This window comes from Apodemus sylvaticus, chromosome 21 (assembly GCF_947179515.1).
Source record: "Apodemus sylvaticus chromosome 21, mApoSyl1.1, whole genome shotgun sequence".
NCBI classification, from domain to species: domain Eukaryota; kingdom Metazoa; phylum Chordata; class Mammalia; order Rodentia; family Muridae; genus Apodemus; species Apodemus sylvaticus.
Genome location: NC_067492.1, coordinates 50386214 through 50458302, shown reverse-complemented (window position 1 = coordinate 50458302; position 72089 = coordinate 50386214).

The following is a 72089-nucleotide window of genomic DNA, read 5'->3' as shown; positions in this document are numbered from 1 at the left end:
GGAGACTTCTCTAACTTTGCCTCCTTGATGATCCTACATCTAAACCACCCAAAAGGCCTGGGTAGAATCCCATATAAAGAAGGAAAAGATGCTTAAAATATATCCCAGCCATTTAGGGATTTTTTTTTTTAAGATAACCTCACTGGGGGAGACATGGATCCATTTTTAGAGTCAATGTATGTGTGAAAACTGGAATTTGGTCAGGGCTATATTTCTGGTTATGTTGGTTTCAATTTTTCCCATGCTTGTGGTCTAATTAATTGTATTGCTTTTAACTTGATGATGAGATATAAACCACAATGTTGAATTAATCCTGGCTCAAATCCCAGCTGGATTGTACTGTTAATACGATGTGGTCATCTATTAGAATTTCTCCTTAAATTAATATGATCTGGTAACCAAATGTTGAGAAACAGACCCATACTGTACTCTCAGCTTTGAAAGAATCACGGTGATTTTTTTTTCCTTATTTGTGCCTCTGAGTTTTGAAAGGCAAGAGCTATGCGTTGTTTTCACACATGTTGTGTTTTGCCAAGTCAGACATCTTTCCACATGGGATAAGATTATAATGGCATTGCAAAGTAGTTCTCTTGAAATGTTCTCAACCAGATTATGTTCTGCATTCCATTAAACCTGTGTTTGAAGTTACTAGGATTTGCTAAAATATTTGATAATGCCTAAGCAGATAAGAGATTATATGCTTTATGTATACAGAGGAAGGATTTGTTCCAGCTTGGACACAGTGTATTAATTGGCCACCTACAGTGAGCAGTGTTTAATATCTGCCCCCACTCCTAGCCGTCCTCCTTTCTTGCTGCTTCTCGTGCAGAAGACCATGGACGTACCCACTGAACTAAATTCGCTAACTTTCTGGAGCACATTAAACAATGTGAGTTACTTGTGTCGTATTACATTAACTTCACTTCCAATGACAAGTTGTATATATCTGTAATAAATAGCTCTTTGGGGATCAGATCAAGATTAAGGGAGAGAAAGTATGCTGCTGCTGTAGTTAAGTAATTTACGATATCTCAGAAAATGCTTGCAAAGAAATGCGTATACCAGCAGGACTGGTTAATAGCTTGGTAGACTGGTGGCTCCACAGCGAAATCATAATCAGTTGGCTTAGGTGTTTTTTGTTTTGTTTTGTTTTTTAAAGAAAAATCCTTATATTCTATAGTGTAGAGTGTTGTGATGGTTACCATATTAAAAGTACCTTCACATGGGTTTTTGAACACCTCAGCATGGGTTAGGACAGAACATCAGCATCACAGCAGTGTGAATCAGGACTCTGGAAGTGGTTAAAGAGCATGGAATACAGACTCAATAGTGGCGCTAGTCCCGAGGAAGTTTATTTAAACTGAAACATTTTCATTGATGTGTTGATTCTAGACCAAAGGTTTCGACTAATCAGAACAACCTAGAACAGAGAAATAATAATTTCAGGGAATACAGTCAAGTTGGAAAATGGACTCAGATTAGCAGGTGTGGATGTAGGATTGCATGAACCAGCCAGAAACTGGACAGAATGATGCTCATTTGTAATCGCTGTGCTTTGGGCACTGCAGCAGGAGGATTAAGAGTTCCAGGCATCCTGGCCTTTACGGTGAGACTGTTTCCTAACAACAAAATCCAACTACTCTTAGGAAACTGGTCCATTCACCAATGTTGACTTAGAAAATAGTTACAGGCATGTCAGTCTGATCTCATGGGATTACAAACTCTGTCCTTTTCTCCAAAGTATAGTCCTGTTCCAGATTTGGATTATGGCACTGAGTCTCTTGTGCATGAAAAGTATTTGAATGATACTCTATGAATGTCACTTGGCTGTTGGAATGGTTGTACTTCTATGGCAAGTGGTAGTGTAGACAGTCTTCCAGCGGAATTCATAACTGTCCTGTCTTTCATCAAAGCTGTGGGAAAATGAATGGCTTTCATTCATCTATGTCTGAAGTTAGAAGGACAGATGAGAGACACTCCGCTTCCTGCCTGCCTTTGCAGAGGCATCCCTGCTTGGAAAATTCACCAAGACTGGTTGCGTTTGAACATCAACCATATCCTTACACAAAAGTTAAAAAACCGAATCCAACATCTTTGAAACCATCCAAGAACATAGCTGTGGCTTTAACCCCAGCATCAACCATGTGAGAGATTCTGTAGTCTGTCAAGAGCATCTCACAGAGAGATACATCTCACAGAAAGATACCTTTCCTGGTTTGTTATATCATGAGGTCCCTGTGTGAACTTTTGAATACCTTGACAGTGTTCTTCATAAAAAGTAAACAACAACAACATCAACAACCAGAGTTCCTTGATACTGCTTGGTGGGGTAGAAAGATCCTCACTAGCACTACTGGATGTTTCTATGTTCCAACTTGGTAAGGAAAGATGACTTAGCTCCAGTGTAGGGTCTATGAGTGCCCTCTGCTAACAAGTTGGAAGGTCCTATCTACTCAGTCTTTCTCCCACTGAGCCCTTCTGATACGCTGCTAAGAATCCAGAAAGCAGTTTGGAAAACCCTTCTATATCTCTTCCCCCACTTGCTTTCTCTAGTTAGAGAAGCAAGGACTAAAATCTTAGCCTGGGGAAATGGTCCCTACCTTGGTGTTTCCCATTCCTCAGCAGGGGCCACTGTAGTCTGAGTGGGTTAAGCTTTGAGGGGGAGAATCAGCTACCTTTTCTCTCTGCCTACCTCTTTTCCCTATCCATCCCTGCTATAATGGACCTCAGTCCACAGCTGTATAGCCTGAATTGATGAAATATGGACAGTTTTGACAGAGATCCTTTTTTATCCAGAAAGGGGAAAGAGTTATTTTTTTTCCCTTAAAAAGATTATGTCCTGGGCTGGTAAGATGACTCTGTGGGTCAGTAAAAGTATTTGTTGCATGAGCATGAAGACACAGATTCAAATCTCAGCGCTCATTTTAAAAAGCCAAGAGTAGTCTAGAGCACTTATAATTCTGGTGCTGAGAGAAGGGAGACAGGAAGAGTGCTGGCAATGGTCAGCTGCGAACCTCAAAACCCAGTGTAGACGGTGGTAGGCTAGAACACTGATGGCTTGCTGTAGTTCACACAGGTGCATGCATCTTCACACACCTGTGTACATACACCTCTTACACAAATAGTGCAGTGTCCATGCACATATATACACAGAGATTAAGAGGAAAAAGACATGTAGGTAGATAGGTAGATCGATAGACAATAGATGACAGATAGATAGAGAGAGAGAGAGAGAGAGATAGGTAGATAGATAGATGATAGATAGATAGATGACAGATAGATGATAGATGATAGATAGATAGATGATAGATAGATAGATAGATGATAGATAGACAGATAGATGATAGATAGATAGATGATAGACAGATAGATGATAGATAGATGATAGAAAGATAGATAGAGAGATAGATAGATGATAGATAGATAGATGATAGACAGATAGATGATAGATAGATGATAGATAGACAGATAGATAGATGATAGATGATATATAGATGATAGATAGATGATAGATGATAGATGATAGATGATATATAGATGATAGATGATAGATAGATAGATGATAGATGATAAATAGATGACATACAGATGATAGATGATAGATATATAGATAGATAGATGACATATAGATGATAGATAGATGATAGATAGATGATAGATAGATGATAGATAGATAGATGATAGATAGATGATATACACCATGTCCTCTTCTCTTTAGCACGTCGTCCACATTTATGGATTTATCCTTACACTGAATAATTGACAGTTCCTTGAGCAAATGAAAGCTCTCCTTCTTTCCCAAAATCTAACTTTAGAAAATCTGACATCATTTCCCCCAAGATTTTTAACTGTCCAGAAAAATTTGAAATTTCCAGTGCATCTCAATGGACTCCTATCTGAATTATCGTTTCCAACAGGCACATCACCGATAGACTTCCGTTTGAGGGCTTAGCTCCAGTCATCCTATTCTCTGTATTATCTTTATAAATGTAAAGAAGTGGTTCTTGACCCTCGTTGTTATCAATTTTATTTTTAGAACAATTAAAATAAAATGTATGCAAATCGGTGAAGACTATCCTTCTTGCCTACACCCGCTTAGATTCTATGTGGGAGAAACTTTAACAATTGTAAGATATACCATAAAATTGCCCTTTAAAGTATTGCCTCCACTCGAAAGAGACAAGGAAGTATGCTTACCTTTGTACAGGACTCCAATCTTCAGAATAAATTTATACAAGTGACGTTTTATGAGGCAGGGCAGTTTGTGCAAAATCAACCACAAAAATGAACACAAAGTGACATTTCCCAAGATGTTTAGCTTAATGGTGTTAAGGGATAGAAAAGGGTGTTACCTTTCCCCCTAGTTTTTCCAATTAAGCACAAGTTTATGCTCATCCCATTTCCTATTTTTTAAATGAGGAACAGAACTACCATGGAAATTCTAAAGCTCCTGTAAAATGCCCTCACTTGGACAAAGCATCAGCATTTCTCAAAATAGTTTGACAAAGGTCAGGACTCCCAACTTGACAACCCAGTGCCCTCACCTGCTGCTTTTGGCTTTGAAAGTAAAACAAATCACATTTCTTCAGCAGGATAGTTTATTTTCCAAATAAGAAAAATATTTTTTAATTAAATCTGTTTTTAAAATTATAGGAATTTCTGTTATTATTCAGAATTTATATCTGGATTTTTAAAGATTTATTTATTTTTATTTATGCGAACTTCTGAGTTGTTACACCCCACATTCCTGCAGGCGTTTGTGGTGGCTAGGAGTCAGATCTTTTGGAACTGGAGGTATCAGTGGGCATAATCTCCCTGATGGTGCTGGGAGCTAAGCCTGAGTTCCTTGCAAGGTCAGCAAGGGCTCTCCACCTGACCGTGGAGCTGCCTCTCTGGCCCCAAGCCACTCTAGGGCTAATGTGCTCCTCCAGGTTTGACAAACTTCCGCTATTCCAAAAATGCCTCCTGGTGGTGGATAAAACTAAACACTCTCCCTATGTGACATGGACAGCAGCTGAGGAAATGGATAACCTTGCGAGAGCCCACCTGAGTTTCGCCCACTGAGGGTGTGCAGAAAACAACAGCTATTGTTAGGCTCTCCATGTTCCTAAGTCAGCAAGTGCTCCCAAAGCTGTGACGGGCTCACAGCACTGCACACTCTTAGAACGTTGACTCTTTGCAAGCCCTCATGCTTTCTGCCCTCAATAAAAACCACCTAGGTGACTGCTCTCTTTTCAATTTTCCTGTTGCAAAAAGAAGATATAATAAATATATTTTTTCTTCTCTACAGTGATGATGGGGAAATAGTTAAAGGCTGGACAGTAATAAGATAGCAATTATAACAGATTATCCATGGCCAAACACCCAGACATGCCTCAGTGGAATACACCCAAGGTGATTTTGATATGTGAACTGAGAATTCTGGTAGAAAAAAAGTCAATTTCACAAGAGTAAAAGAAAAAGGAAGCCGTAATTAATAGAATTGGCTTTTTAAGATAAGCCATAAAAGAGATTTTTGCTTTACTTTTATTGAATGACTCAGAGCCATTAGGTCTCTACTGGGATGGGGAGAGGACTTGACAGTAGATATGCATATTACCTAAATGACAAAATATGATTCTTGTGAGCTACTAAATGAGTTTACATTTAGGAATACAGCCGACATCAGGCACATATCATGTATGTCACTTTAACTTAAGATGGCCATCTCCACCGACGTGGGGTTTTTCCACATTCTCTGAGACTTCAAACCTTTTTTTCATGCCCACCTTGAGATGCCAGTACAAACAGGGAGTCCCCTTGGCCTCAAAGGAAGCTTTGTGCTTAGCTTTGCTGGTTTGGACTTAGAACAAAATTTTAAAAGGGACATGAAGTTCTAAATTCCACCTGATTTAGTTGGCTAAGTATCTACAGATATTTTTCTAAAATGACCTATTTTTTTCTTACATTAGTTTGTCATAAAAGCAAAAAAACTCAAGGAAAATATGTATTTCACATTATATTAGCAATGTACAATATTTGATGTCCAGGCAAAAGCAAGTCAAGCTTCTGCGGGGACTGCAGATATGCCAGACTTAACTGCTATGTAGTTTCAAAAAACCTGTTCAAAATCTTTGTTGTTTTCCTTTTGAAATTTCAATGAAAATAGCCTTAGAGTTGTATCAAGTGCAACCCAAATAAAGCAAAATAAATTACAAACCTACCACGAATACAAGAATTATGCGGACACCATCTAAGTTACTTTAACGTAAGATATAAATCCAGAGATTTCTCATGCCATCATTTTGTAAATAATTACAGTTCTGCTGAAACTGTTGTATAAAGTTTACATGGGAGGTTCAGTGCACCCTTGCGCTTGTTTAGAACATTCGGAACCACCAGAGAGCTGTTGATATATGGCCGTGCATTTCGGTGCCTAAGACATCTACTACATGGGAGCCTAATAAACAGGGCATAAAGACAGGTTTGTGCAAGCAGTTTGGAGTGACCTTTCTGGCAGCTGAAATCCGTCTTGAGTACATGGTGCTGATGTGGACGGACATGTAAACTTAGTCTTGTTACCATAACTACTAGTTCTACAAATATACTCAGATGCCCAAAATGTACATCACTCTTAGGAAAGTGACTTTAAATGGAGAAATGTAGCCAAGGAAAAGCCATTCAGATAAGATCAAACCCCATCTATTACCAAGCAATCTCCAGGATCAGTTAACAGAACTGTTGAAGGCATACAGTTAGGTAGACCTAATCCACAAGGTAATAAAGCTGTGACCGTCCTGATGACTTATTTAAGGTTTTTTGTTTTTGTTCTTTTTTGCTTTTTAATATATATTTGATTGTTTTTTTAAACACAAGCAGTAGAAATGCCCTAGTTCCATGCTTCCTTCTATAGTTAGCATAAATATGGCCAAGTCAATGGAATATGTCAATATATTGAAATATAATCACAGATATACTTCCTAATGGTTCGATGAATAACACAGGCACTTGAGTATTAAAGTTTGTACAACTAGACTTTAAAAAAAAAAAAAGCTTTCCAACTTTGACCCTGGTATTAAAATCTCTCTAAACCACTGTGGTCAACTTTGTCTGGGGTCCCTGTCACTCTGTCCTGCTTGGCTTTGGTGTGATGCTCCCAGGGAGGCAATCACAGAGAACAGTTTTTGAGCTACCAAACTGATTTGAGTCCAGCCAATGAATTTGGCTCTTGTGTTTTCTTCTGGTCATAGAACACCAATGACATCAGTTTTAGTGTCTCCACATGGCTGGTGGTTCAGAGAATGTGGATTCCTTCTTGTTGATTCAGGTACTTGATGAATGTGCCTCCTGTTTCTAACTCTCTCAGAAAATGTTTTAGCTTATCTTCAGTTGTTATTTGCAGGAACAACAACAAAAAAACATCGGAGATGATCAAAAAAGAATAATTATCTCTGCAATTAATAAGAAACCTGAAATCAGTAGAACTGTCAAATAAACCCCTCCTCCCTGGCCATGTTAAATGATAGATTATAAAATAGAGAGAGTACTGCACCGGCTATCAGACAGTCTCTACTTGCCTGGCTGTCAAAACTGTGGCTCTCCTACTGAAGCCATGTCTGCTTGTCCTTTGGGCAGGCCCTACTTCCTGCTCATCCATGAACTTTGAGAAAGCAATCAGTAGTTAGTCTGATGAAGAGATTTGATCCCGTTTCCCTCTCTTCTTTACTCGACTGAAGTGAGGGCCTGGTGAGAGGCTAAAATCCCTCCCTGCTCAGGAGGTTGAGGCAGCAGAAGGGTGGTTCATGTTCAGCCTATTCAACTTAACAAGGAGCTGACTCAAAACAAGAATAAATAGAGATAAAGTGCTTAGGTGTGGCTCAGGGACAGAACACTTATCGAGCCTGTGCAAATCTCTGAGTTCAGGGCACCAAACACTTCAGAGAAAATGGGACATCTGGATGCAGACTCGAACCTCTAATTCACTGGCTTGACAGGCTTAACTCTGGAGTTAATATTTTTTAAAAACTCTCAAGCAAAGCATTCCTGGGGTCCTTATAACAGACAGTGGGGAATCAGAGAGAATAAAGGAGAAAAGAAGGAAGTCAGATTCTTTCTGAACATGGCCGTGGTGACATAAAGTGCTACATTGTCGTGTCCTGCTCACCCTGATAACCACACCCACCCCACCTCTGAAACTGTGAAGCAGAATAAACATCGCCTTCCCCAGTGTGCCTCTCTCAAGTACTCTGCCATTTAGTAAAAAAAAAAAAAATACTTGAGAGAGAAAATTGGTTCAGAAAACAAGGTTGATGCTGTGACTTAGTATGGTTCTGAGGCCCTGAGGAGTAGTCTGTGGGTGGGGCTCACAAGATAGTGAAGTGGACTAGAGAGCGTCCTACATAGTGTAAGCTGAGCTCAATGAGTGGTTCTGGAAGGAGCTCAGAAAACCAGCATGCTCACAGAGGCAGAGTGGGCGAAAGCTGTGCTCATGGGGTTTCTGACGGGAGACAAGGGAAATGCATTTACAGCCACTCATATTCTGAACATTTTGCCAATGTCCTGAGATCTTGGGGGAGGAAAAGTTGCAGATTATAGATTAAATATTGTGATGGAATAAATTACAATGCTGCATTAAAGCTATCATATGGACATTGCTAGCTACTTTTTTTTTTTGCAAGACTGATAGGTACAATTAGAAAACTAAAGGTAAACTAGAAATATTTGAAAAACTTGCAGTTTGTGCAGATGGTAAACATGTTTAAACATGTTTACAGTGGTGCTAAGGGTGGAGATATTGCTTAGTGGCAGAGCACCTACCTAATACATACAAGAATCTGTCTTTATTGCACTGAGATGGGTACCAAGAAAGATGTCATTGTTAACAAGAGTGTGGACATTAGAAAGTCATCAGGACAGTAGGAAAATTACTTGAAAGCATCTAAGGAATTGGCCAATTCCCCAATCACAGATTCAAGCATATAAAGGTTTTATCTCATTTCAAAGACTTTGTTTTCATGTGAGAGCTCCAGGGTACCTTGAACATGCCACCAACCTAAGGGATTGTCTCTTTTTTCTAGGTACCCAGACATTACTGGAACCATGCCCTAAGATGACCTCACTACTCCTTACAGTCACAATAGGTCTTGACACTGTCCACATGATGATCATTTTTTCAGGCATTCTGAATGCAAGAATTACAAAACCAAGAAGGACTCCACCTGGATTCCAAAAGAAACCTTAGGCCAGGAGGCAATGAGTAAGAGCAGGTCAAGGATGGCCACAAGGAAATCGCTGGGGGGCGAGACATGAATCTGTGAAGGTAAAGATGAACACACATGGAAACCTCAGGACGCTGGCAATTCTAGAGAAATGGGCCATTTGCTAAAGAGAAAAGGGGGTAGTGGGTGGAACCAGTCAAACAGAAACCATACAGAGTGCCAATCATAAGGTGTCGGCAACAGTGTTGACAAAGGCAATTAAAATTTCACTACTATACAACATGCTTCAGACCATAGACACGGAGGAACAAGATTTATTCTTTCCCTTTCTAGGTTTTATCTTGTGTTAAGAGTTAACCTGAAGTCGGGCAGTGGTGGCGCACTCCTGTAATCCCAGCACTCTGGGAGTCAGAAGCAGGCGGATTTCTGAGTTCGAGGCCAGCCTGGTCTACAGAGTGACTTACAGGACAGCCAGGGCTATAGAGAGAAACCCTGTCTTAAAAAAACCAAATCCCCCCCCCAAAAGTTAATTTGATTAGAGTTGAGTTTTCCTTGAGTTTAAGAGTCTTTGTCAGTCACGAACTGCAAGAGCATCCTCTGCTTATATGATGACCATAGCTCTGTCCATCACATCCACATTCTACAAAATACAGAGAGAAGAAACATTGTTTCAACTACTGGAGAGCTTTTTAGAACTCTGCTTGTCAGCTTCCTTATACAGATCCTTGTTCTTCCCTGTCCGTGAATAAAGCAGAAAAAAAATGAAAATATCTATGTGACTTTAGTAGAGATATCATAGATATTATATACTAAACAACTACTAGAGTATCTACTGCTGCTTTAGGAATTGAGGCGATTCTATCAAGTAACACAAAATAGGTTAACAAAATCAGAGACTTTAGGTTATCAACAAGGCTAAAATAAATGTTCCAAAGACCTACAATACTACCTGAAATTAAGATGAAAACAGGGTAGAAGACAGAGAACACAAACGTTAAGACTATTCAAGATTCCCATCTGCATTTAGTATCTGAGGTTAGGTATACTAATACCAAGTTATGAAGGGAGACAAAGTTGTGTCCATTCAATCAACATTTAAGAAATCTTTTAAATATATAATACACTTGAATATAAATATTTCAGTATTTAAAGAAATCGACACGTACCCATTTTAAAAATAACTTCACAAAAATTGGTCTCCTAGATAGATCTACAAAAAAGTGATGAGGTTCCTGAGCCCAAGAACTGACGATACATACTGAAGAATTCTATGGTAAAGGATAAAATCAGTTGGGATCACAGCTGCAATACTCCTGTAGCACACAGTACTCGCTCACACAAATAAGTTTCATATCCACTGAGCTATTGTAGACCAGCTTAGATGTCCAAAGGAGCATTTACAGGAAGCATGGACAGGGCTCAGGGTGGCTGAAGCCATCCTCTGGATTCTTTCCCATGTGGTGGTCTGACAAGAAATCCATGTACAACATAATACTGCAGAGTAGGTTTGGTTTTAGTAATACAGTTGACTGTCATAGAAGTGCAGATAGAGCCAATGTTGATGAAGATTTTGAGAGCATGGGCCTTGGCAACTGCTGAAAAAGTCTGGCTTCTCAATGAGTGTCCATGAAGATCCCCAAGCTTGGTCAGTGATGTCACCACTGACATCATTATGGCCAATCCATTCCTAATTACAAATGGACTAACACAAAATTGTTTCATAGGCCACTTTTTATTAAATCCATATCCCGAAGCTGTGTTCAAAGACTCAACAAAGACGTCCAGACTTGGCCAATGTAACATTTTCATTGACAACATGGGGAAAAAATCATCACTGAATTTTTTTCTTTCCTTGGCAGCACTGTATCTAGCAGTGTGCTGATTGACCATGTGGTAGGAAATTAAATCCATAAGGCCAGGCTTTTTCAGGAGCCTGGTCCGTAGAACAAGACACCATTCGATCAGGCACCACTTTCCAAAACCAGTTGTTTCTACCATGGTTTTCATGCCAATCTCTTTTTGCTGTTTCAAGACCTGGGCTTGCTGCAGGAATAGATAGATGCAGGGCCATTAGCAATTCATCAAAATCATGTACGCCATTAGTTAACAGCAGAAGTGAATTAACAAAGGTTTGTAATGCAACCAATCTCCCAGTGTTGAAAAGGAGATTGTTCTCTGGATAAGACATATGTGGAGAAGGGATGACAGCAGAAACCGCAGTGGCCATTCTCAGCATGGCAAATCACACTGCTGAGGCTTAGAAACTATTCTACAACGGAATTTCAGAGGAGAGTAGCAGTTAAAGCAGTAACTGGGAATGTAGCAACAAGGGAAAATGTTACTGCAGAAGTTATGGCCCAGGCAGAAGTAAACGAAAGCACCATGAGCTATTAGGCCTGAGATGTTCATGGTTATGGTTTCAAATACAGGGCTAGGGTCTCTCTTTTAAAATCTTATTCTGAGCAGATGTCAGTTGCTTCAGCTTCAAAAGACACACTATTTGTGGTTAATACAAAGAGTGCAGATACAATATACATTGTCAGTTATTCTAACACCATAGACAATGCACACAATGTGATATGTGTATCATGTATGCATGCTTGCGTGTAAATGCATAGCATGTAGTATGTTTCTAAATATTCATGTAGCTTTGAAAATTGCTCAGTGCTCATAGTTGCCCTAATCAATCCACCTCCTATGGTTTTGCTTAACATGTTCTTACCGTGTGCTATTCTCAATGAGATCTTCTTCCTACCAGGCTAATCTTGCTGTCTTCAGTGACTGTGCGTACTATAGTGAAGATTTTTTTCAATATTGTGTCCCTGTCTCCATGGCCCTGCCTTCTTCTCTTTACTTCCATAAGTCCTTTCTTTCCTCCCTGAAGACCAATCCCATGAATTCATTTTCCCATGTGGCTCATGCTTTATTGTGATCTCTAAAAGAAACCAAGTATCCTTGTCACTGATTGGCACTGAATCCCAAGCCAGACTGGATGCTTCTGCAGTGGCAACTGTGTCTGGTTCCTGCTTCCAAATTGGTTATAGCTGTCATGAGGACAAAGCCCTTTGCCCTTTACTGAGCCCCAGAAGTTCAGCCCTGCTCAGTCATCTTTACTCTCAAAACCAAAAAATGGTAGTGTGGTCAGATTATATTTTCCTGCTCTAACACTTGACCTGCTATAAAAGTTGATCGAGGGTATGGGGTAAGTCTTCCAACTTACCTGTTGGCATTCAGTGAAAGTTAGCAAGTAGGCATGACTTTCAAGGCTTTTGTATGATGCTTCTTGAAACGTTTGACTTGATTATTACAAGTGGTCTAACAAGCACTCTCTGAGAATGGCCAAATGCGCAGATTCATTTTTACAGATGAGAGTGTGAAGCCCAGTGTATTAAATGCTTTGTCTGAGGATCTGTAAGTGCTAGAGGCAAGATTGGGTGTGAGCCTCTATTTGCATTCTCAATAGTATAAAACTTGGAATTTTATATAAAAATACACAAATCATCCATGTGTTCTGTGTTTTCTGGTCATAGATTTTTCTGCAAACCTTCAAGGGAAGCCTTCCCAAAGATAACATCTTTATATAAATTACCTTACACAGTTGTTGAGCGTCAGTCATTCCCTGATTCACGTTCTCATTTTCAGTTTCTTCTCCCAGGTTTACAAGTAGAACTCTGAGTCAGGGAACTTCCAAAGTGAAGCTTCTTGCACAGTTTAGCTATCTGGTGCTGTTTAACAGCATTAAAGCTGCCACTGATCTGCCTTTTCTACTCAATTTCACAAGACAAACAATGTTATTAAAAGTAAACTGTCAGAGATATGCTTACAAGTTGCGTCTCTCCCATCTCTCCCCACTTCGCTTAATACACAGGCACGAGGAGGCAGTGGGTAGAGGGAGGGGCAGCTGACTCCCTTAGAACTGGCTTGCTGTCCCAGTATATTGCGCCATGCCTTTCCCCAGGACATCTGTGAAAGCTTTGTGTGTCCTTGCCGTCAAAGCCTCACTTTAACCTCCATTTAGTTGACTGAATCAAAAGCAAGGGCTAGCTATGAAGTTCATTCAAGGCTCCTGTGGGGGCTCCCGTATGCAATCTTGGGGGCCTCTTCATGCTACAACAGAAAAGCAATAATGCGCATAGGACTACAGAGTAAGCAACACCCGGTTAAAGTTGTACTTCAGATAAAGAGTCTGTTGCTTAATTACAGTTGTGATCTGTTGATATGCGTAATACTTTGGGCACACTTACAAAAATGTCACTAGCCATTCTAATTTAGCTGGGTACTTTACTTTGCTTAATCTGAATATATACACCCAGTGCATTATTCAAGATCTATAATGCCCAGTGTTTTTTATTTTTTATTTATTTACTTAACCACGATCACAAGCAAGCCAGTATTTGGTATAGCTCATGCCCCTGAACGTACTTCATTCTCCTGGAGATTGAGTCTGTGTCAGGGAAAAATATCCTATGGTGGTAGTAGGGGCTTGTTTGCAATGTTGGTCATCTGAGATGACCAACTTAATTTTCCCTGTGGGAAGCAGACAGGGATGACTGTAGTCTCGGGTAGTTCTATAAAGTGTAGTTTCTCTTGCAGTATTTTAATTCTTATTTAAAATACATGATGTTGTAGAGCAGGAGTTCTGTGGACAAACAGATTGAGTAATGGATAGGAGTCAACTCATAAAGATTCATCTTTGTCCTAAATCAAAATATGTAATCAATCTTTTAAAACAAAAATCACATAGGAACCCTAAGTACTTAATGACACATACTGATTTAAAAAAGAAGTGTTTGAGTTTTAAGGAAGAGATTGAGTATCAACTCTACTCCAGGCCCAGTTTAATCTTATGGATGTAGCAGTAAACATGTGACACATCCAAATTTCTCTTTCCTGGACATATGCTAATATGTAAAAATTAAAAAATATATAGTTTAATAAATACTATTAAGTACTAAATGAAAAAACAAAGAGAATGTTTGGGAAATACAGGTTTCTGATGAATGGTTTCATTAACTTTTCATTAATCAGAAAATGCCAGTTTGTTTAAGACCTTGTGTTGAAAACGTTCTAAATTGAATGCACTGCACTTTCAACAAATGTTCCATTCCAGCACAGCAATGCCAGGCTAAGCCCTCTAGGCAGCCTGGCCTTCCTCCCATGAGCTGGAAATCTGGAGGCCAGACACCCACTCAAGAATGAGGCTTCTCCCCCAGAACTTCAAACCGTGGAACTTCACCACCCACTTCTCTTCGGGTAAATTATTCACTGGCTCGTCTCTCATTCTCCATTTTTAACCCAAGATCTTGGCCTTGGATTTTTAGACCACTTTCTGATCTCACTTGCGTTAATTCTTGGGGAGCTTTCAACTGCTACTTGACCAGAAAGAAATTATCAAACATGCCAGCTTTCCAGGTCTGTGATGTCCACAGTACAAAGATCACCACTTAACCTGAACAAGTTTCCTTAGCACATGCTGAGTAGCATCATGTGGAAACCCCTTCTGACCCTGGACTAAACCTCTGAAACATCACCCCTGTCTGCCTGGACTCACTCTCTCATGTCCTGACGTGTATCTTTCCTTTTGGCAGCATTGGCTCATCTTGCTATGTCCTACAAGTGATTTTGAGTGTCTACTGTGAACGAAGCCCTGCTGAACATCCAGGATATAGTAGTAAAAATGTAAAATGTGTTCAATGAACTTAACAATATAGGAGAAGAAAGTTAATGAAGTACTTGCAAGTGTGAAAACCCCAGACAATTGAGCGTGCAGGGAATAGGGACTCTCCCAGCCAGCCAGCCCAAGAACTTACGGGGTATTTGTACTTTCAAGGAGTGCTAAGGAACTGAAGATACCCAGGGAATGCCAAAGGATAAAGATGGACAGACACAAAGAAGGGGTCATTCCACCTGGGATATCAGGTTAGTGTAAAGGACTTTGACTTCATTCTAACAGCCATAGCATGTTTGTCCAAGCTAGGCCTTTCAACCGCATGTGATTTTCTTCCAAAGTATCTGTGACATCTTGGAATGAAAAACTTGAATAAATGAAAATCTGCCTCTACTCTCCCCTGTCCTTGGTAATGTGGTCCTACTGAAGACAACAACAGTACAGTCAGTCCATCTCCTTTCCATCTCATTTGGAATTTTGAGTTGCTTTATCTCTTTGCTTGTGCTCTGATTTCTCATTCCTCTCATTGAATATTATAAATTTCATCTCTCTTTGTCATCTTTAATTTTCTGTTCATCACCGACCCTTACCCCCACCTGCCTTGCCCAACCCTAATCACCACCAGTTTTTGTTTCTTACAAAAACAAGGCCACTGAGCAGGAACTCAGAATCACCCACTCCCACCCAAACACTATACCCTCCACCCCTCTCTCCTTTCCTCCATTGGAGGTGAAGGGTTGAGAGTACTTTTCCTCCTTATTACCATTCATCTCTCCAATTTTCCTTGTGAGCACATTCTCAGTTTGCCCCACCATTTAGTCTTTTGCTTTTCTTTAAGCTCCTATCACCCCATTTTGATTCTAGATGGTCCTTATACTTGCTTTGTAGTCTGCATGATATTATCAGGAATAATCTCTTTAAATGTCTGCTTTGCCCAGTGGGTATTATGCTTCTCAGAGGTTGACCAGTGCGTTCCGTCTTCTTCCCTAGCAAAGGGTATTATCTACCCTTCGGAACACGGCTTCCACTCCTCTCTAGACCACACCACGAGGTGATGGTTTTGACTTTGTATATTTTTAAGCTGATGTACTAATCAAGAAAGAAGAGATTCAGCAAGGAGAGCTGGTTTGGATTAGATGGTGATGAGCATCTCAGGACATGGTGGGGTGTAGCTACCTGAGAGGATCTCCTTCCTGGGTCTGGCTACAGGATGGGATGAAGAGCACTGGCAGAGAAAATTATGAAGAGATCAGAGATTCTTAGGATGTTCTATACAGAGTTTGGCTCCCTGCTCCCTAAGGACCTACATTCAGAATTGTTGACTGTATGAGACCAGACTGGAGAAGAGAGGCAATAGCATAGTCTTAGGACAGTAAGTGACAGCTCTCTAGTGCTGAGAAGGAAGGAAGAAAGAATGAGTATGAGAGACGCACTAGTCACCAACAGGAACCACGCGAAGGAACTCATAAGGATGCTCGTAAGCCCTAAGTCCGATGAGCAGGTTGTAGTGGCAGTTCTTTGTGTTCAGAACCTGGATGACAACAAAATGTCCTATAATGCCTTAGCTCTCACAGGGACTGCTGCATTGTTAATAAATCATGCATCATTTATCCAAAGCCACCATATGATCTATAGCAGCAGCTGGGAGAATTCCTAATGTCATATGCACAGTGGATCTTTGTATACTAATTCGCTCACTAAGAAGCCTCAAAGGAGCAGAGTCTGTATCTCATGCCCCTCTGTCTCCAGCATAGAAGAGGTTGAATGTTCATCGAGGTGCTGGGATTACTCTTTATTCATAGAGAAGACAACAGAATCATTAAGTGGTTAGAAATCTTTCCCAAACATACTCAGCTGGTGAGATCCAAAGCTTAGCAATTTCTTTTTTTAGTACCAGCCTGCCACCTCTGACAGTACCAGGCACCTTGTGGAAGCTTCTTGATTTAAGGGTAAATTATACATAGATCAAAATGGTTGCTTGATAAATGCCTCAGGGAGGACGTGCTAATTTGAGTTAGTAAAAGTGTTACTCCTCATTAGTTTGACTTCAGCCTTTAAGGAGGATTTTGAGTTTGTGGTGGGTTGAATTTTTCACCTTATCTGTAACTACTACTATACTGGTTCCTATCTCATGAGAGAGGTTCTTCCCTGTAAGGGGGAGCAACAGATTAACTTTGGGAAAAGAGCAAGAGAATATCAGAAGGGGCCCACCTGTGCAGAGACTTCTCTGAAGAGCAGAATGTGGGAGCCAAAGGCCGAGTCAGATGAGATTTTTTTCCCTGGGAAATAAGAGACAGATGGCAGTAAGGGGAGGTTGCTCATTCTGTAGTGACTGCTGGTGAAATAGAGTGTTCTCTTTCAATAACATTATCCTTACGTACACACAAAAAAAAATTACCTTTTTTTAATTTTACAAACTATGAAGGGAAGCTTTCATGTCCTCCATGCTCCATATATATATATATATATATATATATATATATATATATATATATGACAATTCACAGACCACATGAAGCTCAAGAAGAAGGAAGACCCAAAGTGTAGTTGCTTCAGTTCTTAGAAGGGGGAACAAAATGCTCAAGGGAGGAAATATGGAGACAAAGTGTGGAGCAGAGACTAAAGAAAAGGCCATCCAGAGACTGCCCCACCGGGGGATCCATCCCATATACAGTCACCAAACCCAGACACTATTGTAGATGCCAACAAGTGCTTGCTGACAGGAGCCTGATATAGCTGTCTCCTGAGAGGATCTGCTGGATCCTGACAAATACAGAGGCAGATGCTCTCAGCCAACCATTGGACTGAGCACAGGGTCCCCAATGGAGGAATTAGAGAAAGGACTGAAGTAGCTAAAGGGGTTGGCAACCCACAGGAAGAACAATATCAACCAACTAGACTCCCCAGAGCTCCCAGGGAATAAAGCATCAACCAAAGAATGCACATGGAGGGACCCATGGCTCCAGCCATGTATGTAGCAGAGGATGGCCTTGTTGGACGTCAGTGGGAGGAGAGGCCCTCGATCCTGGGAAGGCTAGATGCCCCCAGTGTAGGGGAATGCCAGGGTGGGGAGACAGGAGTGGGTGGGAGGGTGGGTGGGGGAGCACCCTCATAGAAGCAGGGAGAGGGAGGGTGGGATAGGGCATTTCTGGATGGGAAACTGGCAAAGGGGATAATATTTGAAATGTAAATAAATAAAATATCCAATTAAAAATATGTATATGTATGTATATATTCACATGTAATACACACACACACACACATCCTTTAATACACACACATGCTTGAGCACTCACAGCGATTCAGAGGCTGACTGAGAGTGATAGAATTGCAAATTTTTCAAGAGCTAAGCATACAATCCACTGACTGATACTTATTAATGACGGATGGGGTTGTTTCCAAATGTATTTCTTAACTCTCATCTGTTTTCAGTAGAGTTTCTATTGTGCTTGGACTATATTCTTTGGGACTGTTTGCCTCTGCTGCAGTACAGAGACCCCACAGATGCAGAGGCATGCCATTCTGTCCTGTTGCATCCATTTTGATTAGGCAGACACGGTTCTGGCTCCAAGAGCAGTGCGCGAGGCCACAGATGCGCTGCTAAATGAGGTGTAGCAGTTGTCTTCCTAGCTCGTCCAAGCTCTCTGACTCAGGAAGGTGCTTCAGGGCATCTGCTGAGGATGCTTTATGTTCTCAAATATGTGGAAACTGCATGAATGAGAAAGAGAGAAAGAAAAGTCAGGGTACGGGGTGAGGAGAAGCTTGTGGGGGCTTGGTCTCCAGGGGCCTGTGCTCACTGTGGAGAGCAGGCTTTTTATGACGTAAAAGCGAAAGCTCTGTGGACTGACCTAGCAAATGAAGTCTTTAATTAGCCGGTGCACAGCAGGCTGGAGGTTATCCACAGGAAAACTCACCTGCCTTCTTGCTGGAGTTTTAGGATGTGGACTGCTGACTATTAAAAATGTTTCTGTACAGGATGACTTTGATCAAGGGTAACCTTACAACTGACCATATTAAGTCTTATGCATAACTGATAGACACGAGCTTGCTTTCCTCCCTTAGGGCAACAGCCAGTAATATGGCCTATGGTGGCCAGGTGGACTGTCTTTTCTGGAGGCGATGAGGACTTACTTTGAACACTCTAGAAAGAGCTCTGCATGAACACTCAAGGAGAAATTACATGGTTTATCGTGACTTGAAGTAAAGAGTAGATAATCTCTTCACTGATGGTCATTTTCCTAAATAAGTAGTTGCAGACTTACAGACACATTGGGAACTTCAGCTCCAAGTTCCTGAGAGCCCAGGGAGGCATGTTCAGGAAGACAAGCCATTTGGCAACTTGGCACCGGATTCTTTTAGCACTGAGAAGGCTGAGGTAAAAACCTCTGAAGAATTGTAAGCGCGCCTTCTTGCCAAATTTTCCTTGGTGGTGGGGAGGGGGAGTAATAGTCTGGAGATTGAGAGGAGAGGTTCAGCTGTGGATGCTGGTGAGACTTCGCAGTCAGTACACTTTTTAAAATGCTTAAGCCCTCAATAAAAGCAGCAATGTCCTTCCTCTACCCCCACCCCTTGTTCCCTTGAAGAAACTGGTCAGCATAAGGAGCTGTGGTTTGCTGAAGTGATAGCAGTTGCCTGCTAATAGTTGTGTTTAAAATTCCTGTTTCTTATCTTATTTACTGATGGATGGGAATGGGGCCTGAAAGACCTTCCTCCCATTCCGCCACCCCCTCCCCGGGACGAGTGAATCACTTGACACAGGGGACATTAGACAACACGGTGGCTTCCTTGTTAAATCCCTTTGGCCTTGTCAGTTCGCCGGATGCTCCGCTCCCCCGTTGCATCTGCTGTGTGTCTTATCAGAGGCCGGCCACACAGGGTGGGCTTCCTTAATTTAAAATCAACAGAAAACAACAACAATAAAACCCCTCCAACTGCAGTTTATGACAGAAGGCATGTGTGTGGCTTTAGTTTTTCAACTAACCTTCTTCTTAAGCTTCTTTTGTTTTTAACAACATAGATTTAAAAAAAAATAAACAAGAAAAAATTTATTTGCAAAGATATTGCAATTTAAAAAAAAATAAAAACAAATGTTTTCTTCTGGCCAGCCTATTTGGCTCTGGTGTGTGTGTGTGTGTGTGTGTGTGTGTGTGTGTGTGTGTGTGTGTTTTCCACCTTGTTTTTCTTTTTCTGCTTCTTTTTTTTCCCCCTGTAGATTCTGAAAAGAAATAGCAGGCTGTAGGCATTGCCTGTGGCATGCTGGCCGTGCTCCTTGGGTGGTCCAAGCCGACTTTATGATTTATTCAGCTAATGGGAAAGGAGCATGACCCCCAGTGGCCACAGAAAGAGAGCTGCATGTGGGTTTAATGCTTTCACCACAAAAATGTCTGCTATGACTAAGCTGTGCAGCTGAAGTCACTGTCTGAATGGTGCTAAAAGGAACCTCAGCATTAAATGTGCACTATTTACTATAGCTGGGCTCTTGGGATTAGGCCAAGGGCTTCGGACTCAGTTTCAAAGAATTAGCATGGAAGCTGCTAGAAAAATTAAGGCTGTGCAATTTATTTTTACCAGGCTCCCTGGTGAGTTGCTTGGTGAAGGATTTACCTCATATGATTTTTTTTTTTTCTTTTCCTTTGCTAATAAAGAGTCATTTTAAAATGTGCCAGTTTCTTGCTTTCGATGGAGTCTTATTGTGGAAGGATCCCGGGTTTTGGTTTGTTTGTCAGTTGCAGTCCTGAATCACTATGTTATTGTTCTTTAATGTTAATTTGAAATGATAAAAGAATGCCTGGTGTGTAGAGAAAGAGTGAAAAAGTGTGCTTGTGAGCAGGAGAGGCAGGCTGGGGAGTGAGGTTCATCCCCCCACACAGGGCCCTGCTAGAGAGGCTTCTTTGATCCAACGGAGCCCACCCCGCCCCCAACAGCATCATTACTGACATTACTGGGGCAAAGGAATGAGCACATTTTGCTTCCTGTGGATTGTGAGGGAAGGGACTGAATGGAGGATACAGGAGGGAGGTGAGGAAAGCTATTTGTGACTGTGACTGAGATGAGTGCTCATTACCACACGATAATACCTGCCGCCCAACCTCCAGCACGGCTGCTAGTGCAGAACTGGGAAGCCAATCACTTTGGTGTCTGGAGCTCAGGATCCTGGGTCCACAATGCCGCTAACTCTCTCTGAATATTCCCTCAAGACAAGTTTAGACTTCAAGATCCAGAGAGAATACCGAGAGCAAGGCACTGACTTGCAGATTTCCTATGTATTAAAACAAGCAAACAAACAAACAAACAAACAAACAAATAAAAAAAACCACATTACTCAGTTGTTTAGCATTTGGAGCTTACGTCAACTGAAAATCACCAGCCAGTTTGTCGTTGCAGGAGTCGGGACCCCTTTCCATCTTTCCAAACACACTGAGAGACTTCATATTCAGTTTCTGTTCTAAACATTTCTTTGCAGAAACATTTTCTTGGGGAAGAGGGGACAAGGGAGATGGTTCAGTCAGTAAAGAACTTGCCAGGCACGTACTGAGGCCTGAGTTCTGAACTCCAGCAGTCATGTTCAGAGAGCCAAAGTGGAGGCGCATCCCGGATAGCAGCACCCAGAAGAGAGACAGAGCATCCCTGGGGTTTCCTGGTCAGCCGGTCTAGACAATGCACAAGTTCTGCATGTCTCAGAAAAGGAGGAGACAGGCTGAGGAAGGTATTTCATAAAGACCTGTATCCTCTGTAAACACGTATGTACATATACCTCCACACACATGAACTTGTGCATGGGCATATTCATACAATATTTTCTTTCCATCTCGGCAAACCCAAGTTTCTTCTAACAAGGCTCATCACTGAGCTGGGCTTCAAGGCTGACTTGTATCTGCCGCCAATGCCTTTAAGCCTTCATTTTTGTCCTATGTGTGAGATTTGACTTTGTGCCCCTCAGTAGTTATTCTGCAAGGCAGGCCTTCATTTTTCCCAACTAAGCCATGTAAACAGTAACCCAGGGCTCATCCTGGTGAATAGCTACTGAGTCTCTAGAGATTAACAAAGTTATCAAGAGAGAGTACTTGACCTTTCCCCCTTCTGGCCGGAGAAGATAGGCATGTCAGGAGAATGACTTTCCCGACTCCTTCCGCAGGTAGATTCAAAAATAAACCCAGCAGGGATACTCCCTTCTTTCCATTCCACCTACTGTCTACCCTCTTCTCTGCGTATTGCAGAACCCAAAGAGGAGGCCTTCTTCCACAAGAGGTGATGTATCAGGGCATCAGCTGAGTCCCAGTAAAGACTTCACCAAGACGAGCCTCAATATAGTTTATTATAATATCTTGGATCGATTCTTAGAACTGGAGAAGAACCTTAAGACAGACCCTGGGGAATCTGAGTATAGGTTACCATTTAGTGTTCAGTTTCCAGAATTGTCCTAGTGCCATTTTCTTAGTTTGGATCAATGTAGCATGACTGGTTACAAGAGATGTGACTTTTAGAACTTCTAGACAGAAGGGGTACATGGAAAGTTTGCACTATTCAGTGACTTTTCAGTAATCATATGTTTAACTCCAGGGAAAATTATATGTATGCATATGTGTGTGTGTATGTGTGTGCATATGTATGTGTGTATATATATATATATATATATATATATATATATATATATATATATACATGTATATGTGTGTGTGTGTGTGTGTGTGTGTGTGTATGAATGACAGACCCTGGGGAATCTGAGTATTGCTTGCTATTTCGTGTTTAGTTTCCAGAGTTGTCCTAGTGTTGTTATCTATATCGTCTATATCTGTATCTACATCTATATCATCTATCTATATATCCTGCTTTTTTTGAGGTTCTGACTGATAATGTTCATCTCCTCCTAGGATCCATCCACCCTTATCCTTCAGATCATGTCCCAAAGCACTCTGAGAAGTCCATCTGTGTAATGCCCAGACTGAGTAGCTTACCAAAGCCTGATTCACCTTTGAGAATCTTGTTAACCTCTGAGACAATCACCAGTCAGAGCCGTGCTCATCCATTTAGAGACATTCTATGTTCTTTGTGGACATTGTCCGATACAATAGGAGAACAAAAACCTACAGGTTATAGATAAAAGCAACAGAATATAAAGGCCAGTTATAAGCGAACATCGCATAATTTTCAAAGCACAGAAGTGGGCACTGTCATTTCACTGGTTGGTGAGTATTTTTTATTCACCTGCCTCTGTCAGCCAATGCCATAGTGCTTAGCACAAAACCAGGTGCATTACTGCTCAGTAAACACGTTAGGAAAGATGAAATCAGGGCATACCTTTGCCCCAGCAGAAGTTCCTATGCCAGAACATAACGGGCAGACATTTTTATGACAGCAGCTCAGCAAGCATTCCTTTTTCTTTCCATTTGTCCTTCTGGACCCTCCAGTCAAGAAGGCGGGATGAGTAACAGCAGAGGAAAGACAGCTCTAACCCAAGGAATTTCCAAGACCCTTCGGAGCAGAGCATTGTTTTTGGCAGTGTGTGGTGGTGCTTGGGTAGGGCTCCAGTCAGAGAGAAACATGAGGAGGAGAATTGCAAGGCAATAGAGAAATGAGGCCAAAGGAATCTTTCCCTCTGGTGTGGGTTCCCCACCCTAATTGGTCACCAACCCCAACCACCCGAGTGTGAAGGCAGTGTGCTGGGCAGATGGATCTGCAGCGGTTCTGTGCCTGTCTGACATCTGTGTGTTTCTGGCACACAGGTGTTTCAGCTTTATTCGGCCAGGAAACAGCTTTTCCCTTTTCTTTTCCAAGGGAGGGAGTTTTGGGGAGGTGGGAACACCCACGATTGTTTCTCAGAATAAGAAGGAGGGAAGGAATGGGGGTAGGGAGCACACAGCCCACCCACTGCTTATAGATTCCTTGCTTTCCTCCAGGTCAGCCTTATTCTGCAAGGTGTAAATCAGAGGGCAGATGCATGAGCTGTGACGGTTTCCAGATGCACGTCGCACAAAGACCCATGTGTTCTCATTGTAAGGAAATAGCTTGCCAGTAGGACAGTTCTAGGACAACAGACCTGTGTTGGGACATGTCATCTTGCCTGCACATCTTCCACCAAACAGAGAATGATGTTGTGAATGCAGTGTAAGGACCTGAAAGCTGGGAGAGTGGACAGTTACAAGCTGCCTTGTCCTTCTGTGGAGCCTGCAGACCTAGCTGGTAAGCTGCCGCAGGAAGCCCAGTGCCTGATAGTGCCTGACAGAGCCTAATGGATACAAGAATCTGGGCCACTAAAGTCAATAGCAAGCAGCTTCAAATCAGGGCCATCAGCGCACCAAGAGCCTCCTGGCTCTGCACAGACACACACACACACACACACACACACACACACACACCAGTAACTGGCCACAGTGCCAATTGGCAGCAAACATCCGGAGTGGCTACCCCTGTTCTTTCAACCTAGAGTTGGCTTTTGCTCTCTCTGGCCTAGGCAGTGGAGCTTCTATACCCACTTCCTTCTTACTCTTCCTCCTTTGCTTTTTAAACTGGATTTTTTTGACATACCCTCACAGGAAATTGTTGCAAATGGAACCCAGGGCCTCTAACATGCTAGGTAAGAACTCTACCCCTGAGCTATGCCCTAGTCCTAAGTGGTTTTCTTTCTATTCCATTTTAAACATTTGTCTTCTTTTCATATGTATGTGTGATGTATGCATATGCATTCATTCTCACACATGTATAACATAATCCACATGCTCTGCACACGCTTGCATGTGCCCAAGACTGAAGGCTAGAAGTTTCCCCCATCACTCATCTACCTAGTCTGTTGAGGCAGGCAGGTAGGCAGTCTCAACCAAAACTAGAGCTCACTGATGCACTTGTTCCCCACAGTTAGCTTGCTTTGGGGTTCTTTGTCTTTGCCTCCCAAGGCAATAAAGACAGGTGGACCACTGCACCCGCCAAGCATTTACATGAGTTCTCAGGATCTGAACTCCTGTCTCTTCTTAATTCTGTGGCAAATGTTTTAACCTCTGAACCATCTCTTCAACCCCAAGTAGTTTATTTGAAAGTATCATAGATCAGGAGGTTACTTTAACTCTCTGGTCATTTGGGTGACATTTGACTATTTCTTGTCCCTTTCTGAAATGAAGATTGCATTTCGAAACCTTAAGGGGGCCTTATTTTTATAGGGAACATGCATTTCCACTTTTGCTCATTTTTCTCTCTTATTTGAATCCTTCTACTCCTTTAGTTTAGAATGCCAACCGTGTATTACCGGATTCTCTCCTTGCATTTGTAGGATTTCCTAGGGTGGGACCATTTTTCTTTACAATAGCCATTCCAGACTTTGTTTGAACTCTTCACTCTGGTTTTCACTGGAAGAGGGGTAAGTGCTCTTTAGGTGACAGCTAATGATGTCAAGCCTACCTTTGTGTCCCTTTGTCTTGTTTTTGGGCTAGAATCATGGGTATGCCTATTTCTCTCCTTGATGACAGAATTTGTTTTGTACCTCCTTGAGTCAGTACAAAGCCTGCATTTGGTGTTTGGAACAAGGCATCTCAATGCTCAACCTTCCAAGAAGCTAGCATATAAAATACACTTAATGAGTGGCACAGAGAATGGAGAGCAAAGGCAAACAGAACCGGAAACAGACCTGGGTTTCTCTAGATGATATTGCCTTCAGCACCAAAGGCTCCAGAAATAACCAATAATATGGTTGTGAGTTGTGGAAATCCCATTCTCCGAATACATTTGAGGTCATAATTCAACTAGAAATTATCTTGGTTTCACTGGGTCATTTTTCTACCTCCATTGCAATCCTTTTTTCTAGTCTCCCCCCCAAAACCACCAAATAAACCCCAGGCATTTAACTCTATTAAGAAAAATAAATGTCTTATCCACCTGTTAATAGGACTCAAATGATAGGTTAGTGGAGACCTGGATGTACTTTAACCCACCCAGCAATAAATGGCAGAGGAAGAGTGTGTTAAACTGAACTGCTTTTTTTTTTGTACTCTATGAAATTTTAACCTGATACTTTTTAAAACTTTTATCCTTTTCCTCAAAGGAAAGGATTCTTTTCCTAAGTATAACAAATTGTACCACCTGGCAGCAAAATTAGAAACTTGCCTTACTAATGAATGTTTCCATTCTTTGCTGAGGTCTAGATGGCGGGACACAGTAGCTACTGTATGCAAAGCCACAATGAAAGGTACTGACCATTGAACAGGAGCACAGAAGCCAGAGGGGAAGCAGCTTTTCAACAGAGTGATCTCTGTGATGCTCAAAACAAATACCACAAAACTGCGGGAGTCTTCATGCAGCATTGCTTTGCTATTTGGGATCAATAAGTTTAACTGTGACATCATCTACTAAGAAGGGAAAAACACTTTGCGGATTTATTTACGAGCCTAGTGTTCTCCGGATGATATAGAGAACTTCTTTTTTCATGAATTGTTGCCTCCAGGTCCAGCTTCACAGTCACCTTCATGACATCATTTGCAGCTTGAGCAACACTGGCCTGTGCATTTCTGCACTTATGAATATGAATTCACAATATCAACATTTTTAAAGTGACTTACCATGAGGTTTCTAACAGGTAAGTAATCTTTAGTTTCGATAAATACTGTATTTCACAGTTGAAAGTAAACTCAAGAATTTACTTTGCTGCCAAGGAAAAGTGACCTTGAATCATTTATTATGCCCTTTAAAGTTTGTTTCTTTGTTTGTAAAAATCTATTCATAATACCACATGCCTTATAAGGTTAGTGTGCGGGGTACGCTAAAGACATTCAAGAAAAGATGCTTAGCCTGGCAATGTTTTAGGGAAAAGGTCAAAAACTGCAAAGACAGAACAAGCTGGGAACTGCTCAGTCTGCAAGACTTGCATCTGCTGTAGGCCAACTCGTTCCTGAGTGAACAAAAACTATGGATTGGCTCAGCAGCAGTAGCAGCAGGATGCAGGCTGAAGCTGGACTGTTTTCTAGTTCGGGTATAGATTAACATTTACATGTAGACGATCTTTTCTGTCTGGAACATTGACACAGAAGGCTAGGCAAAGGAAGTCATGCCCTTAAACCCAGTCCTTGAAAGGTGTCAGGGAGAGGCTCGGGAATTGATAGTTATCCCCAGGTATAGAGTGAGTGTCAGGGCAGCTTGGGTTACAAGAAGGAGGAGGAGGAAGAGGAAAGAAGAGGAAGAAGAAGGAACAAAGAAGAAGGGAGAAGGAAGAGGAGGAAGAAGAAGGGAGAAGAAGAAGAAAGAAGGGAAAGAAAAAGAAAGTGAAGAAAAGAAAAGAAAGAAAATGTGACCCAGAGAAGAAAACTAAAAGATGTGATTGAGAAAAGACAAAGGATCCTAGAGAAAGGATGGCTCTCTAGTAGTAGAGCGAAGGCAAAGGCATACACCTTAGTAATTTGTGACTGGGAGTTGTGATTTAAATACGCTACTTCTATCCCATTGAACAGTAAGAAGCAATTATTAAAATGATTCTGTAAACTACTTCGACCAAGACACAGTTGAGGGGAGACAGCATCAGTGACAGCTATGAGAGAACATGACAGTCACAAGGAGGATTGACTGTGGACATGAGGATCCCATAGGAAACAGGAAGGTTCATTGGGAGCTAGTGGGAGACTCTGCTGCCCATGTGACATGCTAAATATGAAAATTAGGGAGCTTCATCAACCTTACACACATTTGCTGTCAGAGCATCAGATACCGGATCATGCAGAGACCTGATATCTGTTCAAGCAGCCGGGCTGGTGACTGTTTGTGTCCCTGTGCACAAGTAAAGATGAAGAGGGTAGGCACACAGAAAGGGGGTTTAGTTGTTACCATTGACTGGTAACCTACGTGATCAGCTTCTTGCACATCTATGAAGGATTACCTGATTAGTTTAGCCTCTGAGCATGCCTATGAAGGAGCCTGTACTTTACATGGGAAGACCCATCCTCAGTGAGGGTGGCACACTTCCTTAGACTTGGGTTCTTAACTTCATAAAAGAGAAAGGTAGTTGAGTATGACTGACTATCACTCTCTTCTTCCTAACCTGCATCAAGACCTTGTAATCTTGATTTTTTGATCATGATGGACTATAGTCTCAAACTATATGCTAAGGCAAATGCATTTGCTAAAGCAACCCCCTCCTTGTTTAAGTTGCTTTTTTCAGAGTATTCTAGCACACAAACAGGAACAGTGACTAAAACACAGATATTGGAGTCAGGAGTTACATGGCCGCCATGATAAACCCGACCATGAGCTTCTTAGGATTTTTGGACTGATTTGAGGAGTAAATATTGAAGAATTCTTCTTTGGGCTAAAAACGTCCTTAAATGCTGCATTAATGAACCATTGGAGTGAGATCTTAGAAAATCTGAATGATTAGAGAAACACAGACAGTGGAGGCTCAGTTCATAACGTCGCTGATCCCATGCAAGGGTTCTGCCCTGACAACATATAGCCCCATCTCTAAATACCATCACTTTGGTGACTAGGTCTCCATATGAAAATTGTGAAGAAAAACAGAGAAACCCTATCTCAAAAAACAAAACAAAAAACCTCAACAAACTAAAAGCAACAACAAACAAAAAAAACAAAAAACAAAAAAAGTAAACAATTCAGTAACACTAGATAATTCTTTCTCTGCTCCTCACTGTCATTTGCCTTTCTATTTGGTTTATGATGAGTACCTGAGCCAGGTTTGTTTACCATGCCCTAACAACTCTAGCAACCATATCCTATGGATTTTTTCGGCCCCTATAGTTTTCTTTTCTTTCTTCTGTGGAAAAATGAAGAAAGTAATAAAGGATTTACAAAAAGATAATGCGGGAAAGAAAAAGACCATCTGATACTACAGACTAATTGGAGGAAAAAAACTAAAATATGTAGTTTGATCTTGTGGCTTAACATCTCAGGAAGTATTGACCTTGAAGGGCAACATGGCCCTTACAAAGTTCTTAAAGCCAGTGCAATGCCTAAGAACAGAAATCTAGAGTCTTGATCACATGACTACAAGTTATCTCTTTGTAAATTAATTATTTTCACAGTCTACTTCGTAAATGCTTTAACGACTCTTTTAGCCCACCGCCCACCAGAGGTAGTGGGAAAGAAAGGATACAGGGGAAGTGGACCTGTTTAGAAATGGTTCTTTGGAGCAACTCCCATCTGTGTTATCTAGAAAGCAGCCATTCAGTTCATAGGTCAATAGCGGTGGCTCAGTACACCTAAAGATGCTTCATGGATACACCAGCAGTCCAGCTTGGTAGTTGAGATAGCAAACACGAGTCAGCAGCGGTGGCACTACCTAGCAGAGACAGACAGGCTGCAGCCTCGCATGAGTCAGCAGCAGGGATCAGGGCCAACAGGAACACCAGGAGAAGTGCCTCTCTCAGCAAAGATCAATGAAGACTAAGACCAACGAGTATTGCACAGCTAGCTCTATAAGGAAGCCAAGCTCTGCCTCCTTTATTGCCCATTGAGTCTGTTTACACTCCTTACAAGCATCATGTATCGTCCACAGGTCTTGCCTCAGCACATTGTCTGTCTCAGCTGACATCACTCAGCTATCATTTTGCCAATCAGCTCAAGTCCATGAAAGTGGCTGGAGCGTTTCTCTCTATGGAGTCCTAATAAATGGAGCTCAACTACACAAGATAAGGTAGACATGCATGTAGCTCTCAAAAAATCCTTCATCACATGTTCTTTCGAGTGCTTGCTTTAGCAGAATGTCCTTTCGGTTGTGTCTGTCTTAGCCTTTCATCTGTGTCTACTTTAAGAAAATACTCCTTCAGGTGTTTGTCCCAGCAAAACACCATCCAACAGAACTGACTTTCCAAAGAACCCTTTACATTTCCACTTTTCTTCACTCCAGCTCACTACCCAGCTGGTGGGAGTCCCATCTACCTAGGAGCCTGTCATTGCTTTCTCAACTACCTGACAGCATTTCACTTTTCATTATATGTCTAGGACAAGATCAAAAAGGGAATTTGTGACACCAGATAGTTTGCTCAGTCTCACACACTTTTCAAATTAATGAGTACACAACCAGTGTGGACACTTTCCTAGTCTCAGTTGCTACTGTTTAAAAAAAAAATGTTTGGGTTATTTGATTGTTCTTGACTGGATAATTTCTATTTTTTCTGTAGCATTGAATTTGTTTTTACTGGTTTCTCTGCTTTTAGTAACCAGAGTACAAATGTCACCACTGACGTAGAGTCTAATAACTGACAAGAAAATCGAACAGAGTAAATTTGCATGTATGGGAGTTCTCCATTCCTCGAAGAGCAAACTAGCACCCTTGTCAGCTTACAGTCTGTTACTGTTATTATGTGACATTTAAGTCCTTTAGAAATGCTTAGGACTAAGCTGCTAAGTAAGTCTGTAGGCCTCTGAAGCAATCTTCCAAATAGTGTGTACTGTGCTATGAGTCCTTCACCATTGCGTCTTTATTTCTTGTCTCATGGGCTTTCTCATGTCCTGGATGAAGAGTTGGTTCTTTCCTTAGATCCTGCCTCTCTCCTTGGCCAGCACCATCACTGTTGCCTGTGACAACCTCTCTTACACATGCCTCTGACTTTGCATCTCCTTCCTCTGTCCCTCTTCCTTTGTTATCTAAGTTCTCCAATGATTCCATTTTTCTGCTTTTGCTGATTTTAACCAAGGCATCCATAAAGAACCAGGAGCAGGCTGCAACATTTTTACATGAAAACATCTAATAAACAACAGGAGTCCCTCAGACTTCTTTACTTCTCGATATTTTATCTTAAGAATCTTTTTTTCTTGTTTGTGAATCTGAGTCACCACTTGGGAGACTGTGGATCACATGACTTATAAAATAAGCAAGAATTTATTGTGCTTGCTATATCCTACCCACTCAACTGAGCACTCTAATTTAATCCTTAGGACAAGTTTTAAAAATTAGTAATGTTGGCTCTAAAAATATCTAGGACTTGATGGCTAACTTCTTGTGGGACCTTTAAATATTAGTAAAAGGTTTGTGTGATATGAAAAGAAACCAAAAACATGGAACCCTTCACTATTAGGAAGGTGTGAAGTCATTTGGTGATCTCAGACACCTTTGTGACTTGTGTGGAGTTTTAACCCCCGGTTATGACAGCAGTGGCTTTGTGGAGCATGTTTTTGATGACAACTGCACTCTACAGTGGCATACTTGTGAAATCAATTCAGAGGGAATGTGGACTACGGCAGTTCAAAAGCAATGACACATTTGAATTTATATATAGTCAGCTCAAACAAATTGTTTAATAGCACGAATGTTATAGTAGTAACTTTATCACTCACTGTGACACAGTATGTGGTGGAAGACACTTAAGGCTAGGAAGATTTATTCAGGCTCATGGTTTTGGAGGGTAAAGTCTATTATGGTGAAGAAAGTGTGGCTACAGAAACACGCTCCAGCTCCATCCATGCCAACAGGATCCTGAGGTGGAATCTGTTCTTCACATCAAGGACATTCAGGAAACACAAAGCAGGCCTGAAAGTAGAGCTGCACTGTAACCCTCAGAGATATTCCCACAGTGGTCGATCAACAGCACCACCCACTAGGGACTCAAGTGAGCCTGTAGAGATTCTTCAGCTATAAGCCTAAACAGATGCATAATTGTATCACTTACAGTTCTAAGGTGGCTTTGATCTTCAGTCAAATGTGTGTGTAATTTCCTGATGGACCACTCCACCCTTACTACAGCCCTGCTTTAAAACAATAGCATCTTTTAAAGCAAGGAACTCAATGCAATGATGCCTTCCATTTCCATTTCCTTGGGCTCATTCTTAAGACCCGACGTATCCAAAGCTTTCCGCTCCTGTCACCTGATAGCTAATAAAGGGCAATGTAGGGTCCAGGGGTGTATCACAGTGAGGGAGTACCTGTCTAGAATGCACAAGACTTTGGGTTCAATTTCCAGCATCTGAAAATTTTTAAAGCATTAATTTGGTGTGTTGAAGTACTTGGACAATGACTCAGAATCAATGGATGGATCACATGACCAGCAGCTGCTGAATATAGATGCTAAAACTTCTTGGGGAATGGAGTCTTATTAACTAGCTAATGAGACAGAGCATCAGTTTAGTAATTGACAATGGTGGCATTTCCCTTCCCTCTCTCCTGACCCCCTAGTCTGTATGCACTGAAAACCTCTAGTATAGGACAAAGATCTCCCTAATTTCCTCAGTCCAGGTGGGCTGAAACCAGTTCAGGACTGGCTGTGAGTGGTAAACAAAAGCAGAAGCCCCATGTTGGGCCTTTCAAGGTTCTGAATTAGCCAGGCCCTTGCAAAGGGCTGGGAGCTGGGCCTGGGTAATGCTGGGTGGAAAGCCAGGATTTACTCACCACCTTTGTGACTCTTTGTAGCCATCACTCAGAGTATCTGGGACTGGAAGTTTCCCTTTTTACCCCCGAGTCCCTTTGTGAATAGCATGAAGAGGCTGGGCAATGTGCCTGAGTACATTATGTCACCAGCGCCTCGCTCCTCCTCGCTTTCTTCAGAAATGAGCTCTTTCTCCCTTTTCACTGAGACTAAAGTTTTCTCTTCTCTTGGTGATGTGGAAGTACACAGGAAAAGGATGAGGCTTATTGAGTCTTATGAGGGCTAGGAAAGAGGAGATGGGTGTTGGGGATGCATGCTTTTGCCTGAATCCCCAGAAAAGCTGTTCCTTATAAACAGAGCAGTTGCTGTTACAAAGTACAAAAACACATTGTTCCTTTCTCTCGTTCTGAAAGGAGTTGGTTATGCTTTCAGTGGTAAGTGTGAAAAAGGGCAAGAGAAAGGACATATCCATGCTCAGCAACTTTAAGTAGAAAACTTTGAGGAATACTGGTGTATGCCAGTTACAGAAGGATGAAACTTCATCCCTCAGAGTATATGCCTTTGATGAGCTTCTGAACTGTACTTGCAAAGCAAGCTCCCCAAGGAATACTGTTACAACAAATGGGATGTGCAGGGTCTCAGCATGGGAGAGAATCACAGAAGCCATATTATCTCTTTTCAGGGCCTGGAGACTGAAGCATCACATGGTGAGCAGGCAGAAGCCGGCACTGACTGGGCTGTCTCTGGAGCACTTGGGTGCCTGTCCTGGCGCATGAAGAGACAGAATGAGGATCCCGATAACCGAATCCTACCTGTATGTGGAGTTTCTTACGCAAGATGCAAGAAAACACCCAGGGGGAAAGCACACCTCACTACAACATCCATTCATTCCTTCTCACTCACCTCCATGAGGGGATGAGAAGCTTTCATCTCCTGTACAGCGATCTGGGAGATTGCATGCTCGCTCTCCTGTGCCTTTTAACACAAAGTTGAAAAGAGAAACAATCACCAAGCTTACAGAATGCTTTCTGTTTGGGTCTTTCGGGTGCCTGTTAGTATTCCTATGTGCAGGAGTTACTTTAGTGATTACATTATTACACTGGTCTCACAGTAGGGGACAGTTAGAAGCCCAGAGAACATTAGAAACATCAAATAGATAATAATTGGTTTCTTTGGTCTAATTTTCAAGGTGTCATTTTTTAAAAGGCTTATTTATTTTGATTTTTATGTGTATGGGGGTTTTGCCTGCAGATGTGTGTACATCATGAGTGTACATGGCTCCTGAGACAGCCAGAAGAGACCATAAGATCACCGAAATTGTAGTTAGAAACGTTGCAAGCCACCAATCAGATGCTGCCACCTGAACCCAATCCCTCTGAGAGTATCAATCCCTCTTAGCCACTGAGATGTTTCTCCAGCCCCTAAATGCATCAACTCTTCCTCCTCACCCAGTATCACAGGGACTGGGTTATCAGTCCCTAGGAACCCCATGTGGAGTCTAGATGGATGACCCTGACTACTTCCCAGCTTGGGTGACAGTGCCTGGTGCTTCAGTCATGGTTACAGGATTTGTAGGTTATGGATAGACTCATAATCTCATAATATAATAACTGAACAGATAGATCTGTACTGTGGTTTAAGCTAGAGTTAAAATGAAGTTTCAATGCTAGAAACATGATTTTTACATTCCATTCTATTTACTAGATTTCAAAAGGTAACCATAGTCTAAATATTTCAGAATGCAAGCATAGTGGAAGTAGATTTTTCGTGGCATGTGTGAACACAAGTTTACATTTACAGTTGAATTAATGTTATATTTAAATTTCATTTAATTATTTTCTTGCTCTGCTGGCCCTTATGCATGTTATCCAAGAGCTACATCTTTGATGTCTAGATTATTAAATTTAAAGGACAGACAGTAACGAGGGCAGGAGAGATGTCTCAGTGGTTAGCACACATGGTGGTCTTACAGACGACCAGGTTCAGCTCCCAGTCCCCACAGCACAGGTCACTACCACTGGAACTCCAGTGGGTCTGACAACTTCTAAACCTCTCAAGGCACCAAGCATGCACATGTAGACAGACCATGCATTCAAGCAAAACATCCATTAATACAAATGAAGAAAAATTAAAGACCAATAGCAATATTTCCAAGGAAAACTTTTGTTTTGAGGGGTGGTACATGCATGTGCACATGCATGCATGCAATGTGTTTGGGCTTCACATGCATACATGTAAAAGTCAGAAGACAACTTTGTTTTTACCTTCTGCCTTTAAGTGGGTTCTGGAGATTAAACTTGGGCTCCTGGGCTTGCTTAGCACATACCTTTACCCGCTATGACATCCACCAGCCCCAAAGATATGTCTTTGAAATGAAGCTATGAAGAAATGAAGTGAAGGGGAAGATTATTTGGTGGTAGAAGTGAGCAGGGAAAATGGCATTTGGTTTGAGGTTTGAGAAGCCACTGGAGGGTGTTTAAACAAAGTGATACTCAGTGAATATCAATAACTTTCTTCATTTACAAAATTACTTCACAGCATCCTTGCAAGGACTGAGTTGATGCTGCCCACAGAGCCTTCAATGGGGTATAGCATTTTACTGAATTAACACCAGGCATTATTAATGCTATCATCAGTAACAGGAAAAGAAATAAATGATAGTCTAAAGAAGGGATGTTTTCTTAAGAGGTTTTTAAATTTTGTTTATGTATATTTGTGTGGATGCATGCCACATGTGTATGTGTCCACAGAAGGCATGAGTCGCACTGGATTACCAGCTCCCGGTGATTGTAAACTACCTAACATGCATGCTATGTGCCAAACTCCGGGCGTTGGGAAGAACACCAGGGATCTTAACTGCTAAGCCATCTGTCCAGCCCTAAAAAGTTAAATACCCAGAATAACTCTTTAAGAGCAAAGAGTTTCTGGTAAAAATTGGGAGGAAAACCAGAAGGTAAAGAACCCACAAAGTAGCCTAATAATTTTGGTGACTCACATCAGGAGAACATGAGTAAGGTGTTAAATATAGACATCATTGGATGAACAATAAGCCAAACAATTTCTGTGGGACACAACAAGTATCAGGGCCTCTTGGGTAGACTCCAGTGAAGAAGGCAATGTGGGGACTAAAGTTTGCTTTAGTTCTTCATGAAGCCAAAGAAGTCAGCCAATCCTCAGCCAGAAAATGGAAAGAGACTCCATTTCTAACTTGGAAGCTCTTCAGTGAGAAGTGTTCTGCATCGAAAGAGATGGCCAGAGGCAGAAAGAGCTTTCTCTTGGCAAAGAGACTCTACGTCTATCCCAAGAAAATACCCAGGATACAGGAGATGCCCCCATAATGCTTGTTAGTTAAATGACCAACTGATTCAATGATGGCAAATTCAGTGAATTGTCATCAGCTTGGGAACATGGGTCCTGGAGATTGTCTCCCAGCATGGTTCTTGGTCCCCATCTCATCCACTTTGAGAAGGATGGTACTAGGTGTATTGTGTGGTCGATGCTGAGAAGGACAAGAAAGAAAAGTGTCAATTCAGTTGTAAGCTGAAGAGGTACTAGACCATTCCTCATAAGACACAGCCATGTGCAGAGTTCAAGATATCACAAAGTGATGCGCTATTTACTCAGGGACTGAGAGAACTGGACAATACTCTTGAAGTGGAATAACCAAAGCATCTGTCTTGTTTTTGCTGGATTTTGTAAAACAGACAAGACATGGATGTAGAGGGGAAAGTGGGAAAGCTTTTATGTTAGGGACCATAGAATTGTGTGTGTGTATGTGTGTCTGTGTGTGTCTGTGTGTCTGTGTGTCTGTGTCTGTGTGTGTCTGTGTGTGTGTTTTACTTCTGAAACAGTAAAGACTAGGGAACTTTGGTCACTCATATTAATCAGTAATGGCCATGCTTCATGATAACAAGTGAGTGAGGTCTGTTGGTTAATGGAGACTGCTAGTCAAAGAGATTATATTTGCTTTTGGAAGATTTGGAAACATATTAGCCATTTTGGAATCAGTAAATAATGATTCTTCTTAATGTTTAAAATCCATAATAGAAAGGAAACTTAAAGAAGCAAACGGAATAGGTAAGAAACAATTGATACAATGAGACGAGTGTGAATATCCAAGCTGAATATGTATGTGGCCATAGGAGGAAAAGACAAAATTGAAGAAAAAGGGGCAAAAAGATCTCCAAGGTTTAGAGCCATATGAGATACTAAGTTCATCAAGTGCTGTTGAAACAACTCAAACAAGGTGTTAGAGTATCAGACAGTAGAAAGAATAGATGGGTGTACATATTTAAACTTCAATTTTACCATAGTTCTTATATAACAAAGAAGATATTTATTTAAACTTTGCCCAAAAGAATTTGAGTCAGAGAAGACTAACTTTTGAGTTAGGAGATGAATCTGGCACTAACAGCAGGTGGCAATAAAAAGTCACTTCACTTCTAGTAACCTGGGTTTCCTGAAACATCAAGTGTGGGAATTGGATGCTGTACCCTTGGGTATCCTCCAGTTCTGATTTTCTATGGCTCCCTGAGATGGCTGTAGCACCTGTTTTCAATTTGAGCTCTTAATATGTGCCTCCTTATTCTTTATATCTGCCTTTCTAGTAAGCTGTGGCATTCATTACCGGGCTTCTAGTCATTTCCTTTTATTCTAAAGAGACTATATATTCTATTTTTCAGCTCTAGCATTTCCAGTCTTCTAGTGTTGAAACCATTTTTATGAGAACAGCTGTTAAAATCATTTCTGGGTTTTTAGTGGCAGCTATGGCTGGGAAGACCCACTGACCAATGATATTTGCAAGGTTCAGCCTGAGAAGATGGTCTCCTTACTTTGATGAGAATTTGAAGTGATATTCTGCACTGTTTCAAGCTGCTTTACCTTATCCGGAGCAATACAGAAGGCCTCCTGACAACCCTGTGTCCTGAACTTGGTTATTTCCTCCCTGGGTTTCTTCCTTTCCAATGTTCAACATTCTAGAAGTTTCCTTGTAGGATGGCAGGGATCTGCTTTTCATTAGTCAACTTGCCTCTTTTCACACCTTTCCTCTCTGTTCGGTTACCACAGAATTAACTGTTCTCATTATCAGTCAGCCAGATTAGTCATGCTTCCAGCTAGGAACCAAAGGGGGAAAGCCCCTGTGGCAGAATGTGGCAGAAGGGACCGGCAGGGTATTTTGACTCTCCCTGTAGAAAGCAAAGAGATGGTCCTTAATGAGTCAAGCAAAAATGATGCATGGAAGCCCAGTCAGCCTTCACTCAAGAGGGAACTGGGCTGGGTTTCCTTGGCCTCCTACTAGTACTGGAATCTTCTTCATCAGAAGGGTCACTAGTAACCCCGTTCTCTCCACCCGATCAGAATGTACTAGACCCTGCTAAACTGAAAGGGAAAGGTTTTATGATCTGGTAGTTTCCACTGAAATCATCTTACCTAGATGCTCCATCCCATCAACTACCATTCTTGACCATTTAGTACATGCTACAGAAAGACACCGAAGCCTGGTGGCGAGAGCAGTTCCCACAGGGGCATGCACACAGGTTTCCCGTCCTCTCCACTCATTGTTTCAATCTCTTTAGTACTTACAGTCGCAGGCCACATCCCAACTATGTCTTAAAGCCTCCTTCCTTTGATCCTCCTTTAAAACCTAACAAAAATCCTGGGTTAGTCCTAGGTCCCTTCTCACAGCTAGCATTTAAGACAAAAACTACTTAGCACAGGGACACAGCCCCTTAGGCTGGAGGCTGTAAACAGCAGGATAGAAATTCAAGGGGCTTCCAAGAAGCATCACCCCACCTCTTCTACTGGATACTGGCTCAGGTTTCTTCTCTAGTTCCTAGGAAGAAAGGTCATCACTGCTTGAGACTTTCAGGGCCCCTACCTTGTGCTCCTATCTCTCCTGTCTACCGCATAAACCCATATCTCCACCATGCCTCCTATACTTAAGCAGGTAAGATTCATCTAGTACATGACAATAAAATCATTAGGTGACTCCCATCATAATGCCTATTGTGCACAGAACCTCTTCCTCTCATCGCCCTCACCCATCTCATGGTGGTGGTAGTAGAGGTGGATGGATCAGGTCACTTTCTGTTCCTGCCACAAACCATCTATGAAAATCCACTTAGAAGGAGGAAAGAGTCATTTTTGCTCAGTCTCAGAGGTTTTAGCCAATGATCTCTTGAGCCCATTGCTCTGAGTCTGTGGCATGTCATAGACTTTTCCTGAGAAGAAAGGAAAAATCTATTCACTCTAGACAGAGAGGGAAGTAGCTGTCCAAAGAAAAATTACAATCTAGGTCTTGCTTGGTAAAGCAATACAGTATAGGGCATTATTTACAGGAATAAGGGCAGTGACACCACTGAGAAATTCCTTCAGCAACTTAGAAATAGGCAAACTATCATAATAAAGCATTCCACCCACAGCTAGATATATTCACAAAAACTATACCTTCTATGGGTCCCACTGGGCAGTGTATGAGCCACTACACCACTGGTCTCCCTTTAATTCCCATGAATTGTTTATCATTTAAGTAACCTCAAGAAGGGGAGGAGGTATTGTGAGTCTATGGGACCCTCCCATTTATTCTAAGAGGTATTAATGTCTTAGTTAGGGTTTCCATTATTGTGAAGAGACACCATGATCACAGCAACTCTTTTTTTAAAATATTATTTATTTATTTTTATTTATACGAGTACACTGTAGCTGTCTTCAGACACACACCAGAAGAGTGCATCAGATTCCATTCCAGATGGTTGTGAGCCACCATGTGGTTGCTGGGAATTGAACTCAGGACCTCTGGAAGAGCAGTCAGTGTTCTTAACTGCATAGACATCGCTCCAACCCCCACAGCAACTCTTATAAAGGGTTAGCTTAAAGTGTCAGAGGTTCAGTCCATTATCATCATGTCAGGGAGCATGGCAGCAGGCAGGCAGACACGGTGCTAGAGGAGCTGAGGATCCTACACCTTGATCCAAAGGCATTTAGAAAGAGACTCGCTTTCTGGAAGGTAGGAGGAGGCTCTCTTTCCATACTAGGCATAGCTTGAGCATTAGGAATCCTCAAAGTCCACCTACACAGTGTCATACTTCTTGCAACAAAGCCACACCTATTCCAACAAGACCACACCTATTCCAACAAGGCCACACCTCCTAACAGTGCCTCTTTGCATGGGCCAACACGTTTCAGTCCTTAACCCATAGGCTTGTTCAAATACATGAGTCTGTGGGAGCCACACCCAGCCATAACATAATGCAAAATATAGTTAGTCCAACTTCAAAAGTCTCCGTAGTCTATAACAGTCTCACCAATATTAAAAGTCCAAAGTTCAATGTCTTTTCTAAGATACATGTAACCGCGTAGTTGTAATCCCATATAAAAGCAAAAGCAAAAAGCAGATCATATACTTCCAATATATCATGGCACATGATATAGATTACCATTTCAAAACAATGTTTCAAAACATTTCAACAACCAGTTGGGAAAACTCCAAGCTCTGCATCTCCATGTCTGATGCCCAACTCCTTTCAGCTTTGCTGACTGCAACACAATTCTTTCTCTTGGGCTGTTTCTACTCCCCGTTAATAACTTATCCTGACGCTCTGGCATCTCTAATATCATAGGGTCTTCAAGGCAACTTCAACTTCATAGCTTCTGGTTCCAGTGTCCAGGATCCATATATAATCTGCTGGGCTGCTCCAAAGGGTTTATGTCACTTCTTCAATTCTGCTCTCTGTAGCACTCTAGACTTTGGTTGACTCTTCTCTTCTTCTGCTGCTATTCATGGTGATCATCCCATGGTACTGACATCTCCAATACATTGGGGCCTTCTGCTGCAATTAAGCTTCACCAACAGCCTCTCACAGGCTCCCTTCATGGTGCCAAGCCTCAGCTGCTCTCCCTGACCCCTTCATGCCTTCAAAACCAGTACCACCTGGGTGTTTCTTCCATGGTCTAACTGCAACAACATGGGAAATGCATAGGAAGACCCAGTCACTGAAATTCTTCATGGCCTTTTTATAGATACCCCTTTCATCTAGACACAGAATAGGCTTTGAGAAGCCTAGACTGACTCCATGGCAGGCTTCAAATTGGCAGTTAAGGAGACTAGGCCTAAATCTCTGTTTCTAAGAACTGGGCAATTCCAGGCAAGTCCAGGCCTCAGAAGCTGCCGAGGCAAGGACAATGGGTCAGCAGCAGTTTCTAGACTTCCTCAGCTACTTCCTCAGCAACAGAGTAAGCTCCCCCAGGAACTTTCCAGCTTGCACATCCCGGTAATGGAATGTCTATAGAGATGGACCCAACAGATTAGCATAGAGGCCACCTACCCTAGAGTTCCCTAATTGGCTTTAAATCAGACCTGCAAGCTCACTTGGTTGTCTCTCTATCCTGGTAACAGGAGATCCCAGGATGCTGGACTTCTGCAGAATAAAACACTCTTCGTAATTTACATACTATTTGAGTTTAAGGTATCATTCTTCCGAAAATCATAGATTCCTACAGCTTATGAATGAGAGACGAGGAGTTAGACAGACTCCCTGGTAGGCAGACAGATAAAGAGAGGGGCCTTCACTAGGTAATAAAGGTGGCAGATTTCCAAGATGGCCAACTTCTTCCTTAACCTTCCTGACCTGAGGCAAAGGACTGGCTACTTTGAAAAATAAAAGGTCCCATGGGCTTTTGCCTCTGATGGACTGGTTCAACAAGTTCAAAGATGAATCAGGACTCAGGATATGCAAGGCGTAGGCCAGTTAGCTTCTCTCCTCAAAGCTGAGAAAGAAAAATGCTTTAGAAACTTGAAAGGAGACTGGATTTGGATTTTTGGCTTCTCAAGCCTCCCTTTCGGTGTCTCTTGCATCTGTACTTCCTCACCTCCAATAAGACCTCCCTTTAACTGGTGGAACAAATGAATGCACTCAAGACCTGTAGACTATATCAAAGAGGATTGCAGCGAACAGGGCTCCATTCCCCTTCCACATCCAACCAGCTCACTAATGTGGTTGATGCTACCATCTCTCCCCTCCCACCTGCATCTTCTACCCAGAATCTTCTAAGGCACAGATATAAACATAGTCTGTTTTCACTTCATGTCATAAGAAACAGTGCAGATTTGGGTGATTTTTCAGGAGTAATATGATCATTTTAATAGATAATTATGTACATAATCTGCACTTAACATGGGATAAGACTACTTTCTGTATTCCTTATACTGTGTCTTTTCCTAATCCATGTGGAGCCCACCTCAACTGAACAGTAAGAGTTCCTTCTTGCCCATCATCTCTCCTTTCTTTCCCATACAAAGATGGCGCCTTGGCATTGTGAGTATTTAAAGAGGAAGGAAAATAAGACCACAAAGGCAATAGGATATCTCAACTATCTCCTGCCATTCTCTCCTGAAGTGGCTCATGGGAAGGAAATTTCTGCCACTATTTCATTCCTAAAATATACCATAAAATCTAGAAGATTTCTCTTGGAACTCCTCCATTTCTTCTCTATCCAACAGAAGAGGCTGTTGCATTGGAAGGGTCTCCCAAGCTATGTTCCTGGATCCAGGCTAAGTTTGATGGTGGGAAGGGTTGGTCAGGCAGGGGCCTGCATGCAGCAGCTCAGAAGGAGAAAGGGAGCACAGAAGGACTAAGATGCAAGTCGAAGACCTAGGCCACCATGGAGGCAGGGTGGCGTGACAGCCTTACTTCCATGTTGCTGGTGGAAGCAGCCAACTTGGGGAGTTATTTTGCTGGTCCACACTCGAGCTTCCCCCTGGAGCTCACTACTGGCTAAAGGCCAACCTGGCAAGCATGGTTGTTTTGAGTGAGACCCAGGAAAGGGGTTCTTGCAAGGCGAGGATGATTTCATTTTAAACCTGCCAAATCTGACGACATTCGTGCCATACCAGGTAGCATGCTGAATTAATTATGCAGCTAGAAAGCCTAAGACCACTTAGCCTCATATTAGCCTCCTGTCTCCTTGAGACAATGGGTAAACATCTTATAACTGATTTAATCCTAGAGTTCCACAGCAGGGATAACACCCGAAGATCGTATAACTACTGCCTTTTAATGTAGCCCTGGCTGTCCTGGAACCCACTCTGTAGACCAGGCTGGCCTCGAACTCAGAAATCAGCTTGTCTCTGCCTCCCAGAGGGCTGGGATTACAGGCGTGCGCCACCACCGCCCGGCTCAGAAGAAGATCTGGAAGTTAGAACACCTTCAGAATTATTTCAGCTCAGTCACCAATGAGCCCTGTGGGCTTGTTCCAGCCATTTGCACATTGAAGGCCCAAGTTTCCTAGGAAGCCTTCTCTTTCCCTGAGGACTATTAACTAGCATCCAGTGAAAAATAAACATGTAACTGTTAGAGAAAAGACTGTGCAGGTAAAGGGTGGTTATTGTTACTATCTTTCTAGTTTACTTCACTGCGTTAAGGAAGAACCCACAAATTTTGCAGAAGGAGAGGAAGGGGGAAAGAGATGGAGATACACAGAGACAGAGACAGAAAGAAGTAATGCCTTCTCAAAATAGATACCTACAGAATAAACTCGGGTATTGATACTCATAGGCCCCACTTGGCAAGGTCTGTTTAGAAAACAAAATTTTGTTTGACACTGGGGTAAAAACTCCATGCACTTCCCCCCACTAGTTGGTGGGTGGGCTAAGGACTTGGAGGCAGTTTACCAGCACTTGGCTAGTTGCTAAACAGAACTGACGGCCTTGCACTCTGGTTTATATACAACACATCGTTGTTTTGTAAAGCAAAGCACCCTTATAAATCCTGCATTGCTGAGATGAAGCACGGCAGGAAATAATTATATACATCATCACAGTTTTGCATCACATTTCCTATTATTCCTCATTTTGTGCTCTCTGTGTAAAGAACCTACACCCTGAATTTACAATGGTATCCTTAATAGATTTGCTGATTTATTTTGCCTTGTTCGAGTAAAAGGTTGTGGAAGTGGGAGACTTTGCTGGAAGCTGTTGGTGTGAAGTTCCTGCGAATCAAGGTCTGACGGTTCGAGTGGGGATTCCATGAATACTGAGCACAGAGACGTGAAAGCATCTGATCAGACTGGAATCAATAAGGCTGCCTGAGCTTCCTGAGGTGAAGCTGCTGCAGGCTTCTCTTCTGCTTCTCTCGGAGAGGAAGAACAAAGAAGAAAAAAAATAATGGTGGTCAGTGACGATAGGCCTAATTAAGGCAGGAGGCGATTAACTGAAAATGTCACATAGAAAAAAAATATGTCAAAACCACCCCCCCCGACTAAATTTGCTTTTTTGACATGTTCAGCATTGACCCTCTAATAAAGCAGTTCTAGGACAGCTTTCCCCAAAGCTCTGATGTGACTGCCTGTAGTTCTGCAAACTCAAAGGCGGGCAAAGGACAGGTTAACCAACATCCTGGCCTTTTAGTGCTAGAAAAGATGTGGCTCCAAAGTCATCTGCATCTTTATAAAAAGTTGTGCTTAAAATGGAAAGTCTTGGGGATGAAACCTGATCCAGCTCTATGAGAAAAAAATGTTTTTAATAAGCAGTTAAGGTTTAGATTACACACTAATTAGAAAGGCTTTCATTTCTTACAGCATAAATCATTTTCCTTCCCCTCAGCTGCATGAATTATTAAAGCATCTCCTTTCTATAACACTCCAAGGCTCTGGAGACTGGGTACAAGTTCACAAATAAAATGCATGATCCAGAAGAGAAGCCCTAACAGGGCAGAAATGCCAGGATAAGCGCCCATGCTTGGGATAAGGACATACCCACACACCACCCAAACTTTTCAGTGCAAAGGTGAGGGGAAAGGCTTGGTTCAGAAAGTGCTTGGCACAAGCAGCAGGACCCATGCTCCGTTCTCAGAAGCAGCAGGGAAAAGCCAAGCACTGGGTGTGTGCTTGTGATGGGGCCAGCGGAGCTTTGTAGCTCAGTGGTCACCTAGGCCACTTACTTGGCAAATTCTGGGAGAGGTGGGAGACTGTCTAAAAAAGAAAAGGAGGAGGAGGAGGAGGAAGAGGAGGAGAAGGAGGAGGAGGAGGAGGAAATGGTACACACACACATACACACACACACACACACACACACACACACACACACACACATAAATGCACCAAATTTCGTGAGAATCACGTCATGCAGAAGATTCTGCCGTATGCAGAAAGAACACTGCCTCCAGTTCCTAAAGTTGCATTTTGAGAGCAATTCAGGAAAACCGATGGAACAGGCAGCCGTCAATCAGTGGAAAACATTCCGGCTTGAAGGAGGTGAATTTCAATGTGATCCGGTGCTGCATGTCATCTTAAAAGCAAGCATTTGCTCTATTTGGGTCGCAACTTTTCATAGAGCATCTATAAAAGAGTGGATCTAATAAATAATTTTAAAGCTTTTTGTTAAGCCTTAAAATCCTGCATTTTTGGCAGGACATTTTGAGGTAATAACTAAGGTTTGTCCTCCCCAGGCTCCCGTCGCCGTCTTGCTCCCATGGAGTCCTGACTTGGTTATTTAGATGAAAGTAGAAGCAGTAAACAGTGAAGTCGTCCGAATTATGACTGTTATTCTAAAACTTGTATCAGCCACAATAATCTTGAAACCCAAGGCATTTGATTGTAAGTGAGAGTTATTTGGTAGAGGCATCCAAAAGCATGTTGTCGAAGATGAGAATCAATTTTTAAACTGTGTCCCTGTAAATAATGTGGTATCGCTTAAGAGCTAGCTCTTTACCAAAAGAAGGACGCTGACTCTGGAAGGCAGGATCAAGGCAGGGTAGACTGGCCCTTAGATGGTTAAGAGCCCATGGAAAGGAAACCACTGCTCATTTTACTAGGCAAGGGCAAGGAGGACTGGGAAGGAACAACCAAAGCTTCAAATTATTTTCAGGTTATTTCAAACCATTGAAAACCATTTGGTGGCATCCCCAGGTAGCCGACACTTCTGAGCCACTGGAGCAGGAGAGTTACTAACAATGGTAAGGTGAGGGGCACTCTGCACAATGCCTGCAGAGCAGCCTTACAGAATCCCGAGCTCCCTAACAAGCCGTAAAGCAGGAGTTGTATCCTCAAAAGCACGTAGAGAAATGGCTAAGAGAGGGCTCTGCTAGTAGAGGAAGGGACAAAGAGGCTCGTTTTGGAAGGCAGAGATTATAGGGCAATGTGCACCTTCATCTACACCTGAGAACCTGGATGTTGGTGGTTAAGGACTCATCAGACTGTGCGTATGAAGCGCCGTTATCATTTCTTATTCTACAATATGATTCCTAGGTATTTAGGGCTACAAGTTTAAGTAAAAGTTTAATGGACTGAGTTTTGTCCTTTGAAGCCGTGACCCTACATAATGGTATTTGTTGAGACCTGTCAGAGATAGCATGGATGACATGATCACGGGGATGAAGCTCTCTTGGTATTAATGAGACACACCAGGAAGATTGGGCTCTGTGTCTCCACTATGTCAAGATGTGGGGTACCTGCCATAGCATTTGTGATCCTAGAAAGCCAGAAGTAGAGCCTGCATGAGAGACAGGCTGGGCTGTTGCGCCAGCGCTGGACTTCTACCTTTTACTGAGCAGGAAAAAAACAAGCTTCTATTTAACATCCTACCTATCCATACGGTAGACTTTTATAACAACAACCTAGCACACTAAGATCCCAAGCTAGGATAGTTTTGGGAGCAAAGAAGGATATTGATATTGATTAAAATGATATACTTCAAGTAGTCATTAAACAGCTCCTTCAATTTCAGGACCTAAAAGGTAGAAGCAAGAAAATCAAGGAGTTCAGTACTAGCTCTGGCTATAGTCTACCTTCTAGACTGACTTCTTAGATGACTTTATAAAATGGACTCAAACAATCCAATAGAAATAAAATATCTGTGACTTATACCTGGGTTTAAGGTCAGCCTAACTGACAGAGAGAGAAATAAAAAAGGAAAAGAAACCTTCAACAACTTGGCATGTGTTTTAAGTTGATTGACTTGTAAATATTTTTTAGCAGAAATTCTTTGCAAAAAATCACTCCATCTATAAAATAATTCAATTTCATAGGGTAAATAAAACTATCAAATTATGTATAGTCTTCATAGCTTAACACTAAAAATAATATAAACATCCTTTTCTACAACGTGTTTGTTGAAAATGATCTGTAATATCATAAACATGATGCATTATTTCCATAGAAATTCTTACTTTTCTTAATGTTATCTTTAATTTTTCTTCTTTTAAAGTGTGGGTTTTTTTATTTTTTATTAAACTAATAAAATTTATTTTAAAATATACAACTCAGTATTGACATCTTTTAAGTCATCAAAATAATTTATAATAGTTAAATGCCTCTTAAATATATATGATATCTTCTGAAGCTAAAAGTCATATGCACTGAATCAGTTCTTAAAATCTATTTGGAACATTAAACATGATAGAAGTAGAAAAAATCTCTTAGGAAGTCCACTATGAAAGGAAATTGTGAAAAGTTCCTGATTAGACAGAAACCATTCCATCACCAAAGGAGAATAGTCAGCATAACTGTGGTTTCATAGAATGAATTGAGTAGTATTGGTATTTGGTTTTCTTTGAAGGTCTGATAGAACTCTGCACTAAACCATCTGGTCCTGAGCTTTGTTTTGGTTGGGAGACTATTAATGACCGCTTCTATTTCTTGAGGGGTTATGGAACTATTTAGATAGTTTACCTGATCCTGATTTAACTTTGGTATTTTTTATCTGTCTAGAAAATTGTCCATTTCATCCAGATTTTGCAGTTTCGTTAAATATAGGCTTCTGTAGTAGAATCTGATGATTTTTTTGAATTTCCTAGGTTTCTGTTGTTATATCTCCCTTTTCCTTTCTGATTTTGTTAATTTGGATACTGCCTCCCTGCCCTCTGGTTAGTCTGGCTAAGGGTTCATCTATTTTGTTGATTTTCTCAAAGAACCAGCTCCTGGCTTTGTTGATTCTTTGTATACTTCTTTTTGTTTGTACTTAGTTGATTTCAGCCCTGAGTTTGATTATCTCCTGCTGTATACTCATCTTGGGTGTATGTGTTTCTTTTTGTTTTAGAGCTTTCAGGTGTGCTATTAACCTGGTAGTGTATGCTCTCTCCAGGTGCTTTTTGGAGACACTCAGAGCTCAGTTTTCCTCTTAGCACTGCTTTCATTGTGTCCCATAAGTTTGGATGTTGTACCTTCATTTTCATTAAATTCTAAAAAGTCTTTAATTTCTTTATTTCTTCCTTGACCAAGTTAACATTGAGTAGGGTGTTGTTCAGCTTCCAGTGTATGTGGGTTTTCTGATGTTTTTGCTTCTATTGAAGACCAGCCTTAGTCTGTGGTGATCTGATAGGATGTATGGGATTATTTTAATCTAATTTTATCTGTTGAGGCCTGTTTTGTGACCAATTATATCATCAATTTTGGGATGGTACCATGAGTTAATGCAAAGAAGGTATATTCTTTTATTTTAGGATGAAATGTTCTATAGATATCTGTTAAATCATTTGGTCCATAACTTCTGTTAGTTTTGTTGTGTCTTTGTTTAGTTTGTGTTTCTATGATCTGTCTGTCCATTGATGAGTGTGGGGTGTTAACTTCCCTCTCCCAGAAATATTGTGTAGGGAGCAATGTGTGCTTTGAGCTTTAGTACAGTTACTTTTATGAATATGGGTGTCATTGCATTTGAAGCATAGATGTTCAGAATTGAAAGTTCTTGGTAGATTTGTCCCTTGATGAATATGAAGTGTCCTTCCTTATCCTTTTTGATAACTTTTAGTTGAAAGTTGCTTTTATTTGATATTAGAATGGCTGCTCCAGCTTGATTCTTGGGACCATTTGCTTGAAAAACTGTTTCCAGCCCTTTACTGTGAGGTAGTATCTTTCTTTGACACCAAGGTGTATTTCCTGTATGCAGCAAAATGTTGGGTCCTCTTTATGTATCCAGGCTGTTAGTCTATGTCTTTTTATTGGGAAATCCAGTCCATTGGTGTTAAGAGATACTAAGAAAAAGTGATTTTTTTCTTTTCTTTTCTTTTTTTTTTTTTTTTTTTTTTTTTTTTTTTTTTGGTTTTTTGGACTTGGTTTTGTTTTTTCGAGACAGGGTTTCTCTGTATAGCCCTGGCTATCCTGGAACTCACTCTGTAGACCAGACTGGCCTTGAACTCAGAAATCTGCCTTCCTCTGCCTCCCAGAGTGCTGGGATTACAGGTGTGTGCCACCACTGCCTGGCTTGATTGTTTCTTTTCTGTTCCAATCTATTTGGGGTTCTGTAGGCTTCTTGCATGTCCATGGGCATCTCTTTCTTTAGATTAGGGAAATTTTTCTTCTATAATTTTGTTGAAAATATTTACTGGCCCTCTAAGTTGGAAATTTTCACTCTCTTCTATACCTATTCTATTCTCTATCCTTAGGTTTGATTTTCTCATTGTGTCCTGGATTTCCTAGACGTTTGGGGTTAGGAGCTTTTTGCTTTATGCATTTTATTTGACTGTTGTGTCAATATTTTCTATGATATCTTCTGCACCTGAGATTCTCTCTTCTATCTCTTGTATGCTGTTGCTGATATTTGTATCTATGACTCTTGATCTCTTTCCAAGGTTTTCTGTCTCTGTGGTTGTCTCTGTTTGTGATTTCTTTATTGTTTCTGTTTCCATTTTTAGATCCTGGATGGTTTTGTTCAATTCCTTCACCTGTTTGGTTATGTTTCCTGCAATCCTTTAAGGGTTTTTGCGTTTCTGTTTTAAGGGCTTTGAGCTTTAATACAGTTTCTTTTATGAATATGGGTGCCATTGCATTTGGAACATAGATGTTCAGAATTCTTGGTAGATTTTTCTCTTGATGAGTATGAAGTTTCCTTCCTTATCCTTTTTGATAACTTTTTCTAATTACCGTGTTCTCCTGTATTTCTTTAAGGGAGTTATTTATGTCCTTCTTAAAGTCATCTATCATCATCATGAGATGTGATTTTAAATCAGAATCTTGCTTTTCTGGTGTGTTGATGTATCCACGGCTCACTGTGGTGGGAAAACTGGGTTCTGATGATGCTAAGTAACCTTAGTTTCTGTTGCTTATATTCTTGCCCTTGCCTTTAGCTATCTGGTTATCTCTGATGTTAGCTGATCTTTCTGTCTCTGACTGTGGCCTGCAAGCCTGTTTGTCAGTATTCCTGGGAGACCAGTTCTCTCCAGAAGGAATTTGGGTATGGACAGCTGTGGCACAGGGTCAGCTCTGGGGTGCAAACAGAAACTGGAAAGATCCTGTCCCTAGCTGTTCCTTGGTTCCTATATCCTGATGGCTTGGAGTGGGTGTCTCTTGGGCCCAGAATTTGAGCAGAAGTGGTGGTCTTACCTGTGCTCACAGTTGTGTCAGCACTTTTGGGAGACCAGCTCTCTCCAGATGGAATTTGGGTATAGAGCACTGTGGCTCAAATAACCTTCAAATTAATATTTCTAATAATGGTTGAAATTGATATCTGTTTACTCTGTCTTGCAATGTATAAGATTATAATTGAGAAAATATATTGACAGTGGGTGCTCATGAATGGGATCAACACAAAGAGAATATACAAAGTAGGAAACATGTTCATTTACATACAAGTCAGATACTGGATAATGTCTCTTTACCTCAATTTCAAGATTCTCTTTGCCACCAAACATTTTACAAGGCAAAAATCATAAAAATAAACTCTCTGCTCATATTTCTAATGTGTTGCCAAATAGATGCTACAAAGTCATAGGACTTTCATTCCATTCCAGTACATGATATAATCCAATTACCAAAAACAGAGCTTGATCAAAAGATTGTTCCTACAAGTCATTTGCAGAATTTCAAAACTGGATCTTGAACTGTCTGAGCTCTTCGTCACTTAATTTTCTCATCTCCCCAACTTTGTCACAATCAGCTTGTCTTTGTAGTTATTGCAAAATCTGAAATCTTCTGGCTTCCAGCACATTAGTGTCTTGATAAAAGATTTTCAACTAATTTTTTTTAAATTGAAGAATCAGTCAGTGCCAACAAGGGAATAGTGGGTTGATTTACAATGTATTTCTCCTGAATGCTGAAATATTTCTAAAATCCAGTTAAAAAAAGAACAAAACAAGCACACATCACCTTGAAAAATATGCACTGTCTTTGACGTATTTTCTTTTGTTTCCATATTTAACATAAGTTTAATCAATAGACATTTATAGTCAACCATGTCGATTAAATACTTTTAAGTTCTGATGCTGGACACAGCTGTTGTTTTACACGTGAAATGCTATTATAGTTTACTCAATATAGTCTATTTTATATGTGTATGCCACCCAATTGCAAGAATAATTTTCTCTGTATTTCTTGAATGGGTGCAATCATAATTTTACCTATGGTGTCTTCTATTCTACCAAATATGTCCATATCAATGCCTCAAAAACTAGTAAGTTCAATGCTGAACTTTTTAACTAAACATAGAATAGATTCATCTCCACACAATGGCCATTTAGAAACATATTTTTATGTATTTAATAAAAATTCAAACAATTAAAGAGAAAAATATTGATTATTAGTTGTAATACTAAATGTCCACAAACTGCATTCTTTAACTATGAATGCTTTCTGCTATGGTCTGAATATTTGTGTCTTCTCACAATACACATGTGATGGTTAGCTTAAATTGCCAATATGATTCAACTAGAATCACTAGAAAGAGAGTCTCAATGAGGAATTGTCTACATTGGATTGGCCTTTGGACATGTCTTGGAGTTAAGGATTAATTAGGCTAATTGATGTTGGAAGACTGAGTCCACTGTGGGTGACACCACTCTTTGAGCAGGGAAGTCATAAACTATCAAGAATGGAGAAAGAGCTGAGCATAAATGAGTGAGGAGTATGTATGCATTCATTTTCTCTGCTTTTTATTGTAGATGTGATATGAATAACTGTTTGAATTTCCTTCCCTGGTCTCTCCACAATGATAAACTATAATCTGAAACTGTAAACTAAAGTAAATCCCTTTCTCTTCTAAGTTGCTTTCTGTTGGGCCTTATATCACATTATCAGAAATGGAATTAAAACAACACATCAAACCCAAATTATAAGTAGGATAGTTTTTCTGGATGGGAACTTTGGGGATGAGCAGGTCACAAGGGCAGACCATTCATAATGAAGTCAATGCATTTATAAAAGAAGCTGCAGTAACTGCCTTGTTCCCTTTATGTGTAAGATAACTGCAGAAATAGCACTACTTTTTTAAACAGGAAGCAGACTTTCACCAGATACAGACTCTGCATATGCCTTCATTTGGACTTCCAACCTCTAGAGCTATGAGAAATAAATGTGTGTTGTTTATAAGCCATTTAGTCTGTGGCTTGTGCCATAGCATCCCGAGCAGAACAGAGATCTTCCTTTGCCACTGAGATCAACACATTGCAGCTTTTGTCCAATTGCCTTTTTACTGTGACAAAATACTGTGACCAAAAGCAACTTAGGGAGAAAGGGACTTATTTCAGCTTCTAGGTTATAGTTTATCATCCAGGTAAATCAAACAGAACGTCACATAGAACCTTGACACCACGGGAACCATTGCCTCCTAGCTCACTATTTGGCTTATACTTAGCTAGCTTTCACACACACCTTAGGATCACTTATAAGTGATTTAAATAATGTTGTGATGCTTGAAGTTGATTGTCAACTTGAAGGATTTTAGAAAGACTAAAAAAAAAGCCTCTGAGCATGTCTTTAGGGGATATTCATCAAAGTGAGAAGACACGTATCAGTTGTATGTAACATCATTTCCTGGACAAGGGATCTTTGAACAAAGTAGAGAAATGAAGCCAAACTCTAGGAAGTGGGCATACATTTCTCTGCTCTTCTGACTGGGACTAACAGCTTCAAGCTCCCACTACCTGGATCCTCTGCCCTTATGGGCAATACTCAGAACCCAGGGAATAAGCCCTTTCTCCCTTAGGCTGCCTTTGTCAGAATGTCTAATCACAGTAAAAGGAAGAGAAGCTAAGTTAGGGATTGTCTCTGTTCAAATCCTTGTGTGGTCTCTGTTTTCAGTTGGATCATGGCTGGTATAATGCTGACTGTGATGGGTAGACATGGGCAATGACCTTGGAAGAACTCAGCAGCAGGCTGTGGTTTTGAACTTGATTGAAATAAAGAACTTCATACCAATGTGAAACAAGATTCTAAAAATCCAGTACAAGTAGCACCCATGAATTAATTTCATCTGTCTGTGTCTGTGGTGAGTTGTAACAATGTTCCTATTAATGTTATCATTGAAGGGAGAAATGATTGCTAAGCCATTATCGGTCACGATGACTATAAAATATTTGTTATAAGACAGATTATTCTGGGTACAGAAAAGTATTTATTAAAAGAAGTAATAAACTTGGGATGCTAAGCTATCAGATGAAGGCTGAAAAAAAAATAATTAAAATCTCTTCTCCCTTCAGAGGATTCTTACTTTTTATAGCAACATGAGCAACGTTGCTGGCAGATTAACTTAAAATTTTTTTGTATAGTTAACATAATTATAGCATCAGTTGAAATCATAGTTCTCCCAAATATATTGTACATGGAATGCCTCTGTCAAGATGAATATCTTAGCTTCAATTCAATGTTATCAGTGGTCAAAAGTCTTGAAAGCAAAGATAAAGTGAGTGGAGGAACAGATCTCTCTGTTTCCTCCATCTGACATAGGTCTGATATAAGCTTGTCTAATTTAGTACCCACAAGGTTCTATCACTTCTGTTATACTGTATAGGTTAGGATTTAATGTGAACTTGAAGAGACACAGTTCAGTCAATGGCAGTTTTTTATTTGATAGGCTATTACTAGGATATAAGAGCATTTAATTCACAATAACTTGGGGATTAGCCTCATAATTGAGCAACTTAGAGTGAAAAGATAATGTCTTGATAATTCTGTATATACTGTAAAAATAGCTATATGCTCAACTAACCATATCCCAAGACTTCTGAGTACATAAGTCCATTATTTGCCTTTTATATAAAAGACTTTGGAGGGACTGAATCTTTTCCATTTACAACCAAACATTTATTTATTTTTATTTAATATTTTATTTATTATTTATTTATTTATTTTTATTTAATTAAAAATAAGTGATTACTGACAGGAGCCTGGTATGGCTGTTCCTGGAGAGGTTATACCATCACCCAACCAATACAGATGTAGATACTCATAGCCAACCATTGAACTGAGCCCGGGGCATCCAATAGGAGACTTAGGGGAAGGACTGAAGAAACCCCATAGGAAGAACAATATTAACTAACCAACCACCTAGAGCTCCCAGAGACTAAACCACCAACCAAAGAGCATACATGGAAGGATCTATGGCTCCAGATACACATGTAGCAGAAGTTGGCCTTATCTGACATCAGTGGGAGGGAGGCCCTTGGTCCTGTGGATGCTTGATGCCCCAGCATAGGGGGATGCTAGAGCAGTAGGCAGGGGAATGGGTGTGTGTATGAAGGAACACACTCAGAGAGGCAAAGGGAAAGGGGGGAAGGGAATAGGATGGGGGAGGTTGTGGAGGGGGAAGCAGGAAGGGGGATATCATTTGAAAGGTAGGTGAATAAAATGATTATAAAAAATAACGTGAGTCTATTTGTAATTAGAAACTGAAGGACATAGTATAGTTAAACTATTTTGACCTAAAAAATTTTCAGAAAAAGCTAATCTATCACAGTAATCCAAGGAATAATGTAGGTGTTTAGCTATCTGTCCTGACTAATTTTTATATCAACTTAAAAGTAGGGTTATCTGGGAAGAAGGAATCTTAATCAAGAAAATGCTACTGCAGAATTAAGCAGTAGGCAAGTCAGTAAGGCATTTTCTCAGCTGATGGCTGTTGATGACATGGCTCAGCCTATGGTGACCAATTAGCCCCTGGGTCCTACGTGGCATATTAAGCAAACTGAGCAAGCTAGGAGGAGTAACTCAGAAAGTAGCACTTTGTCTTGGTCTCTGCTCTAGTTCCTGGCTCCAGGTTCCTACCTTGAGTTTCTGCCCTGCCTTCTCTGCATGGTGGACTCCATGTTGTAAGATGTAAACCCTTCCTGAGTTCCTTTTTGTCACGGTGCTTATGCACAGCAATAGTGCCCTAATTAAGATACCACCTAAAACATTTTTATTGTATATTACAAGGCAGATTCTAGATCTGGTAACCAACAACTACAGCAAAGACTGCATGCACACCCTCTCTCCCATGTTCTGAGTCCACCTTAACTCATAAAGGTGGAGCTGTCACTTTAATCAGGAAGAACCATCCCTTGAAGAAAGAAACCACAATTTTGTTACAGTATATACCATAGATTACCTCCAAGAAAACTCACATCACTAAAAACAATATTTCACTTCTCATACGTTACGATACAAGAACTATGAAACACTGTGGCATTTGTTGGTTGGTTTTGGTAATGTCCCGGTCTATGTAGCCCAAGCTGGCCTGAAACTTAGAATCCTCCTGATGCAGCTTCTTAAGTGCTAAACAATGGTAATTTCTTAACACTAAGAATATGTCTTATTCTTGAACTACAATGTCAACGAAAAAAACTTTTGCATGTTTCCAAAAGGTGACAGCCTTGAAGTCTTGTTTGCACATGGTGCCGTTCTACTGTCTGGGTTGGAAGCTTTCACAAGGGTGAACCCAGGCTGCGTGGATGCTTCTGCTGAGTTACTTCATGCTTTGGAATGGATGCCAGTGGCTTTTATGCACACTTGTCATCACAGAAACAAGGAATATTGCAGGAAATATTAAAAAATACTATTGATATCCCATGCTACATGGGACACCAGTGGGCAGCATGGATTCAGCAGGGTGTTCTAAACTTGGTGGTCTCTCTGGCTCGGAGTTGCCCAAATGTCTGTACCCGACTCGATAAGTTCCCTTGGCGGGTCGCTGCCATGCCAGCCCCACAAAACAACAGCCCACCCTGTGGTCAGCCACCACAACACACAGCAACCCTGTAGAACAAAATTCCAGAAGCTTATAATTAATCAGATTTACTTACCAATAAATTCTCAGTTCACAAGATACCCACACAATAATTTCAGAGTCAACTGATAATGATACAATCTGCCCACCTAGATCAGACAATTTATCCCAATGATTTTATCCTATGATATTATATCTGCTTAAATATCTATTTAATATCTATTTAATATCTATTTAAAGCCACTAGGAATTGGAATCATCCTGTTTGTCATCCATCTTGCTTCCTCCTCTGTCTTCCTGAGTCTTCCTGTCTCTGCAAACTTAGCTCCACCTCCCTTTTCCCTGTCTAATCACAGGCCTCCTGCTGCATTAATATTTAAATAGATTGGACAGGGAAAATCCTGCCACAAAGCAAGAGATACTCTTTGTCCACACTATGAAACTCTTCTCCATCATTTTCCATAACTTAGCAGAATGAAGTTTGCCATAACTTTTCCAAAGTGAGGTTACTGGTGCCTACTGGTAAGGTTAGCATCTTACCTACATGTAGATTTTACTTGTCTCTCTTAGCTTAAAACCAGGAAAGAATACAGCTCTTGAGAATACCCAGCTCTCAATTTCATCTCTCGCCATATTATAATAAATGAAACAACATAAATTGAGAAGTATTATTGTTACCCTAGCTGCCTTTGTTAGGCCCATAAAGAATTAACACCAGCAATGTAAAAGTATGGGGTCTTGTCAGTAGTTTGGATATGAGTACAACATCTTCATTATAATGGGCAACATAGAAAACAAGGAGTCCATCCTATAACACAGACAAGAGCCACAATGTAAACGTGTCCAAGCTACTTCATACTGGAGGATTCTTCCTGGGATATTTAAAACCTTCAGATTGAAAGGTTTTTAAATATCTACTGAATTTCCTGGTGTAATTCATTGCCCTTTGTGGGAACATAGGAAGTACATTTCTTTTCTTTTTTTTTTTTATTCAATATATTCTTTATTTACATTTCAAATGATTTCCCCTTTCTGGCTCCCCACTCCCCGAAAGTCCCATAAGCCCTCTTCCCTCCCCCTGTTCCCCTATCCACCCCTTCCCACTTCCCTGTTCTGGTATTGCCCTACACTGCTGCACTGAGTCTTTCCAGACCCTTGAGGACATCGGTACAGGGGGAAAGTTCCTGAACAGAACACCAATAGCATATGCTCTAAGATCAAGAATTGACAAATGGGACCTCATAAAATTACAAAGTTTCTGTAAGGCAAAGGACACCATCAAAAGGACAAATCGGCAACCAACAAACTGGGAAAAGATCTTCAGCAACCCTATATCTGATAGAGGGCTAATATCCAATATACACAAAGAACTCAAGTTAGAGCTAAACTACAGTACAGAGCTAAACAAAGAATTTTCACCGAAGGTCTTCAGATGGTTGAGAAGCACCTTAAAAAATGTCATTTCCCTAATGACATCATTAATCATTAGGGAAATGCAAATCAAAACAACCTGAGATTTCACCTCACACCAGTCAGAATGGCTAAGATTAAAAACTCAGGAGACAGCAGGTGTTGGCAAGGATGTGGAGAAAGAGGAACATTCCTCCACTGCTGGTTGAGTTACAAGCTGGTACAACCACTCTGGAAATCAGTCTGGCGGTTCCTCAGAAAACTGGGCACGACACTTTAGGAAGTACATTTCTTCGAAGTTCCCTTGTAGATCTTGATCTGTCTTATTAAATATTTCAGAGGAGAATCTTAGCATCATTTTAAACCACAGAATGAAGGGGTGTCAGTCAAGAGTTTGGGTGGTGGATTCCTTTTCTAAAGACATGATATTAAAATATACAGAAAATATTCATTCTATTTTTACAGGTGGAGGGAGTTTTTGTTTTGTTTTTAGCAGTTAAAAATGATGGCATGACTAATATGACACCATTTGGTCCCCCACAAAGCCAGCGCTTCTATAAACCAAGAAAGTGGACTCTGTTAGGGAAACCAAAATGTGAACTTGAGTGCTAAGTTTATTTTTCCTTGTGGAAAATATCTACAATTAAGAGGGCTGGGGACGGTGCATAGGATTGGTAATCTGAGGATCCTAACTGAGGACTGTAAATCTAACATGTGTGCAAAAGGAAGATTGTTGACTACATTTTGAGCATTTTTATTCATTGAAAAGGGCTCAAAACCAACCCACAGACCCCAAAGCCAATGATACACTACAATGATACATACTCACACCATTTGCCCATAAGTCTTAACTCAGACACAATCCCTTCTGGTTAAGCTTTTTCTTAAGTCTTAATGTATGGAAATGAACACTTCTGGGGATGATGAGTTGTCTCAGTCAGTAAAGAGCTTCCCATGCCAGCACAGGGTCTAAGTTTCATCTCCAGAACCACGTGATAGGAAACAATGTATGGCGGCACACACAGCTCTGCAGTGGCAGAGGAAAAGATAGGTACTGTAGCCCACTGCCCTGCCTATCTTCATCTGTACTCCAAACGGAAAGTGGCCTGAAAAATGAACTCTCCTTTCAGTTCATCGAGCCCTAAGGTTGGAGAAGGGAGTGACAGTCTCATGGAAACTCAATAGTTTGCAAATATGAAGGACAGAAAAGGAAATGAGTCACTTAATACAAGGCAGACCTTTCTTTGGGAGGAAACCCACCAAGATGGGGGTTCTCATGAGAATTAGAGCTTATAGTCAGCTTACACGTTGGCATATTTATAGGCTAAAAAAGGTCAGGGATTGAAATGTTTCCTGTTTGGTTTGCAGTTGGTCATTGCTAGGGGTAACCTGAGAGTGGTCAGTCAGGAAATATCAGGTGATCCAAGAACATCTTTCCAGGATGCTCTTACATAGAGTCTATAGGGCAGAGAAGGCAAACGAGAGAAACATGGAAGAGTTTTGCAAGATGCCATGGCCCAGGCTAACAAAATTCAAGGATTGGAAATTCACAACAGCTTTCCATCATGCATATTCCCTCACCCCTGTGCCTGTGGCCAAGCAACAAGGTGCTAGAGTTACTTCACCTCCCAGAGTCCAAATAGGGCCAGAACATCGCGGTCAAGGCAATCACGCAAGTGCTTTCTCATGCCTATCGGATTTCTGTTAAGGAGCCACCTGTCCACACTTTGGTATTTCAGTCCAGGAAGTTTCCTCGTACATCTGCAACCAGCCTGAGAGGTGTCAGTGCGAAACTTTCACTTCCCTATTCTCCTGAGGGTCTCAAGACAGCTGGGCTTTCTGCTGTGTCCAGAGCAGCAGGTGCTTGCTTCACACATGACTCAAGAGCATTCTGTCACTGGGTGTTAGCCTGGGGGGGAAGTAGAGGTTTGAATCCAAGCAGAGACATGCTTGTGGGCCAGTTTGGCCTAGGCGTCCAGGGCAGTATGCTTGGGGCCAGCAGGTGAAGACTGAGAAGCTGGAGGAAACAATGAAGGACCTTGGGGGAGGGGGCAGTGTATGGGAAAAGAGAAAGGGGGCAATGATGATTTCAGGCTATGCTGAAATCTGCACCGTTCTTTCTGGACAACTCTGCCTTAGCAATTGAAGATAACCCTTAAAGATGGTAAACTGCAGCTGACTTGTCTCCTGTAACAGTTTTAACTCCAGTGTAGGCCTGGCCCAAGAGCCAGCTAAGTGGAGCAGCTCTGTGCTCTGCTCACCAGACCACACACCCGGAGGTCTACCAAGGCTGCAGCGAGACCTTGATGTTCAGGCCAAGGGATTTGTTCCCCTTGGGAACACTAAGGAATCATGGCATGCCACTGTTACAGGGTCAGAGGTCCTGGCCCATTCGATGCTTGAGTGTGGCATCCAAATAGCAGCGTCAGAGAGGAAGGAGTGTGACAGACAGCAGCTAGAACACTGAGAGACAGAGAAGAATCCCTGGGAACTAGCAGAGTTTGCAGCTAGCTCGCCCCTTCCTTCTTTTGTTTATTTATTTTTGCAGTGCTGGGCTGATACTCAGCGCATCCCAAATGCTCACCAACCACTCTATTTCTGTGCTACATGCCAGCGAAGTTCCTGCAGAAAAGGCCCTGAGAACCACATGAACTTTTACTATGCACATACCCTGAATAATGCACAGCTAGAAACTTACTGTAATGTGTTACCACCATGACCTTCAAGCAATTCATAACAGAGTACAAAGTCCGTCAAATACATGTAGATACACATATGCACATTGATATTGATATGGTAATACATATTTTGAAGTATATGTATGTGTGCATTTTGCAGATGTGTACCTCTACACACACACACATACACACACACACACACACACCCACTTCCACCTCTTTAACTATGCTAGTGTCTTATTCAAAGTATAATCTGATTCTTTTCCTACTATGTATAACATCTTGGCTATCAGGAACACAGAAGAGATTTCTGACTCAGTTCCTACCTTAGCCACTCTAGTATGACTTCATACAGATTGGAAACTCCTTTTGGTAGCTATTGGTGAACTAGCCCTTGACAATGAAATATCTTTTTATTCTGGGCAGTGGTGGGGCATGCCTTTAATCCCAGCACTTGGGAGGCAGAGGCAGGCAGATTTTTGAGTTGGAGGCCAGCCTGGTCTACAGAGTGAGTTCCAGGACAGCGAGGACTACACAGAGAAACCCTGTCTCAAAATAACAAAAAAAAAACAACAACAACAAAAACAAGCGAACAAACAAAAACAAAAACAAAAACAAAAAAGAAATATCTTTTTATTTCAATAGGATTTCAACTAAAATTTCCATTTCCCTGCACTGAATAGCTGCAGGCCAGCATCATAATCTTCAGCGATAAGACCCCAGCCCTAGAAGAGCAGAGCTCCAGGCCTCCCAGGATTTACAGGAAGGGGAAGGCATGTTAGTCTTCAAAAAGAGCTAAAATGTCCAGAGCCTCGGTTAATTACTAATATGGAATAATAAAAGACCAAAGACTATCTAGGGTCCTTCCTAAGTGCAAAATGTTAGAATTCTTGGAAAGAAAGGTGACAGTGGTCAAATTAGTAAGGGAATTAAAGTGCTAACAGAGCAGAGAAGGATAAAGCCCACAGGGCTTGGTGAGTTGGAGACAGAGTCCATGGAAGGTGAAGAGACAAGCTCAGTTTTGAAGACTTACTATACTAAAGGAAGAGAGAACAGTTGAGGGAAGAGAAAGAGGCTTGCTACAAAAAAAGAATGTTGTGAGCAAAGGAGTCACAGGGAAAAGTATGTGTAAGCATGCATGTGTGTGTGTGTGTGTGTGTGTGTGTGTGTGTGTGTGCATCCCTGTCCATGTGTATGTGTATGTGCATCTGTGTGTGGGTATGTGCATGTGCGTGTGTATGTACATCTGTGTGTGAGTATGTGCATGTGTGTATTTGTGTGGGCATGAATGTGCATGTCTGTTCATGTGCATGTGTGTGTATGGGGAGGATAAGGTGGAGTTCAATACACTTATTTGCCTAAAGCATTGTTGGTTGATGAGAATGAAGCTTCATGCTAAGAAGGCTCTGGCTTTCATTTCCTGGGAATTTAAATGTGGGGAGCTGTTAGAAGAACATCAAGACTCCCGGAGCCTTGTTGACACCTAGATGATATGAAGTGAAGTACTTCCTAGATTGTCTATCAGTCTCCAAGTGACCACATTCCTGAGAACACAGGAGCTACTCAGACAGAATCACAATGTCACAAACAGACCTAGCTGACAGGACTATCACCTTGAAAGACAGGAGCTCTTGTGGCAGCCAGTAGATATGCTAAGTATGACCCAACAGCTGCAGCCTGATCTGGATGCAGGAAGAGAGAAGTGCTGAGGACAGCCTTCTTGAATGAGTGTGTTTAGGAACCAAGGCACTCCCATAGGGATTCATGGCATGCTATTGCTTGACAACCATGATGAATGGTGTAGCATCCCATACATTAGATCCAAACAAGCCATAAAACTGACAGGTCGGCTGGAGAAACTGTGTAGAGCCAGCTTGTAGATAATGGTGAACAGCCAGCTTGTGGATAATGGTGAACAGAAGCTGATCTCAGAAATAGACAAGATGGTGAGACATGGAGGAAGGACCCAAGCATAAAATTGTCTTGGGAAGCAGCATCAAAGGCACAATTTTACATATTTAATCAGGAGAAGAAGTAAAAATAAGGGCTGGAGAAGGTATAGTGGCTTAAAGCATTTGCTGTTCTTCCAGAGGACCAGATTTTGATTCCTAGCACCCACATGGCAGCTTACAATCATCTATAACCCCAGTTCCAGGAGATCCAATAATCTATTCTGGACTCTTCAGGCACCAGGCTCATACATGGTACCCAGACAAACATGAAGACAAGACCTAAAATTGTAAATGAATTATTTATTCTAGCTAGCCCATATAAAAGACACAAAATTCGGGTATTTTATCTACAAGCTGTAAGCCTAGATTGCACAGGTTGTGAACTATTCTAATTTACATCCCAGCCATGTGCCCTTTGTTACTTGTGGTTTGAGTCTCACCTGGGTCATTTCTTGTCATCAGCCTGTAGTCAGGGTCTACTTCTTCATTTGAGCCACCTGGCCTCATGGTGGCCTCCTCCTCTCTTTGTCCCCTTTCTCCTTCTCCCTACTCTCTCCTGAGACCCTTGACTCAATCCTCAATTCCTGCCTTTCTCTCTCTGCTGCCCAGTCACACATTCTACCCTTTTATTAACCAAATAAGTTTAAATTGGTGAGCAAGGTTCATACAACAAAGGCCAGTGTACTTGAGAATTCTCTCATCTGGGAGCAACCAGATCTTAGAGTGCAGCATTTAGCATTTGTATAATCAGCACCAGATCAACCCCTAATTTAAAATAAAAACAGAAAACAAGAGATAAATATAAATGCAAAACTGGGAGTCAAGAAAGGAAGTGGAGAGGGCGGGAAGAGGGATTATGGGACTTCCAGAGAGCGGGGAACCAGGAAAGGGGAAAATATTTGAAATGTAAATAAAGACTATATCTAATTAAAGAAAAAAAAGGAAAGGGAGTTGAAGGCCTCATTTTCAGCAATGATACTTAGGTATGACAAGAGGCACAAAGGGAAAAATCTAGATTAATTTTTTTAACTAAAAACTTCATGTTATAAAATCTTTTGCAATATCTAGACCTTAACCTTAGCCACAGCACGGGAGGATATCTGTTTATCTCTTTTTCATTCAGTTTGTTCAAGTCTTTAATTTTAATTTATCTAATATATATAAGTACATTGTCACTGTCTTCAGACATACCAGAGGAGGGCATCAGAACCCATTATAGACGGTTGTGAGCCACCATGTGGTTGCTGGGAATTGAACTCAGGACCTCTGGAAGAGCAGTGAGTGCTCTAAACCACTGACTGAGCCATCTCTCCAGCCCTGTTCAAAGTCTTAATGACCACAAAAAAAAGAGATACAGAGTTCTTGAACTGTTAGTAGATTCTGGTGCATCCAGAAGATAAAAGTATAAAAACATCTAGAAGATTAAAAAACAGATCTAGGAGGGCGGTTGGCCTTCATCTATACAAATATTTCTTATACACATATACAAATTAAACTCACAGGTAGTTCACGTTATAAGATCTGTTTCTGTGAAAGTCATCAATCGTGATTAAAAGATATCACACTTCTTGTACTTATTCTTTAGTAGCTTACTATTATGAAGATAACATCAATGTGGCTTTTTTCTGTTTTACTAAAATTGTTTTTCATTAAAAAACAGTTATTTGTATACAAAAATCTCAAAAATAATTCCTTCTATCACCAAATCATATATTGTCTTAGCTAAAGAGACACCATGACCAATCGTTGAAACACTTAGAAAAGAAATCATTTAATTGAGAAGTTGCTTAATTAACATAATATATATATATATATATATAAAATAAAGAGTATATATATACTCTTTATATATATATATATATAAAATAAAGAGTAAATGCCTACAGTACTTAGTAAGCTATAGTTACCTCTAAATAAATACTTTACACATCAGACCTGCTATAATTCTTTGAGGTGAATTGTCATGATTTGAATAAAAATGGCCCCCATAGGCCCAAATAGAGTTGCACTATTAGGAGGAGTGCTCTTGTTAGAGTAGGTGTGGCCTTCTTGGAGGAAGCATGTCACTGGGACATAGACTTTGAGTTTTATTTTTTTCATTCCTTCATTTATTTAGACATGAGATAGTCTTTGTCACATTTACCACAAAAATATATGCATAAATCTCTTTCATTTTGTTACCACATTTTTCTTTTAGTATCTGGGGGTTTAGTTCATCAGAAGTATAGGTCACCCTCTGTTTCCCTAGAGTTGTGGAATTTTCTTCTGTGGTTTTTGCTGGGTACATTACTTATTCATTTAACTTTGCTCTTTGTGGTCCATTAATAATTTATCACTACTTTATCTTCCTCAATACGTAAGTGTTAGCATCTATCCACCTGATTCATTTATGATGTTATGAATGACAATACCCATTGCCGACATATGAACGATACTTGAAAACAGACAGTGTTCTGGAGATAACTATGTTTCATTTAACAATACATTCATCAGTTTGTGTGTGTCATTCATGGGGCCATTCACCAAAACCCTCGGTGTACCCTAGAGAAGCAGCTATAGACAAAGGGATAACATTCCGGTTTCTACTGGGCTACAGAGTCTATCAAACTATCCACCCTCTGGATTACATTTATGTACCCTGTCTTTTTCCATTATGTACCTGAAGAACTTGGTGGTTTTGTTTTTATCGGTTCCCTATCGCTATTTCCACAACTGTACATCTCGAGAATCTCTTTTTTTTTTCTGAACACAAGTGTATCAGTTAACACTCTGACTCTACAGCCTGTGCTGATCCCACACTCTTCCTTCAAAGGTATCCGTCGTATGGTCTGAGTACAGAGCTGTTATCACTCCAGGTGTTATTCTATAAGCATTGTCAATTTGGCAATAGCTATCACAGTAATCCTGCTCCTAAGATATATCATGGACAATCCTTGCTCTAACAAGTGTGCCAACTGATAGAAACTCACAAGATTTTCTTTTGTCATTAAAAAAATTGGAGCCTATACAGTAGAATTACCAAATACTCCGAGTACACCCACTACTGTGTCATATATGCTATTTTTAATTCATTTCTTTTGCTACAATAAAATATCATTGCAAGAAGGAATCTAGGGGAGCAAGAGTTCATTTTAGCTCACATGTCCAAGATATACTGCCTCGCTGTAGGCTATTCACGGTGGTGGTTATTTAAAGCAGCTTGTTGTATCATCCACAATCAAGTTTATGTTTACTTGCTTGCTTGTGCACAGTTTGGATTTACCACTCCTAAACAAATCATGAACTTCTGCCTAGGGAGGGTGGTGCCATTGAAAAGTAGGCTGGGCTTTCCTACACCAATTAATATAATCCCTCCCATATATATCTACATGCCAACAATGCAGACAATCCCTGTGGAATATTTCTGTCCAGAATAGTCTAGGTTGTATTAAGTTGCCAATTCAACTAACTTTGTAATAGACATCCAATTTCCCAAAGTAGTATGTGTGTTTCTTGTCATTTCTCTTGTTTTATCTGTTTTTTTTTCTTTTATTTTTTCTTCATTTTTCTATAGGAATTATTTATGACTTGCATGTGTGTGGATTTTTGAACATAAAATGTTACTGTATTTTAGTTAGCATACATTTAAATTGGTATAGAATGTGTATTTGAATTTTATTATTTCTCTCTTCATTTATTTGAGAAAAAAAGTTTCAGTATTTCTCTGGACAGCCTGAAAATTGCCATGACCACCAGACATGTATCTGCTTCCTCAGTACTGACATAAACCTATGTGCAGCTCCTAGGCTGTTTTCAATCAAATAAAAAAAGAAACATAACGTTCCCAATACTAACTGGCAGATACAGAAATCTCAATTTACACAAAGAAGTCGCACAGGATCTTATTCAAATGCTATCATGGTGCTTGCAAATGAATTAGAATAACAAAAATGACACAAATTCAACTTAAGTCTAAAATTAAAAATACTGAAATAAAACCAAATTAAATTGAACAAACATTCTTAGAATGATACAGAAATTTGATAAAACAAGCTTTTTTTGTACAAAGAAAATTAAAATAATTTGACAAGAGCTCATGCGAACAAGCACCCAATATTAGATATTTCAAAAAAAGTATACTGATATTCATAAAGTTAGCAAGAATACTTTCAGGAAATAAAAGTATTTTTCAGTTATACACTAGGAGAATTAGAAACTTTAAAAGGTAATAAATTTTCATACAGGTACAAAAGAACTGAAATACATATGAACTCACAGTGCCTATGTTCTACCAGACAAAACCCCAGCATTTAGAAAGGTAGATAGAAACAAATTTGCACTTGCTGTTAAAAAGATACAGCAGGTGTTGGCAAGGATGTGGAGGAAGAGGAACACTCCTCCACTGCTGGTGGGATTCCAAGATAGTGCAACCACTCTGGAAATCAGTCTGGCAGTTCCACAGAAAACTGGGAATGTCACTTCCTGGGGACCCTGTTATACCACTACTGGGCATATATCCAGAGGATTCTTCAGCATGCAATAAGGACACATGCTCCACTATGTTCATAGCAGCCCTATTTGTAGTAGCCAGAAGCTGGAAAGAACCTAGATGTCCTTCAATGGAGAAATGGATACAAAAAATGTGGTATATTTACACAATGGAGTAATATTCAGCCATTAGAAACAATGAATTCATGAAATTCTTAGACAAATGGATGGAGCTGGAGAACATCATACTAAGTGAGGTAACCCAGTCTCAAAAGATCAATCATGGTATGTACTCACTGATAAGTGGATATTAGCCTAGAAACTTTGAATATCCACGACATAATCCACAAATTAAATGATGTCCAAAAAGAATGGAGGAGTGGTCCCTGGTTCTGGAAAGACTCAGTGCAAGAGTATAGGGGAATTCCAGAACAGGGAAGTGGGAAGGGGTGGATGGAAGAATAGGGGGACGGAAGAGGGCTTATGGGACTTGCAGGGAGTGGGGACCCAGAAAAGGGGAAATCATTTGCAATGTAAATAAAAAATAAAGTAAATTAAAAAAAAAAGATACTTGGTGTTGATATCTGCTGGGAAAGAGAGAAGTTATTTTTTTAGGAATGTTGGATATATCGATATATTACCCACTTCCCAGCGCAGGAGACATACCTAGATGGCCAACACAAAGCTGAATTTGTGTGTGTGTGTGTGTGTGTGTGTGTGTGTGAGAGAGAGAGAGAGAGAGAGAGAGAGAGAGAGAGAGAGAGAGAGAGAGAGTTTATGTGGTATGTGGTTGCCTTGTTATAATATTGGTATGGAATTATATATTTTCTTGGTATTCTTTGATGTTTCTTGGATTGGAGTTTTCTTTCTAGGGTTTTCTGAAGGGTTGGATTTTTGGATTGATATTGTTTAAATTATAATTTGTCTCAAAATGTCTCATCTTCTCCATCTATATCAATTGAGCATTTTTGCTGCATATAATAGTTTACATTGGCATCTCCTGTATACTAGAGGTTTCAAGATATCTGGCCCTTCTACCTGGCCTTTTCCCTTGCCACTCTTAATATTCTCCTTTTGGTCTGTAGAGTTTACATATTGATTATTATTTGGTAAGAAAATTTTCTTTTTGGGCCTAGTCTAAGATATTTATTAGATATTTTGTTTGTTTATACTTCAAATGTTATCCCCTTTCCTCATTTCCCCTCCTAAAAGCCCCTATCACCTCCCCCGTGCCCCTACTCACTAACATACCCACTCCCACTTCCCTGTCCTGGCATTCCCCTACACTGGGGCATCCACTCTTCACGGGACCAAGGGACTCTCCTCCCATTGATGGCCTTGTTGGACATCCTCTGCTACATATGCAGCTGGAGCCATGGCTCCCTCCATGTGTACTCTTTGATTGGTACTCTTCTTGGGTATATTTGCCTCTTTTTTGTTGTAGAGCTTTCTGTGTGCTGTCAAGTTTCTAGTTCATGCTCTCTCCAGTTTCTTTTTGGAGGCACTTAAAGCTATGCGTTTTCCTCTTAGCACTGTTTTCATTGTGCTCCATAAGTTTTGTTATGATGTGTCTTCATTTTTATTAAATTCTAAAGTCTTCTTTCTTTCTTTCTTTCTTTCTTTCTTTCTTTCTTTCTTTCTTTCTTTCTCTCTCTCTCTCTCTCTCTCTCTCTCTCTCTCTCTCTCTCTCTCTCTCTCTCTCTTTCTTTCTTTCTTTCTTTCTTCCTTGACTAAGTTTTCATTGAGTAGAACATTATTCAGCTTCCATGTGTATGTGTGTTTTCTGTTGTTTTTGTTGTAATTTAAGACCAGCCTTTGTCTGTGGTGATCTGACAGGGTACATGGGATTATGCAAATCTTCTTGCCTCTGTTGAGGCCTGATTTGTGATGAATTATGTGCTTAATTTTGGAGAAGATACCATGAGTTGCCGAGAAAAAGGTATATTCTTTTGCTTTAGGATAAAGTGTTCTATAAATGTGTTAGATCCATTTGTTTCATAACTTCTGTTAGTTTTACTGTGTTTTTATTTCCTATCTGTTTCCATGATTGTTCCATTGCTGAGAGTGGGGTGATGAATTTTCCCACTATTATTGTGTGGGGTGTGATGAGTTTGTTGTGCTTTAATATAGTTTCTTTTATGAAAGTAGGTGCCCTTGCATTTGAAACATAGATATTCAGAATGGAGAGTTCATATTGGTAGATTTTGCCTTTGACCAGTACAAAGTGTCCTTCCTTATCTTTTTTGATAACTTTTGGTTTAAAGATGATTTTATTCTATATTAGAATGGCTACTCCAGCTTGTTTCTTGGGACCATTTGCTTGGAAAATTGTTTTCCAGCCTTTTACTCTGCCTGTCTTTGTCACTGAGGTAGGTTTCTTGTATGCAGCAAAATGTTGGGTCCTCTTTATGTATCCAGTCTGTTAGTCTATGTCTTTTTATTGGAAAATTTAATCCATTGGTGTTAAGAGATGTTAAGGAAAAGTGATTGTTCCTTTCTGTTATTTTTGTTGTTAGAGTTGGTGATGTGGTGTTTATGTGGCAATCTTCTTTTGGGTTTGTTAAAAAATTATATTGTTGCTTTTTCTAGGGTGTAGTTTCCCTCCTTGTGTTGGAGTTTTCCAATTATTATCCTGTGGAGCACTGGATTTGTGGAAAGCTATTGTGTAAATTTGGTTTTGTCATGGAATATCTTGGTTTCTCCATCTATGGTAATTGAGAGTTTTGCTGGGTATAGTAGTCTGGGCTGGCATTTGTGTTCTCTTAGGGTCTGTATGACATCTGCCCAGGATCTTCTGGCTTTTATAGTCTCTGGTGAGAAGTCTAGTATAATTCTGATAGGTCTTCCTTTATATGTTACTTGACCTTTTTCCCTTACTGCTTTTTTTTTAAATTTTTTTATTCGATATAATTTATTTACATTTCAAATGATTTCCCCTTTTCTAGCCCCCCCACTCCCCGAAAGTCCCGTAAGCCCCCTTCTCTTCCCCTGTCCTCCCTCCCACCCCTTCCCACTTCCCCGTTCTGGTTTTGCCGAATACTGTTTCACTGAGTCTTTCCAGAACAAGGGGCCACTCCTCCTTTCTTCTTGTATCTCATTTGATGTGTGGATTATGTTTTGGGTATTCCAGTTTTCTAGGTTAATATCCACTTATTAGTGAGTGCATACCATGATTCACCTTTTGAGTCTGGGTTACCTCACTTAGTATGATGTTCTCTAGCTCCATCCATTTGCCTAAGAATTTCATGAATTCATTGTTTCTAATGGCTGAATAGTACTCCATTGTGTAGATATACCACATTTTTTGCATCCACTCTTCTGTTGAGGGATACCTGGGTTCTTTCCAGCATCTGGCAATTATAAATAGGGCTGCTATGAACATAGTAGAGCATGTATCCTTATTACATGGTGGGGAATCCTCTGGATATATGCCCAGGAGTGGTATAGCAGGATCTTCTGGAAGTGAGGTGCCCAGTTTTCGGAGGAACCGCCAGACTGATTTCCAGAGTGGTTGTACCAATTTGCAACCCCACCAGCAGTGGAGGAGTGTTCCTCTTTCTCCACACCCTCTCCAACACCTGCTGTCTCCTGAATTTTTAATCTTAGCCATTCTGACTGGTGTAAGATGAAATCTCAGGGTTGTTTTGATTTGCATTTCCCTAATGACTAATGAAGTTGAGCATTTTTTAAGATGCTTCTCCGCCATCCGAAGTTCTTCAGGTGAGAATTCTTTGTTTAACTCTGTACCCCATTTTTTAATAGGGTTGTTCGGTTTTCTGGAGTCTAACTTCTTGAGTTCTTTATATATATTGGATATTAGCCCTCTATCTGATGTAGGATTGGTGAAGATCTTTTCCCAATTTGTTGGTTGCCGATTTGTCCTCTTGATGGTGTCCTTTGCCTTACAGAAACTCTGTAACCTTATACGCTATTGGTGTTCTGTTCAGAAACTTTCTCCCTGTACCGATGTCCTCAAGGGTCTTCCCCAGTTTCTTTTCTATTAGCTTCAGAGTGTCTGGCTTTATGTGGAGGTCCTTGATCCATTTGGATTTGAGCTTAGTACAAGGAGACAAGGATGAATCAATTCGCATTCTTCTGCATGCCAGCCATGTTCTTATCCTAAGAGCATGCAATGAACCAATTGTTTATTTACCTCTTTATTTTCTGATTTTTATTAATGAACTGACATATTTCCACTTCTAATCTTATAGCATTTAATATATGTCCCACACAATTAGATAAAATGACAAGAAATATAGCCACTATTGTCCAATGGACCAATGGGCCTTGTCCATCTCCCATCTAGATTTTCTTCCCAGGGTCTTCATTTTGGAGAAGCTGGCCACAGCTACCTGCACTTCCTGAAGCCTCACACATAGCCTCAGGCAGAGGTCCATGCAGCTGGCCATCAGTGCTCCAGGCAGTTAAACCAGCTACTGCAAGCAGGTAGACCTCTGCCTTGCTTCTGAGCACAATGTATATCCCAACAGAAAGGATGAGGTGCTGACTCCTATTTCCAGGACCTGCCTACTACTGGAAGTGTGCAGAACTCTCAACAATGCGTTCCCTTTCCTTGGCCTCTAAGTTAGCCCAGTGCCTAGGGAATGATAAGGTTTACTGTGTGACAGGAAATCAACTTTTTGATGTAGCCTGTGAGTTTGAGGTGAGTGCTGATGTGGTGCTTCTCCTAGTGCTGCCCTCAAACCTTTTATCTTGCCATGTGCCATGTGCCGTCTCATCAGTCCTCTTTCTGCCTTTAGTGAAACTGTAGAGCTGTCAGCTGGGAAGTCACCTTATCTTGCAATGTGCTAAAAATAAGTTCATATTCATCTCTTCCTCTTCCCAGGGACCTTCTGCCAATAGTCTAGTGTCAGTTTAACTTTATGATTATTTAAGTTGAATTTTAATGCACATGTGACAGGCGTTACCAATGTGAGAAGGTGCTTCCCCTCCAGGCAGCAGATTTAAGCACACCACTTGTCACAAGAAGAGAGAAGAGGAACGGAAGTGGAAGATCTGCGATCTGAGTTCTTATCAATCAATAGAAGTTGCTCGCTGCCAGAGGTACTAAAGGAATCAGTTGGAAAGGAGTAGATTGGTTTTCAACAAATTACACTAGTACATTTGGAGAACCACCTGCAAAATTATGGGTATTAATTTTAAATATATTTGATTCAAGCATAAATATGTAAATTTATAGTTAACCAGGTTTAGGATAAGGGTGCCAAGAACATGTAAAGGAGAAAAATAGACATTTAATGACTTGGAATAAGAAAATTGTGAATCCACTTGCAAAGGAATAAAATGAGACTCTTGCCCTATACAACCAACAAAACAGACTAGAATGTGAATCAAATGCCTGCATGTTGTAGCTAAAACTGTATAACTTCCAGAAGAAAAATAAATACGTACCCTTTAACCCTAAATTGGCAATGGTTTCTTAGATGTGATTCCCTAATGTCATAAAAAGATAAACTATACTTTGTAAAAAATCAACACTTATACTTTAAAGAACACTGTGAGAGGATAGTCCACAGAACAGGTGGCATTTTACAGGTGTTACATCTTATTCTCTGCTGCAAATATATAAAGAACCCTTACAAATCAATAATAAAAATACAACCAACATTGCCACATTGGTTTTTTTTTTCTTTTTTTTTAAGCTTGGAAAGGATTTAGACAACTATTTCTTCAACTAGTGGAATATAAGTGGTCAGCAGCACATGACAAGGTATCTGACATTATTTTCTGGTAGAGAGCCACAAAACAGAACTTTCAGATGATGAAAGATCAGACCAAATAAAATAGTTACGGGCTTGTTGTTGTTGTTTCTAAAAAATGATATACACTATAGGTGACAGAGTCTGGGAATAATCGGAATATATACATATGGCTGGCAAGAATGTGAACATCTACAACTAGCTTGTAAAATAAGTTGTCAATTCCTAATGGGTTAAGGAACTACCAAAACACAGAAGTTCAATGATATAATTGAACATACAAATTTATACAAAGATCAATGCATGCACAAGCATTTTTTATATTCGTAATAGACAAAGTTAAAATAGCCAAAGGTCCTTTAACTGATAAATTAATAAACAAGTGTATGATGTTCAAACAATGAACTATTATGTAGAAAAAAAGAGATAAAGTATATACTACAACAAGGATTAAATCTGAAAACATACTGCCTAAGAGAAACTAGAGACCAAAGGTTATATATTATTATCTGGTTGTATTTATATAACTATCTAGAAAGACAGAGACAAAAAAATGAATTGGCATTTTCCTGAGTGTCATTTGAGAACATCAACTAACTGCAAATGAGTACAAAGGGCCACAAAAAAAATAATAAAAATGTTCTAAAGTTAGGTTGAGATCATAGTTTTGTTACTTAACAAATTTACTAAGAAAATTATTGAAGTCTTAAAACAGGTAAATTTTATGGAATGAAAATTACACCTCAATAACTCTTGAGAACAAGACCAGAACATAAAGTAGGAATGCCTGAAGCAAAGGTCTGGAA